General features: G+C 47.9%; 3 protein-coding genes across 5 annotated transcripts; 2 read left to right on the plus strand and 1 right to left on the minus strand.

Moving 5' to 3' along the window:
* Nucleotides 1–9,074: 9,074 nt before the first annotated feature.
* LOC138837854 (bone morphogenetic protein 8A) lies at nt 9,075–32,792 on the plus strand. The gene is made up of 7 exons (XM_070036865.1): nt 9,075–9,408; nt 20,820–21,009; nt 21,426–21,574; nt 27,280–27,474; nt 27,869–27,948; nt 28,461–28,571; nt 31,239–32,792. The coding sequence occupies exons 1-7, from the start codon at nt 9,075–9,077 to the stop codon at nt 31,386–31,388; spliced, it is 1,209 nt and encodes a 402-aa protein (XP_069892966.1). The 3' UTR covers nt 31,389–32,792.
* Nucleotides 22,539–24,324, plus strand: LOC138837853 (succinyl-CoA:3-ketoacid coenzyme A transferase 2, mitochondrial-like). The gene has a single exon (XM_070036864.1). It carries the CDS (start codon nt 22,576–22,578, stop codon nt 24,136–24,138), a length of 1,563 nt encoding a protein of 520 aa, XP_069892965.1. The 5' UTR covers nt 22,539–22,575; the 3' UTR covers nt 24,139–24,324.
* Nucleotides 32,793–32,927: 135 nt separating the features above from the next.
* On the minus strand, nt 32,928–51,403 carry LOC138837855 (peptidyl-prolyl cis-trans isomerase E). 3 transcript variants are annotated; one of them, XM_070036868.1, is made up of 10 exons: nt 51,359–51,403; nt 50,335–50,433; nt 48,538–48,581; nt 47,621–47,647; nt 44,955–45,036; nt 44,547–44,647; nt 42,323–42,446; nt 39,926–40,111; nt 38,437–38,579; nt 32,928–33,040 (listed from the first exon to the last, which is right to left on the minus strand). In XM_070036868.1, the coding sequence occupies exons 1-10, from the start codon at nt 51,387–51,389 to the stop codon at nt 33,017–33,019; spliced, it is 861 nt and encodes a 286-aa protein (XP_069892969.1). In that variant the 5' UTR covers nt 51,390–51,403; the 3' UTR covers nt 32,928–33,016. The 3 variants fall into 3 exon arrangements, with proteins under 3 accessions (XP_069892969.1, XP_069892968.1, XP_069892970.1); XM_070036867.1 differs by lacking the exon at nt 32,928–33,040 and adding an exon at nt 34,737–38,302; XM_070036869.1 differs by lacking the exon at nt 32,928–33,040 and adding an exon at nt 34,737–38,302 and having other exon boundaries at nt 51,367–51,397.
* Nucleotides 51,404–70,260: the final 18,857 nt, after the last annotated feature.

Below are 70,260 nucleotides of genomic sequence, written 5' to 3' on the forward strand. Positions count from 1 at the left end.
AGCTCTTCAGCTCAAGGCTAACGCTCTACCACTTGAGCCACAGCGCCACTTCCAGCTTTTTTCTTTTTGCTTATATGGTGCTGAGGAATTGAACCCAGGGCCTCAGGCATTCAAGGCAACCACTGAGCCACCTTCCCAGCCCCACTTCCAGCTCTTTCTAAGTAGTTTATAGAAATAAACTTTCCTGCCTGGGCTGGCTTCGAACTGTGATCCTCAGATTTCAGCTTCCTGAGGATTACAGGTGTGAGCTACCCGCACCAGGCTTATTTTTATTTTTTGATGGCATTGGAGTTTGAACTCAGGGTTTCATGTTACTAAGCAGGTGCTCTAATGCATGAGCCTACCTTCAGATCTTTTTGCTCTGACTAGTTGTTTGTGTGTGTGTGTATGCCAGTGCTAGGACTTGAACTCAGGGCTTCATACTCTCCTTTGGCTGGGGTATTACTGCTTGAGGTATATCTCCACTCTGGCTTTTTGGTGATTAACTAGAGATAAGAGTCTCTTGAACTTTCCTGCTTAAGCTGGCTTTGAAACCTGATCCTCAGATCTCAGCCTCCTAAGGAGTTAGGATTGCAGACTTAAACCACTGTCACCCAGCATAACTTAATTTATTAAGAGTATTTTTCATCATTGTAGAATTATTTTTAAAAATTATTTTCTTGTTACACATTATATATGAAAGCCATAATCAAAGTATCTCTTTTTTGCTTGTTTTTGGGTCTGTTGTAGGGCTTGAATTCTGGGCCTGGGCACTGTCCCTCAGCTCTTCAGCTCAAGACAAGTCCTCTACCTCTTGAGCCACAGTGCCACTTCCAGTTTTCTGAGTAATTTGTTGGAGATAAGAGTCTCATGGCCTTTCCTGACCCAGCTGGCTTTGAACCACAGTCCTCAGATCTCAGCCTCCTGAGTAGCTAGGATTACAGGGGTGAGCCACCGGCACCAGCTCAAAGTATCTTAAAAAAACATTTTTCTATGAGCTAGGCACCAACAACTCATGCCTATAGTCCTAGCTACTCAGGAGGCTGAGATCTGAGGATCATGGTTTGAAGTCAGCCTGGACAAAAAAGTCCATGAGAATCTAGTGGTAGAGTGCTAGCCTTGAGCAAAACAGCTCAGGGACCTGAGTTTAAGCCCCTGACTGGCACAAAACAAAACTAAACCTTTCTATGAAGTAGATAGAACCCATGCCCACTATTAGTCTCTCATTTGAAAATTACCATGTTTAATCAGTGTTTACATCACAAAAAGCCACTGAAAAATTCAGAATTGCTCCTAATTTGAGTCAACTGTCTTGATCATACCAATGCTTCTTCCCATCTGTTTTAGAGCCTGCTGTTGACACTGACAGCAAATAACACAGCAGTGGAGCTCATGGATTGCGGAGCCCGGTCTAGCATCTTTGGTTAGTACATAAGCTACTTCACAAAAATATTCTTGCTTGAATTAATTCTAATGTACACTGCTAATAATAAACTTAGGAAATATATTAAAGATAACTCCAGTGCTAAATTTATCCTTGTATTTTACAACTATCAAATGAACGGAAGACCTAATAAGAATCTTGGTTTTCTGTGTTCTGATATAACAAAATGTCTCTTGATCGTTTGTCAGTCCACTCTCAATTTCCCCTCTTAGAGGTAGATACATTAACATGCCTTTTCCTTTTTTTAAAAAGATTTCATTGTTTTTATAAAGGTGATGTATAGAGGGGTTACAGTTACATTTCAGGTAGAGAGTACATTTCTTTTTGGACAATGTCACCAAACATGTGTTTTATAATGCCTGTATTGTCACTGGTTGTCCTGAGCACAACATTCTAGACGGGCACTGATTTCTAGCACATTGTCTCCTGGCTTGCATTGTTTCTGTTGAGCAGTAGGATGTCAATTGAATCAGTCTTCCTTCAAAGGCAAATTGTGCTTTCCTCTAGTTGCTAGATTTTGGTTTTGGTTTGCAGCTATTTTGCCCCAACGTGCAGAGGTGTACTTGTAAGATAGACCTTCATACACAATCTCTGTCTCTGTTTGGAAAGTCAGTCTGCTCTGGAGCTTGAATGTTCCTGCCTATTTTTGTGTTAAATTTCTAGGCTTCACAGCTCCTAATACCAAGCAGGTCCTGTAGCTAGTTACATAGACCACTAAATAGATGGGGTTCCTAGAGTGTGTTTGCTCTGAAATGGCTCATCAGGAGTACTGCCTGGCTCACTGCATTATAAAAAGGTGTGCCTTTGCCCCTGATCTTGTCAACTATGGTGCAATCTTCTTCCTGTATAGCCTGTGTATGGGTCCACAGCATCACCACTGTGGGAGGAGCAGACTATGGAATATCTTTCAACTAGGGACAAGATTGCTTTCTGGTCTTCTCATATTCCTCTGCTCTTCTTGACAAATCACACTGTCTGTTGGATCATGTTTCCCTTTTTGAGATCCTCTGTAAAGAGGGAAGTTCTATCTGGAGCATTCACTGAATCTTGGCTCCATACAACAGTAAAGTCCTGTTCGTGTAAATAGAGACTATGCTCTAGTGACAATGGTCAGACATCTCTCCTGTAGCTACTACAGCAATGAGCTGGCACAAGTCCTAGATCAGCAGCTCAGCCCAGTCACCTGCAAGGCTGAGATGGCCAAGAGGCTGGCTTACCACCACACCATGGAAGAAAGGGAAGAGCATGTTCCACTGCCAATACCTCCTGTTATATATAGAGTAATGGCTTAACAGTTACCCATGTTGTAAGAAAAGTTCCTGAGAAGTGGTGAAACAATACCTGTGAGACTCCTCTAGGACAGAGTTCAGTTAGATGAGATAAGGATCCTAGGTACATGATAAGATAAATATTGATGGTCAGCTGCACACTGGTACTTGCGATTCTGCTCATAATCAAAGCCTCGTCAAGTATTGTATGAAGACATTTGAATGGATGTCTTTCCAGCTCCAGCCAGTGTGTCTAAGTACAGTGTATGACAGGGTTACAAAATGCATATGAAAATTTGAATTTACTAAAAGATATGTAAGGCAAAGAGGTGACTGTTGAGAAAGGAGCCACCCAGGGTCACTGAGAGCCCCATATATCCTTGCTGAACTAAACCAAATGATCTGATTGACAGTAGTTCCTTGGGCTTGAACTCAGGTCCTGGGTACTGTCCTTGAGGGCCTTTTTTTGTTTTTTTGTTTTTTTTTTCCTGTCAGTTGTGGGGCCTGAACTCTAGGCCTGGGTGCTGTCCCTGAGCTTAGCTCAAGGCTAGTGCTCTACCACTTGAGCCACAATGCCACTTCCAGCCTTTTCTGTTTATGTGGTGCTGAGGAATCAAACCCAGGGCCTCAGGCATGTGAGGCAAGCACTCTACCACTGAGTCACCTTCCTAGCTCCTGTCCTTGTGTGTGTGTGTGTGTGTGTGTGTGTGTGTGTGTGTGTGTGTGTGTGTGTGTGCGCACACGCATGCTCAAAGCTAGTGCTCTACCACTCGATCCACAGCTCCACTTTTAGCTTTTTTTCCTTTGGTGCTTAATTGGAGATAAGAGTGTTACAGACTTTCCTGCCTAGGCTAGCTTCAAATCTCGTTCCTCAGGTCTCAGCTTCCTGTCTAGCTAGGGTTATAGGCATGAACCACTGGCACCTAGCCAAAGTGTTTTTTGTTTTTTGTTTTTTGTTTTTGTCAGTCATGGGCCTGAAAGCTGGGCCTGGGCGCTGTCCCTCTGCTCCTCAGCTCAAGGCCAGAGCTCTACCACTTGAGCCACAGCACCACTTTCGACTTTTTCTGCTTATGTGGTGCTGAGGTATCGAACCCAAGGCTTCATGCATACAAGGCAAGCACTGTACCATTGTGCCACCTTCTCAGTCCTTTGTTTTGTTTTTTAATTCCACAAATACAGGTACTGATTCTTGCACCTTATCAACAAATATTCAGATTTTGGCTCATCATGTAAAAGATTCTGGACTGTTATTCCTTATTGTTGCTTCTTTCTTTCGTTCTTTTGTTCTTTTTCCTTCCTTTTTTTCTTTCCTTCTCTCTCTTTCTCGCTCTCTCTTTCCTCTTCTTCCTCCTCCACCTTCTCCTCCTCTACTTGCAGAGAGAGCAGATTCATATATAGGATAATTTTTAAAAATTAAGAAATATATTCAAAATTACTGATGCTTCATTTTGGTACTTGTTTTAATGTTTTTATACCTCTAAACTATCAAATGACTTAACCATATATAAAAAAAATTCACCAAATAAGAGCTCAGCAGATACTACATTACAAGCAGTAGCAAGGAGATAAGTTAAGGATTTTGATAAACTGTGGTTCTTAGGCTAGGGGTGTTGCTCAGTGGTGGATCACTTGCATGGTATGTTTGGAACCCGATCTCCAGCATTGGAAAACAACAACAAAAGCTATGAGTCTCCTAAAATACAGAGGGCTGGGCTTCGAAGGTGGCTCAGTGGTAGAGCACTTGCCTTGTATGCCTGAGGCCCTGGGTTCGATTCCTCAGCACCACATAAGCAAAAAGAAAAAAAGCTGGAAGTGGCGCTGTGGCTCAGTGGTAGAGAGCTAGCCTTGAGCTGAAGAGCTGAGGGACAGTGCTCAGGCCCAGAGTTCAGGCCCCATGACTGGACCCCCCCCCCAAAAAAAAATACAGAGGGCTCTGTAAAGGACTCAGAAAGTCACACAATCTCATTGCTCATCCTGGCAGAGTCTCAAACTTTCTAACAACTCTCAGATGCCTTCATGGCAGGGAACCATTGAAAAGTCCTTGAAATCCTCTAATCCCAGTTTGAACTAAAGAATTTAGAACAGAACTTCATCATGAACTAAATGTATCAATTTTCTGTTTCAATTGCGCCATCTAACAATCACTATGTCAGTTTTGTAATGGTGACTATAGCCATTCCTTTGATACTTCCACCCTATCATCAGTCCTGTGTGCTACTTGCATGAGCTTATTCATGTCAGTATTGTCTGTGATGATAGAAAAATCTGGAAAATCCACAGGCCTACTACAAAGGAAGGGAAAGTTTAAATAAACAAGGGAAGATCCCAGCAGGGAACATTTATCCTAGGTATCACAGTCCCATTTGCAGCTTAAGTAATTGGCAGAGGTTTCCAATCACAAATGCCTCTTCTAAGCCAGCAGTCATTACATTCTTCCACTGCAGACAGACTCACCATCCTAATTGAGGATTTGCCTTCTGTAGATTTAGGCTAAACTCAACCCTAAAGCACTTTGTAGTTCTATCTTTTTTGTCCACCCTCACAACATATACATATATATATATATATATATATATATATATATATATATATATAAAATTGTTACTTAACAGATGGCCACTGAAACCCATGGGGGAGGAATCTTAGTTGTAATCACAGCATGTATACAAATCTCAGATTCAGTCTTCAGCTGCCATCGCTCACCTGGATGCTAGGCTGTTGTTGGCCACCAGGGGGCAGAAAGAGGCCAGGGATTCAGAAAGGCCCTTGTGTTCTTGAACTTCCCTGAGCCTCTACCATGAGAGATCCTGGATGATCAAGAGGTCTGCCTCTCTAATTCTCACTTTCCCATAGGGTAAACTGAGGCACATGGAGGATAGTGGCTGCCTCCAGTGGCAGAGCTAATCAATGGGGGCCAGAACCCAGGCTTCCAACCTGCCAACCCTGGAGCCTGGGGGAGGTAGAAGGGGCATGGTAGGCATGGATCCTGAGATCCTGGGAACCCTACATACACACAAACCCCAGACAGCCCACACTGCCTGAACACAGAAATGGCTGCCATTCCTTGCTGGACACCCAGCCTGGGCCACAGAGGAAGTTCCCAGTACCCAGTGGTAGTGTGCTGTGGCTGCTTTTATCCTCAGTGGTGAGCTGTCCAGCAGCCACGTGGGGCGGGTGTCTATGACACCTGATTCCCAGAGAAGACATGGGACTTGAGTCCCACAGCCAGCCATGGCCCCTGTGTGTGTGTGTTGGTTTTGGGACTCTAATGCCCATCCAACAGTAGTGCCACCCAACCTCAGGAAAGCCTCCCTCTTCCTTTGACAAATCTTTGCCTCATTTATCAGATGGACATCTGTGCAGGATACACTCTGAGCCTGGTCCTGTGGTAGACACCAGGACTCTGCCTGCATCCCAAGGTGCAGGGGGGAATAGCAGTAATACTGTTCCTATGGCTCACTGCAGGTGTAACTGTAATTCCATCATACACATGAGGAGTCAGACTGAGAGAAGTAACGTGTTAAACAGTCTAGAGCTTTGACACAAACTCCTGTCCGACTACAGAGCCCATGGCCTTAACAAGTACTTTCCCTAAATACTCCGGCGGTGTCAACGTGCACAGTATTGAACTATAAGATGTTGAAGGCCTTTCTCTCTGTCTCTGCATCTAGAGAATGACTTGAGTGCAAATGTCCAGAGTTGGTCATGTTTTGTTGCATGAAAAACTACTGTTATACTATTACTATTATAGTCATTTTTAGGGTACAGGTCAGTGGTATTAAGTGTTTTCCTATTGTGTAATTGTGACCAGCACCTATCTCTACAATTCTTCACCTATCTCTAGAACTCTTATGTCTCCCAAGTGAAACTACTCACTAAACAACAACTTCCCCTCCTAAGGATCCTGGGTTGTCATAAGAACCACACAACCCCTTGTTAACCCTGTCACCCAGCCGGGTGGATTCAGCCTCCAGAACAGCTTTCTCTGCCCTCCACCTCAGCACCATCAGAGGCTTAACTTCAGACCTGATGCCATTCCCATCAGCATCCTGGCTCTGGTTTCACCTTGAGCACTTCAATGGCTAAAATGCATCCTTGGGTTAAAGTTCTATGTCTAGCTGACTTGCACACAGTGTGGGAATTTACTCATTGAGTAAAAAGGCAGGCTAGGCATATGCTTTCTAAAGTGCCAGCAACAACGTTTACATGAAAACTTTAGTTGATATTTAAACTTCAAAGTGGTCACAACAAAATGTGAGTTTAGTGGGCACAATACTCTAATATGAAAGTTTAATTTTGAATCCATCTGGGAGATACCATAATTGCTGTGAGCCCAGGGTCTTCATGTATTTCCCTGCAAGCCCTTTAAGGTCTATTTCTTTCCAGCATCCATGGTTTCCCCCCAGCACTTCAAGCTCCAATTAGTAGCTAGCCAGAACGTGCCCATGTGTCCTAGCTCAGTTCCACTGTTACATGTCTTGTCTGTGAAAAAAACCTTAGCTTTTTTTTTGTTTTGTTTTGTTTTTGTTTTGTTTTTTTGGGTCCGGTCGTGGGGCCTGAACTCTGGGCCTGGGCACTGTCCCTCAGCTCTTCAGCTCAAGGCTAGCGCTCTACCACTTGAGCCACAGCGCCACTTCCGGCTTTTTTTCTTTTTGCTTATGTGGTGCTGAGGAATCGAACCCAGGGCCTCATGCATGCAAGGCAAGCGCTCTACCACTGAGCCACCTTCCCAGCCCCAACCTTAGCTTTTCAATATATTTAGCTATTAAAAATAAGCATGTAAGCTGGGTGTTGGGGGCTTCGGCCTGTAATTCTATCTCCTCTGCAGACTGAGATCTCAGGATAGCAGTTCAAAACCAGCCTGAAGCAGGAAAATCCTCAAGACCCTTATCTCTTGGATAATGGAGTTGCCAACATTGAGAGAAATAGCTAAGGGACAGTGGCCAGACCTAGAAAGCCTGGTGGGGGGAGGGAGAGGGAGAGGGAGAGGAAGAGAGAGAAGTGTACTCAATAGCAATGAGTACGATTTCAGAACTGATAGGGGCACAAGACAGGTACTGTTACTTGCCAGTACATGGCTCTCTCTAAGATTGTTTTTCCTCCCTCTCTCTCTCTCTCTCTCTGTTTGGTCGTGGACCTGAAAACTCTGGGCCTGAGCCCTTCAGCTCAGGGCTAGTATTTTAGCACTTGAGCCACAGGGCCACTTCCGGCTCTGTCTGCTTATGTGGTGTTAAGGAATCGAACCCAGGACCTCATGCATGCAAAGCAAGCGCTCTACCACTGAGCCACCTTCCCAGTTTACATCACTCTCTCGATCCAGGCCTAGACACAGCCATCTCTTCGTAGGTCGCATGGCAGAGCCCGGTAGAGACCGGCGGGCTGGGGGACCAGCGCTGTCCTGGAGCGCGGAAGCCTAGGCTGGGCGCCGCGGGCGCAGCGGAGCGCACTCGTCCGAAAAGGAGGCGGCGGCCGCGAGACGCCGGAGAGGACCGCAGAGCAGACCCGGCTGCTGCCGGAGGGGAACGTGCCCGCCCGCGGGCCATGGCTGGCGGCGCCCGACACCACTGCAGGCGAGGGGCCCTGTAGACTCCCGCGCGCCTGGCGAGGCTGCGGGTCACGGGCTGGCGGGACCAGGACTCAGATCCCCGTCGGGGCGCCCGACGACTCGCCCCCTGGGAGCGCAGGCTGACGCTTTCCTGGGACAGCAGAGGCCCTGGGGCCTCCGAACCGGGCCCTGCGTCGCCCCGCGGTGGATGGATGGATGGATGGGGGACCCAGCCCACCCTGCCGGCACTAACGTCGGGGCTGCGGACCCCTCCTCGGGCCGGGAGGAGGTCCATCCCACCACCATCCAGACTCCGCTCGGGGTTGCAACTACCTGTCAGGCCAGCCGAGGCCCCAAGACAGACCAGAGTGGGACCGCCCTCTGGCCACGCCCCCTGGGCCCCATTGGTTCCTCAGGAAAGGGGCGGGGCCAAGGGCGACCGCGCCCTCCGCACAGACGGCCCCGAACGCGCACCGGCCACTCGCGGGTCGGAGCCGCGGGATCCCCTCAGAGCTCGGCCACTGCCCCTGCCAGCTGCGCGGCTCCCGGCCTCCGTAGGACTGGCAGACCCGCGGCCACAGACGGATTAGCCGGTAGCCCCGAAAGCCTGAAGTAGCCCCCGCTCCTCGTGGCGTCGACCGCCCGTGGCGGAGCCCACACAGGTGCGTGGCGCGGGACGCTGTGGGGACCGCGCTGAGGAAGAAGCCCGCGCCCGTCCCGTCCTGTCCCCCGCGCCTCAAAGCCCAGCGGCCAACTCGCCGTCGGGGCGTCCCTGGCCCTGGGTTCTGGGCGCCGCGGTGGAGCGGATGCGCGACCGCTGAGCCTCGGCCGGCCCGCCATGGCCGCGCGCCCGGGGCCCCTGTGGCTCCTGGGCCTGGCTCTGTGCGCGCTGGGCGGCGGCCCCGGCCCGCGCCCCCCTCACAGCTGCCCCCAGCGGCCCCTGGGGGCGCGCGAGCGCCGCGACATGCAGCGCGAGATCCTGGCGGTGCTCGGGCTGCCCGGGCGGCCCCGGCCCCGCGCGCCCCCCGCCACCGCGCGGCTGCCCGCGTCCGCGCCGCTCTTCATGCTGGACCTCTACCACGCCATGGCCGGCGACGACGACGACGGCGGCGGCGGGGCCCCCGAGCGGCGCCTGGGCCGCGCCGACCTGGTCATGAGCTTCGTCAACATGGGTGAGTGCGGCCCGGGGTGGCGCCCGGGCCCTGGCGTCTGGGCGCTGACCACGACCTCCCTCCGGTGAACTCGGGCAGCCGAGGGAGTCAGGATGCAGCGGGCAGCACCACGGGGGCGTGAGAACCGCGGTGGAGGCGTCAGGGCCAGGCGCGGGGCTCCCTGAGCCTCGGGCTCCATAGCAATCCAAGTCCTGGTTTCCGAGGGGCTGCATTCACCCGACCCCAAACATTCCCCCGAGAAAGTCTGGTGAGCTTCGAGCCCACCTGGGCGGCACCAGGAAGGCAGTGGGTCCTGAGGAGAAGGATGAGTAAACACCGTGATAAGGGCAGGCCTGAGGAGAGGGACAAAGGTCAGCGTGGAAACCTGTGTTCACATCGTCAGAGTGACCAGAGCTGCCCCACATGCCCCGCGTCCACAGCAGGCTCTGCCTGTGCAGCAGGAAGCCCTGGGTGGGTGGGGTGCTGTCAGCGAGAGCTGGAGAAGGAAGGACAGACAGCTCCCTGGGGCAGGGAATGTGGGCTATTGTCTGCATGAATCATTGTACCTGGGCACTGCTGACCTGCCGTAGAGCGAGTGCCCAGGCCTATGAGTTATCAAAGGGAAGGACTGGACCTTCTTCCTCCAAGACAAAGCTTGGTTCTTCTTTTCTGAGGAACCTTCTAGAAACTGAATAGCCAGTTACTCCTGAGGTCTCAGTGCTATTTTCTCAACACTGTCATCTATAGCCATGCATAGTTACTGTGGGGCAGGTCCCCATCCAGTTTGCCTCCTGTCTGTGTCTAGTGACAGTCAGGGGTCTCGTTGGGCTGGACAGCAGCCTGAGTCTGGGGACCAGGCAATGTGGCTGAGAGAAGGGAGAGGGAGGCCCCCTTATCATGGCCATGGGCCATTCTCCCCAGAGCAGGTTCTTATCCTGCCAGCAGCCCTGGGAACAGCCGTCTTTCTCTCCCCAGCTCCCAGGTGAGGATGACAGGTGAGGACAGGAAGCCCCAGACAGATAGTGGTACCCCTGAAATAGCACAAGAAGGCCCAGGTTGTCTGTTTCTATTCCCAGTGTCAAGGAGGTGACATTTCTGTTGGCAGGCCAGGCTTTGGGGATGGAGTTTCCTAGGGGATGAAGGCAGAGGAACACAAGGGACCCAGCTGCAGCAGGACTTGTAGGTCCTTAGCCCTTTGTTTCCCAAGGGGCAGGAATAAGGGGACAGCCAAGCCTTTGCTGTCCCAACCCAGAGATGGTGGTGGGTTGAGGTTGGGGAGCTCACAACCAGCGAGATAGCTAACCAGCACTGAGAGCCCAGGGCCAGGGTCTGGCCTGTACCCAGTGAGAAAGAAAGAAAGAAAGAAAGAGAAAAAGAAAAGAGAGAAAGAAAGAAAGAGCAAAAGAAAGAGAGAGGCTGGGAAGGTGGCTCAGCAGTAGAATGCTTGCCTCGCATGCATGAGGCCCTGGGTTCAATTCCTCAGCACCAAATAAACAGTAAAAAAGGCCGGAAGTGGCCCTGTGGCTCAAGTGGTAGCATACTAGCCTTGAGCTGAAGAGCTCAGGGACAGTACCCAGGCCTAGAGTTCAAGCCCCACAACTGACCAAAAAAAATTTTTTTTTAAATTTTTAAAAAAGAAAGAAAGGAAGGAAAGAAAAAAGGAAGGAAGAAAAGAGGGAAGGAAGGAAGGAAGGAGGGAGGGAGTAAGGGAAGGTAGGGAGGAAGGAAGGGATTGTAGAAACAAGTGGATGTTTGTATAGCTACTTGTAAGAACAATTACCATTTGAACTTCCACGCTTTCCATTCTTCACCTAGTCCTGGCAATAGTATGTGAAACTGTTTTGCTGGCTTCATTTCAAGGGCTCAGAGTGGGACATGGCCAGCCCAGGCCACACAGTGCATCCAGGGTGACATCCAGGGCTGTGGATTCCAAATCCCATTTCTTCCCATACTAGCTCTGCATGCTCCATGAGTATGTGGGCCTTGGACGCTGTGGGATTAATCAGGCCTTTGTTCTGTGGCAGCAGCTGTGGGCGGCACCTTCAGAAGGGCCCTCTTTATTCTGATGGACACCTTGCACTGGTACAACTCACTTGGCCAGAGTAGTTTTAATTGGTAATTACCCAGGCTGTGTGTGAGGAGTTAGACACGTACCAACCCTGAAGGTCAGTGCTCCAGAACCAGCATGGGGTCTAAACAGCAGAGTGTCTGTGGTCATGACTATACTTGCTTCCCACACCTGTGACCTTCAGCTGCACATTTCCTGTGGGCCTCATTTGGCCCTGGGAAGCCAGGCCCCTGACTGCTCAAGAAGCCTGGAAGGCCCAGAGCCACAGGCCCACCCCAGACCTCCTGCCAGGATTTGTGCTCATGAGGAGCAAGTGCTTTAGGAAGCCAGCATGGTCTGCAAGGCCTATGTTGGGAGTCAAGGCTATGGTGAGAACCACTGTCCCTGCCTGGCCCGTCTGTCCATCCATCCCAGACTAATGACTGTCAGGCCTACTCAATCAGAGTGAAGTAATGGGGCTGTTACTGTGTGGAACAGATGGGTCTTGTCCTTCGTCTCCCTGTGCTCCTGAGCTGAGCTTGTGTCCTGAGCACAACACTTAAGTTCTGGTCCTCACTCCTGGGCCTGCCTTTAGATCCTGCTCATCCCTGTCCCTGGTCCTCTGCTTTCTTGTCCAGGCTACATGGATGGTGTGAGGAAAATGAGGCACCTCCTGGCCCTGACCCTTAGCTCCACATCAGCAGCCCCTGCTCACAGCACTGCTCCATCCCCTGGGCATCCAGACCTGCCCAGCCTTCCTGAGGGTAGGAGGAAGCAGGAAGGACTAACTTCATGTGCTCCCTGCATCCTTCTCCTGATCAGTGGAGAAGCAAGTGCCCTGACTCCAGACTGAAACCAAGGCTCCAAAAGTGCGAGCAGGCAGAAGTGAAGGCAGGATCTTCACCTTTGTCTTGACCCTCTGTTGAGCCTGGCTAATTTAGTCCTAAGGTCTCAGATTCCTGAGGACAGGGCTGGTGGTGAGCTGAGGCTTTGGGTTCTGGGAGGATGTGGACTAAGTGGGGACTGGAATTCTAGTCTGGTTCTTGCTCTGACATTCCCAGCCCTGAGACCCTGACTGATGCTATGTCAGAGTAGGTGTTTTTCCCAAGGCTACACAACAGGTCATCTCCTGACCTGCACATCCTGAGCTTGTCCCCAGCACCAGCAGCTCCTCTCCCCACAGCCCCAGGTCTGGCCCATAATCAGATATAGCAAGTGCTGCTGACTTGGGCTGAAAATGAATGAACGTTGTGCACTGATGATCTTCTTTTGAAAATGCATTACTGTCTTGGGATTCACAGACATTACTCAGACCACACATAAAACTCAGACCACACAAAAACTGATGGGGGGCTAGGACCCCTAGTCCTGCTGGCCAGCCCACCACATGACTGCTTTCTATCACCATAGCTTGGTTTGGCCTGTGTTAAACTAATATAAATGAAATCATAAAGGGTGGAATCTTTTGTCTAGTCTTTTAACATAAATTTTGAAATTCATCCATGGTATATTGTTGCTTCCCCATTTTTGTTTTATAATTGGGTGTGTTCCATATAGATGATGATTTGGACTTACTAATTTGTTGCTATTAGTAGGCATTCAAATAGTTTCTAGTTTTGGGTCTATGAATAAAGTTGATCTGAACATTTGTGTATGTGTGTGTATGTGTGTGTGTGTGTGTGTGTGTGTGTGTGTGTGTGTGTGTGTGTGTGTGTGTTGTGTGTTGTTGTTGTTGGGAATTAAAACCAGGTCTTGCCCCAAGCTGTGCCACTGAACTACACCCTAGTGTAATAGGTAATAAACCTCCCAGTTTAATATATTCTTCAGTGGACATATTAAACCTGGATTTTAATCCTGAATGCACTGAGAGCTGTGAGGTGTTGGACAGGGTGCTTAAAATCTGTGAACCTCCATTTAAAGCAAAAAAGTAAAGCTGCTGCCCAGGGTTGTGTGGGACACAGCAGATGTGCTCAGGAGCCAACTGAGTCTGGACACCAGGTAGGAACTGAAATACATGGAACTGATCTTTTATGTCATTTTATCAGGTAGTGGCCTCACTTTGCTGTTATTCCAAGTTTTCAGCATCTCAAAGAAAGAAGTGAGCAAGCAACCAGGTTCAATGAAGTGACAGTATGAGCAAAGTGGGAATATATACTCCACCGTTGGGATCTGGCCTGAACAAGAGAGCTCCAAGGCCCCAAGGAATGGTGTCTGGGACAGTTTAAAGCTGATAGGAGTTGAGAGGAGGGGCCTTTCCACAAGAGCTTTTCTTTCTTTCTTTCTTTCTTTCTTTCTTTCTTTCTTTCTTTCTTTCTTTCTTTCTTTCTTTCTTTCTTTCTTTCTTTCTTTCTTTCGTCAATTGTGGGCTTGAACTCAAGGTCTAAGCACTGTCCCTGGGCTCTTTTGCTCAAGGCTAATGCTCTACCACTTTAAGCCAAAGCTCCACTTCCAGTTTTCTGGCAGTTAATTGGAGATAAGAGTCTCCAGACTTTCTTGCCTGGGCTGACTTTGAACCATTATCCTCATATCTCATCCTCTTGAGTGGCTAGGATTACAGGTGTGAGCCACCAGCACAGGGCTGATGAGGTTTTGTTTGTGCAAGACAGTTTAGAGTGACCAGTAGGGTCTGGGCTTAGTGATAGAGTGCTTGCCTAGCATGTGTGAAGCCCTGGGTTCAGTTCCTCAGTACCACATAAAAGAAAAGCTGGAAGTGGCACTGTGGCTCAAGTGGTGGTAGAGAGTTAGCCTTGAACACAGGGAGGCTCAGGATGGAATACAGGCCCTGAGTTCAAGCCCCAGGACAAGAAAAAAAATAGAGTGGTGGTGGTTATATAACAGTTTTTAAACTGTGTGTGATAGGATTTCTTTCCTGAAAGATTATCTAAGTATATTGCTCTTGCTTCCTGTGCATGGGCCTTCATGAGATGTTCTGTTTCACTGGGCAAACTTCCAAGTTATCAGGATGTAGCACCCATTTGGCCAACCATAAAATGAGGTAGACACAATCTTATCAGAACTGTGTGTCGGGGGGGGGGGTCTTTTATGATGGTCTTGGGGTCTTCCTTTAGGTATGGGTAGATCTATAGGTTGGTCTTACCCTGGTTTTTTTTTTTTTTTTTTGGGTCTGGTCGTGGGGCCTGAACTCTGGGCCTGGGCGCTGCCCCTCAGCTCTTCAGCTCAAGGCTAGCGCTCTACCACTTGAGCCACAGCGCCACTTCCGGCTTTTTTCTTTTTGCTTATGTGGTGCCGAGGAATCGAACCCAGGGCCTCAGGCATGCAAGGCAAGTGCTCTACCACTGAGCCACCTTCCCAGCCCCGATCTTACCCTGTTTTATCTGCCTGTTTCAGTCTCAATGCTGGGGGCTTATTTTGACTGCCCAGATATCCTCATCTCCATTTCTGCTTATAGGAACTCCACCTCTGCCAGGTGCCAGTGGCTCAAGCTTGTAATCCTAGCTACTCAGGAGGCTGAGATCTGAGGATCATGGTTTGAAGACAGCCTGGGCAGGAAAGTCCAAGAGACTCTTCTCTCCAATTAACCACACAAAGAAACTGGAAGTGCAACTGTGGCTTAAGTAATAGAGTGCTAACCTTGAGCACAAAAGCTCAGAGACAGCACCCAGGCCCCAGAACCAACACACACACACACACACACACACACACACACACACACACACACACACACACACACACACACACACACACACACACACACACACACACTTCCACCCCTTTTAAAAGGGTATAAACAGCTGTTTTCATAAATCTGACAGTTCCCTGCCTGAATATCCCTCTTAGGATCCCGGGCTCACTCTCCTGTCTGATTTAGTGGCATATCCAGCTGGTCCTTGGAAAATTGGACAACCTAAAAACAGGAGCCAAATCTGACTCTTTGTAGCACCCCACTCCTCCATGTGCCCCAGCCTCTGCCTGTAAGATCTCAGGGCAGATGCAAAGGTGAAGGACAGGAAGCTAGGCATTGGTGGCTCACGCCTTTAATACTAGCTATTCAGGCGACTGAGCTCTGAGGATGGTGGTTTGAAGCCAACCCCAGGCAGGAAAGTCCATGAGACTATCATCTCCATTAATCACCAAAAAAGCTAGATGTGGACCTGTGGCTCAACTGGTAGAATGCTCACCTTGAACAAAAAGCTCAGGGACAGTGCCCATTCCCTGAATTCAAGCTCCATGAACAGCTCAAACAAACAAACAAAAACAACTGGTGAAAGACAAGAGTCCAAGGTGGCCCAAAGGCTCCAGAGCCAGGTGACAGAGGCTGAGCTCTGTAAGGTAGAGAAGTGCTCCCCGATCTTTGTGGTGCCCACAGTGGGGTACAGCATCTCCCAAGCTCTCTACTGGACCATGAGTCACAGAGGATCCTGCATGGAGGAATGCATCTTCTGCTGGCACTCAAGGGGCTTCTGTTTTTGTTTTTGGTCAGTCATAGGGCTTGAACTCAGGGACTGTCCCTGAGCTCTTTTGCTCAAAGCTAGTGCTGTACCACTTTGAGCCACAGTGCCACTGCTGGTATTCTGGTGATGAATTGGAGATAAGAGTCTTACAGACTTTCATTCCCTGGGCTGGCTTTGAAACACAATGCTCAGATCTCAGCCTCCTGAGTAGCTAGGATTACTGGCATGAGCCACCAGCACCCAGCTTAAGGGGCCCCTGTTGACAGGTACCCATCACCCCAGTATCATCCACTACTGAAATCTAGGACCACTCATTTCACATTGGCCCCAAGTTTACATTACAGGACCCTAACCTCTCATGTGACTCCACAGTCATTTCCAAAGCAATTGGGCCTCAGTTTTCCCATCTCTGCAGTGTTGCCCTGAAGCCTTCTCAGTTTTGACCAAAGAATGTGTCCACACCCTACCTGCTGATGGGGTTCCTCCACAGGTGAGCATGGGGTGGGGAGACTCATCAAGTCCATCTTATCACAGGAGCTCCTCTCTATAGGCAAGAGATGTGTCACCATGACTGTCTCTCTGGAAAATTCCCACAGTTCAGTTCTTTCCCACTTTGCTACAGGAGGAATCGTATCCTTCTTGCTCACATCCCCTGGGACTATTTTTGGCTGTGGCAGGTTTGATGTGGTGGCCTGGGTGGGTGTTTCCTTTTAATTTAGAGTCTGAAGCCATCTAAGGCCTGGACCAGCAATTATGTGTGCAGAGTCACTTAGGAAAAGGGATCTTGAGGAAAGTCAGTAATGAGCCTGGCCAGAAATGCCTCACAGTGCACCTGGGCCTCTTGTCTGCAGGGTGGGCTTCTGTGGGAGAAAGGCCTTCAGGATGCTCGCTGCCCAGTCGCCAGGCCCTTGGCTCTCCCTCCAGCTAGCAGGGACTCAGGAGATTAGAGTCTTGTTTTAGGTGGAACTGGGGCCCCTTGGCCTTTGTTAGTAGCAAGAGTAACCAGACAGGCTCAGCCTGTCCCCTCCCAGGTCCTTGGAAAGCCTGTCCCCACCTGCATGGGTCAGGTGGGAGAGGCACTAAGTCCCACAGCAATATAAAAACATGTGTGGCCTCCAATGGTGATGCTGTGATGTGATGTGGGGGCCACTCCCAGACCAGCGGTGAGGCCCCAATGGAGCCTGTGTCTTGGGACAGGCAGCCCCAGGGAAGGACAGGTGGTGCCCCAGCTCTCCCCTGGAACACTGGGGCTTGATGAGCAGGCTGCTGAGAGCAGCCCATCCATCCTACATGTTCTCTCTAAAGAGTGTGTCAGAGACCAGCTAAGCCAGGGACAAGGTCCTCTAGTCCAGGCAAGAGGGACAGACCAATTGCCTGGTCTGTGAGGGGTTGGAGGGAGATGAGGAGACTCTGAGGGGAAGTAGTCTGTAGAAGAGGCATAAGGGAGCAAGGTACAAGTGGCTCACACACCTGTAATCCTAGCTACTCAGGAGGCTGAGATCAGAGGATTGCAGTTCAATGCCAGTAGTATAATGCCAGCTGGGCAGAAAAGTCCATGAGACTCTTACCTCCAACAAATTACTCAGAAAAAGCCAGAAGTGGTGCTGTGGCTCAAGTGCTAGCCTTGAGCCCAAAGATGCTCATGGTTAGCACCTCGGTACTGAGTTCAAGCCCCACGACCGGCAGGAAAAAAAAGAGGCAGAGGGAGCGATGTAGGACAGCACAGCCTCATAAAAGGACTCTAAGTGGAAGGTGGCTACAGGCAGAGTGCACAAGAGGGAACACAGACAGACCCAAGGTTGGGCCAGCTCCATAGAGGCCTGGGATATGGGTGTGAGCTTAGGCTCATCTCAGGGACCTGGAGGGGCCTGGGAAGGATTTGAGGGGAGGCCAGACAGGTCAGATAGCTCAGAAGATCCAATTTAAGCCAAGAACCAGTGGCTGAAATCACAGTTCAAATCTAGCCTGGGGAGGAGAGTCTGTGAGACTTTTATTTTCAATTAACTGCCAAAAAGGTAGCAGTGGGGGGCTGGGAAGGTGGCTCAGTGGTAGAGCGCTTGCCTTGCATGCATGAGGCCCTGGGTTCGATTCCTCAGCACCACATAAGCAGAAAAAAACTGGAAGTGGCGTTGTGGCTCAAGTGGTAGAGCGCTAGCCTTGAGCTGAAGAGCTGAGGGACAGCACCCAGGCCCAGAGTTCAGGCCCATGACACCCCCCCACCAAAAGAAAAGGTAGAAGTGGGGTTGTAGCTCAAGTGGTAGAGCACAAACCAAGGATAACACCCAGGACCTGAGTTCAAGCCCCAGTACACACACACACATGCACGCGCGCGTGCGCACACACACACACACACACACATCTGATTATCCTGTCAGCTACTCTGAGCAGGAGGAGAAAAAGAAGGGTAGCTTTTGAAGCCTCTCTTTTGGTCAGAAACAAGACAGATTTAGGTCATTTTAGTAAGCCTAATTTTGTCTAGGAAACAGATACAGCCAATGCTTTGTTGGTGTTGGGCTGATAGATGCAGAGTTTGACATCTGGAGGTCCAGCCTGTGAGTGGCCGGCCTGGGCCCCGGATGTGAAAAGACAGAATGAGGACAGGGCCATGGCCACCTCTGCCCACAGTGGAAGCATGGGCTCCAGAGTGGTTTTATCAGACACTGAAGAAGTTTGCCCAGAGTGATTCATGATTGTATATTTTTCTGGGAGCCACATGAAAGCAGAAAGAAGGCTCCTCAGACAGAAGCTAGTTCACTGTCTGAACATTTTAGGCAGCTTTTATGATTTTGTGGAAAGTAAACATTTAGAGGTACCAATGGAACCAGGCATAGCTTTTCTGATACCTAATGGGTTGCATCTACATGTCTTTTCATAGTTTCGCTAAGATGTCTTTGGGGCTTTGGGGCAAAATGGTAAATTTCTACAAAGTTCTCCTAGGCATTGCAACATGCATCTTACCCAACATTGCTATTAACAATCTGATCTTACCTGTTCCTTTCTCAGACTTATACCAGAACACTATGGAGAGCTCCTAACCACTCTCCTTCATTCTAGAGTTCATGATCCTCTCTATATTTGCCTATGACCCACAAAAGAAATAGCATGTATTTTATTTGTTGTTGTTTTGTGGTGCTAGGAATCCAACCTAGGGCTTCACACGTTTATTTGACTTTTGATTGTATTCTGTCTTCCCCCATTCTTTCTAAGCCATTTGCATTTTTTCTACATCCTTTTTTTTTTTTTTTGCCAGTTCTGATGATGCTTGAACTCAGAGCCTGGGCACTGTCCCTGAGCCTCTTTGGGACCAAGGCTAGCACTCTACCACTTTAGCCATAGCACCACTTCTGGCTTTTTTCTGAGTAGTTTATTGGAGATAAGAGTCTCATGGTCTTTTCTGCCTGGACTGACATTGAACCACTGGCATTGAACTGAGATCCTCAGATCTCAGACTCCAAAGTATCTAGAATTACAGGCTTGAGCCACTGGTGCCTGGCTTTATCTACATCTTTTGATTTTATTCTATAAGCTCTGAGTACAGAGAACTCACCTGTCTTTTTTTTACTACAATGTTCTCAGGAACACTATTATATAAGAAAAAGTGAGTGAATAAATACATCTATTTTGAAACAATATTTCAAAGTCTTGATCTGATCTTAAAGTAAACCCTAAAACATAAACAAAAACAAAAACAACATCCCAAGCTGCTGTGGGACACTGATATTCCATTTCTTCTCCCTCATCTGGGGATAGTGCTTCCCTCCTGCTTCTGCCCAGCAGGCCTGTGCCCTCCCAGCACAGCTGTGTGCATGTGTCCATCTCTGGACCTAGTCCTCACCACTAGAACAGGAAGTGCTCCCCACATCCACCTGGCAGCACATCCTGCTGCTTTTTAAAACCTGACATATGGATGCTAAGGCCAGTAGTCAGAGATGGTTTCTAAAAGACACCCACACATATAATTAAAATCTGTGTTGGGTTTGGGCGGTACCCACCCCTGCCATCTGGAAACACAGATTGTTGGTGTTTGAAAGTGACAGGAGGCTAAAGTAACACTGCCCTAAATATACCATCCTAGGCATTTCCGTGCAGCTGGGCAAACATGGGGTGTATTCTACAACCTTGGCTTTTGCCCAGACAGCTGGGCCTGTCCCAGCCTGGTCCCCAGCTTGACTTGAATCCACAGCCTGTCCTTCATCCTCATCCTCACCTCCATGTCTGCCTCTCAGACCACCCTGCTCCCCACTGGCCAGAGGCATAGCTTGTCTCCAGCCCTGCATTCCCAGGGCACTTACTATGCATATCAGCTCCTTTCTTTCCAGAGCAACCCTGGGCCTCCTTCGCCAGCACGATGCCTTCCCAGCCCTCAGGGCTAGTTTAGATGTCACCTCCTGGCCCTGATGGCCTCTCCAGGAGCTTGTCATCCCTACCTGGTGTTCCTGTTCTTTCTCACCTGGCTCCTTCCTCATTCCCCTTGACCTCTAAAAGGAACTTGGGTGCTCTGAGCTCTGTGACATGGCTCTCCCTCCCATCCTCAGCTCCTCCACTCATGGCCTTGCTCTGCTGAGTGGCCCTCTGATTGCCCTCTCCCTGAACACAGGAAAATTCACACTCAGCCTCCTTATGCAGCTCAGCTCTGGCAGCTCAGCTCCTCCCCATCTCCCATTCTAGGCACAAGGTCTGGCTGTGTCCTTTTCTCTGGTATCCTTCTCCCCTTCGGCTGTCTCATCTGTGGGTTTTGAGCCAATGGAGGACTCCAGGAGGCTCACAAGTGGGGTTTGGGGCTCAGGGCCTGTTGAGCCCTCATGGAGTTCTCACTACATGACTTCATGGAGCACTGTCTATACTCGAATACAGCCTGGAACAAGCCAGCTTGCAGAGGAGGAAGCTGGCCCCCAACAGGCTGCCTGAAACCCTACTCAAGCCCAAGCCATGTGGGCAGCTAGTGACTGGCTGGGTCCCGCTTTGTCTTCCAGTGGAGAGAGACCGAGGCCTGGGCCCCCAGGAGCCTCACTGGAAGGAGTTCCTCTTTGACCTGACCCAGATTCCTGCCGGGGAAGCAGTCACAGCTGCTGAGTTCCGGATTTACAAGGTGCCCAGCACCCACCTGCTCAACACGACCCTCCACGTCAGCGTGTTCGAGGTGGTCCAGGAGCACTTCAACAGGTGCCTTCTCTCTGCCTGAGCAGCCATCCTGCCTCAGGGTCTCATGGTCAGGGTCTGGCAGTGTGTCCTGTATGGGCCCTGGTATTGGGGTGGGGGGAAGGCGAGGATCCCAGGAAGGGGAGCCTCCTTGGAGAACAGCCTCAGAAAAGGAAAAATGGGAAAGATACTTGGCCAGATGTCCTCACCCTCCCATTCTGGCTCAGGGACTTGGATGGGTCACTGAGCCACTGAGCCTGTTTCCTCATCTGGACAAGGGTACAGTAGCTAGTTTTTGTTTTTTCTTTATGGTACCCGAGGGCCTAGCCCAAACCAGGGCAGGGTGAGGTCCCAGGAACGGTCCCCCAGGAGAACCAGACACACATTGAGGCTTGGTGCCAACCCCTGATGCTCGGTTAATTGTTCTTTCATGTCCACAGGGAGTCTGACTTGTTCTTTTTGGATCTTCAGACGCTCCGAGCTGGGGACGAGGGCTGGCTGGTGCTGGACGTCACGGCAGCCAGTGACCGCTGGTTGCTGAACCGTGACAAGGACCTGGGACTCCGCCTCTGTGTGGAAGCCGAGGATGGTGAGGCCCAGGGCTTGGCTGGGAGCTGCCCCAGGCCTCCTGGGAGGTGGTTTCAGCAGAGGCTCTGGGCACTGTGCAGAGCGGCCTCTCTTGGCTGTGAGCAGGCACTGAAAGGACTCCTTGGGTGGAGGTGAGGTCCTGATAGGAGGTCCTGATAGGGGCTGCTCCCCTCCTCCCCACTGCACACCACCTGCGCCAGTCCCTGTGGCCCTTCCCAGGGAATGGCGCCTCTCTGTCCCTGCCCAGCAGCCTGGGCACTGGGAGGTTCTGCACTGGAGGACCAGAGGGAGGAGCTGCACCCTCAGGCTCTGAATACCAGGGGCCTGAGTTAGAATCCTGGCTCTGCAGTGCCCTGACTCAGGGACCCAGGCAGTTACTGCCCTTTCTATGCCTGTTTCCTTCTCTTCAGTCTGAAGTTCACTCATTCACACACAGGTGTTTCAGCGGCATTTTGTTTTAATACCAGGCAGAGAGGATGGAAAGGCCAAGGTGGGCATAAAACTGGCCTGTCTGTGGTTCAGCAAGAGGGCCACACAGAGGAGCAGATCGGGGCCTAACACAAGTCACTCTTTGACGTAGGGTGTCTCTGACCTAGGCAGGGTGTTTGGAGCCATGGGGTGGGGTGTGTGTGACAAGATCCGACTCAGATTTTAAAGAGAACCCTGTGAATCTGAATCAGAAGGATCGCGATTCAAGGCGAGCCCAGGCAAAACGTTAGAGCGGCTGTGCATTAATAACAGGTGTGGCTGTTGCAGGTGTCTAATGCAGGCCACTGTGGATGGTGTAGGTGGGAGGGCCGTGGTCCAAGGCTGGCCTCCGTCAGCGGAGGGTCGGCGTCCCGGGAAGCCCGGGTCTCGGTGGGCGGGCCCGCAGCTCCCCCTGGGCGTCGGGTGGGACGCGGCCCCTCCCTGCTCTGTGACGCGGCCGGGCCGGGCGCTCTCGCGGGCGCAGCGGGCTCTCCCCGGCCAGTCCCCACCGCCCGCCCTGCGCACGGACGGACGATGGCGGCGCTGCGGCTCCTGGCGTCGGCGGCGCTCCGGCGGCCCGTCCCGGCGGCCCGCTGGGGACCGGCGCTGTCCCGGGGCTCCTCCCGCTGCTTCTCTACCAGCCCCCGCACCCTCGTCCAAATCTACACCGACCCGGTGGAGGCGGTGAAGGACATCAAGGACGGGGCGACCGTCATGCTCGGGGGCTTCGGGCTGTGCGGGATCCCCGAGAACCTGATCGGGGGGCTGCTGAAGACGCGCGTGAAGAACCTCAAGGTGGTCAGCAGCAACGTGGGCGTGGACGACTTCGGCCTGGGGCTCCTGCTGGCCGCCAAGCAGGTCAAGCGCGTGATCTGTTCCTACCTGGGGGAAAACGCGCTCTGTGAGAAGATGTACCTGGCGGGCGAGTTGGAACTGGAGATGACACCGCAGGGCACCCTGGCCGAGCGGATCCGCGCCGCTGGGGTGGGCGTGCCCGCCTTCTACACGCCCACCGGGTACGGGACATTGGTGCAGGAAGGAGGTGCGCCCATCCTCTATGGTGAAGATGGCCACCGAGTCAAATTGAGCAAGCCCCGTGAGGTACGGGAGTTCAATGGCCGGCACTGCCTCCTGGAGCAAGCCATCAGGGCCGACTTTGCCTTGGTAAAGGCCTGGAAGGCTGACCGCTCTGGCAACTTGATCTTCAGAGGAAGCGCCCAGAACTTCAACATGCCCATGTGCAAGGCCGCGAAAGTCACTGTGGCGGAGGTGGAAGAGATCGTGGATGTGGGCACTTTTCCCAAAGAAGACGTCCACGTTCCCAACATTTATGTAGATCGCGTGATAAAGGGGCCGAAGTTTGAGAAGAGAATCGAGCGTTTAATCACACGAAGTGAGAAAGATGATGCCAAAGCCAAAAAGGGAGATGACATCAGAACTCGGATCATCAAACGTGCAGCCCTGGAATTCGAGGATGGCATGTATGCCAACCTGGGCATCGGGATCCCCGTGCTGGCCAGCAACTTCATCAGCCCTGACATAACCGTTTTTCTGCACAGTGAGAATGGACTCCTGGGCTTGGGTCCGTTCCCATTAAAACACGAGGTGGACCCCGATATCATCAATGCAGGCAAGCAGACAGTCACTGTGCTCCCCGGGGGCAGTTTCTTTGGCAGCGATGAGTCCTTTGCCATGATTCGAGGGGGCCACCTGCAACTGACCATGCTGGGTGCCATGCAGGTTTCCAAATACGGGGACCTGGCCAACTGGATGATACCTGGGAAGAAGGTGAAAGGAATGGGTGGGGCCATGGATTTGGTGTCAAGTGGTGAGAAGACCAGAGTTGTGGTCACCATGGAGCACTGCTCGAAGGATAACAAGCCCAAAATCCTGGAGAAATGCACCATGCCTCTGACTGGGAAGAACTGTGTGGACCGCATCATCACTGAGAAGGCTGTGTTTGACGTGTGCAACAGCAAAGGGCTAGTCCTGATGGAGCTCTGGGAAGGCTGTACCATGGATGAGCTCAAGAAGTGCACAGCCTGCGACTTCGCCGTGTCCCCAAAACTCAAACCCATGCAGCAGGTGGCAATCTAAGGGTGGCAGCCCTGGGCCCAGTGTGGGTCTCAAATGAGGTCAACGGGGGAGGAAGGAAATTGGACATGCTGCTCAGATTTTTTTCACTTCAGCATGAAAATGCTAGCATGCTGCTGACTTCTCTGGCTTCTGCCACTAGGCAGACTGTCAAGAGTCACATGTGTTTGATTAAAAGTAGTAGGAAAATATCTAAGCTCAGATCCTGTGTCCTAAGTACTGCGGAGCCCTTGCTATGCTTGCTGAGGGTGCTGCCCCCTGCTTCCCACACTCTGTGCAGTTTGTAGTAATTCCATGCACAGCACAGGGTTCCCGGTCCGATTGCCCTCCAGTGCTTCCCTCATAACTGAACCATGCCATGTAGGGAAATGGTGAGGCAGAAATCACCCCAGGTACCATTTGCTGCTGCCATAAAAAAAAAAAAACAGGGACCAAGCCGGGCAATGGTGGTGGCTCATGTCTGCAATCCTAGTGTAGGAGGCTGAGATCAGAGGATCACGATTCAAAGCCAGCCTGGGCAGCAAAGTCCATGAGACACTTATCTCCAATTAATCACCAGAAAACCGGAAGTGGTGGTGTGGCTTAAGTGGTAGAGCTCTAGCCTTGAGCTAAAGAGCTGAGGGACAGTGCCTAGGCCCAGAGTTCAAGCCCCATGACCAACGGGGAAAAAAAACCCAGGAACCTAGGGCTAGGAATGTGGCATGTGGCTTAGTGGTGCTTGCCTAGCATGCATGAAGCCCTGGCTTCAATTCCTCAGTACCATATAAACAGAAAAAGCTGGAAGTGGCTCTGTGGCTCAAGTAGTAGAGTGCTAGCCTTGAGCAAAAGAAGCTCAGAGACAGTGCCCAGACCCTGAGTTCAAGCCCCAGGACTGGCAACAACAACAACAAAAAATCAGGGACCTAAGTTTGTGTAAGTGAGGGAAAAAATGATGTCCTCTCAGAAGCTTTTCACTTCAGCCCTCCCAACTTCTCTTCCAGGCTCACATTTTTTCCCCCTAATTTGGTTTTCCTGTGTCCTGCCCTCCAGGGTGCTCCCCCCTGGGAGTAATGAAGGTTGGTCTCCATAGGTCAGGACTTGGTAACCAGGGAGACCCAAGAGGACAGTGGTGCTGGAATTCCATCTAGAAGACCCCTCCATAAATAACCTGTCTCTACATCTGTCTCCAAAGGCTTCAGCTTGCCATAGAGTGAGTCCTAGCAACAACCCATGGCTTAGATGACATCTCACCTATTCTGCAGCCCAAAATGCCTTGTGTGAAATATTCCCTCCTAACTCAACAGGGGCTCTGGGGAGTGTCATCCTCCTGAATCTATAGTCTCACAACCAAAGTGAAAATTTGTAGCTCCATATGTGTGGTGCAGATGCACTTGCTGTGTGCAGTTCCAGAGCCTCAGTGCCATGGGAGTGCCACTGATTCCAGCTACTCTCACCCTAAGGAATAAGTTTCCTTGGAGAGAGACAGGAAGGGAACACATGGGTGCAGGGAAGTGACAGGGACCATATCAGATGGGGTGGATGGAAGGTCCCTAGTGCTCAGCCCAATGCTTTCTGGGCCTTCTGGGGCACCTGCTCAGTCCTGCAGGTCAGGAGAAGTCTTCAAAATTGGCAAGGAGAGGCAGCGAGTTCCAGGATGGAAAGAAGGGGAGATCTACCAGGAGAGTATGAAGGAAAGATTTAGACATGGTCCACTGGAAGCAGATGATTCCACCTGAAGGCTGAGATGAGTCTGGGGCTGCAGGCAGGAGCAGCTGGCCCCATCACTATGCCCATCTGTGCCCTGCAGCCAGCTGGAGGGAGGGGCCTGCCCTCCAGAGCTGTAGAGAAGGGGGACCTCTGGGCTCAGCTTCCCCAGGCCTGCCAGATGCAAAACACCCTAGCCAGGTCTCTGTCATTTGGGCAAGATACAAATATCCTGATTTTGCAAGTGTTGCTTTGAACCCTTGAACACTCCAGGCCTTATTTTTTACTTCTGTGAGATGGGAACTTAAATTCTCCATGGCGCTCTGCCACATTCCTGAAATGGATTCTTAAGGGCCCAGTGCATTTGTTGGGGGCAGCTGATGGCATAGCTCATTCTCTAGATTGATGGGTTGTTCCATCAGTTGGCTAGTAAACCCCTGGTCTGAGGAGCTGACCTGTGAGTGGACTGTGAGTAGGGTAGGCAGTAGCCTTAATCTGTAGTGTATAGCAAAGAACCTGGTCAGCTGCCTATGGAATAAAACTAGACCTGAATGTGCAATGCACACGTGGATGTATGTGTGTTTATAGGAATATGTGGTATATATGTGTGTGTTGGCACTTGTCACATGATGGTTCAATGTAACATAGTACAGTCAACTGAATGAAGGTGCTAGTTTTTTTTCTTTATCTTTTTTCTTTTTTGCCAGTCCTAGGGCTTGAAATCAGTGCCTGGGTGTTGTCCCTATGCCTCTTAGTGTTCAAGGCTAACACTCTACCACTTGAGCCACAGTGCCACTTCTGGCTTTTTCTGAGCAGTTTATTGGAAATAAGTCACCGACTTTTGTGCCTGGTCTGGCTTCAAACCACGATCCTTGGAACTCAGCCTCCTGAGTAGCTAGGATCACAGGTCTGAGTCACCATCATCCGATGGTGCTGGTTTTTTTGTTTTTGTTTGGTGCCTGAAGAATGCTATGCTCGTCAACCCCAGCTATGTCCTAGAAGAGGCTGCCCTGAATTGTCAGCATCATAAATCACACAGTTACAGCCCCAGAAAGTATGGACTGAGGGAGGAACCTCAGGTCCTCCATGTGAGGAGTGGTCCTGCTTCTGAGCATCACTACAGAGGACTCTGCTCATCACTGGGGACTCCAGTGTGGTTGCCCCAAGGACCAACCCAGGTAACAGAGGAACAAACTTTGAAGCCTGTCAAATGCTTCACAAGTGTCCATGTCCCTAACAGTGATCACTGTGTTCCCTGAGGCCTCTGTTCTGCCACCACCACAGACTGCTGCCAGGGGGCTGCCAGCTGGACTTGGGAATCCTGGCTCCAAATAAGGAAACTGAGGCTTAGCAAGTCCCTTCAAGCCCCTAGCCCCCAGCTCCTGCTGAGGAGCAGAGGCCTCTGCTCGATCCCTGGCAGGTCCACCATCCACGAGTGACCCTCTCTCCTCTCTGTCTCAGGGCACAGTGTGGATCCTGGCCTGGCAGGTCTGCTGGGGCAACGGGCTCCACGCTCCAGACAACCGTTCATGGTCACCTTCTTCAGGGCCACTTCAAGCCCTGCCCGTGCCCCGAGGGCGGCAAGACCCCTGAAGAGGAGGCAACCCAAAAAGTCCAATGAGCTGCCACACCCCAACAAACTCCCAGGGATCTTTGGTGAGGGCAGGGGCTGGGGCTGAGCTGGAGCCTTCTTCCCAGGTCTAGATAGAGGGGCCTGGCAGGCGGGTGGCTGGAGACAGGAGTGGGTCCAGAGGAAAAGGAGAGAAGCCATGGGATGGCTGAGTGTGCTGCTGGGCGTATGTCTATTGGAGGGCTGGAGGCTCATCATCTGCAAGACAAGGGACAGGCACTGAACACAGGGCACCCGTAGCAACTGGGGTCATGGAGGCTGTTCAGCTGGGTCACAGCCCAGGCAGGGATCCAGGGATGAGAGTTGTGACGACCAGTGGTGTAGTAGTGTCCTGCTCCTTTACTGAACAAATGTGCCCCACTCCATGGCATCTGCACAGAGCAGAGCTCCAGAGTGGACCTGTACCGTCTGTCCCCACAGATGACCGCCACGGCTCCCACGGCCGGCAGGTCTGCCGTCGGCACGAGCTGTACGTCAGCTTCCAGGACCTCGGCTGGCTGGTAATTTCTGCCTCCCCTTCTCCCTGGGACAGTCCCCACCTGCAGGCCCTGGGGAGCGAGTGGAAGTGTAGGCACCTTAAATTCGCTCCTGAAGTTTTTCCTTCTGGGTTTCCCAACTTTTCTACTGAGAATAGGCTGCTTTCACTGTGTGAAGTCATTAAAAAATAGATTAAAACGCATGGAAATGGGGATTATCTCAGCCCCAGCCAACTAAATTGCCAACACTGCCATGGGGAAACTGAGGCAGTGTAGGCAGAGCCTGGAGCATTTGCTCCGAGGGAGGGGGAGGGTTAGCAGGGACAAGGTGTGACAGGGACACAGCTCTGGCCCAGGCCTGTCTGCTGAGGGTGTCTGGGTAGACTCAGGTCCTGGGGTGGAGGCTGTCCAGGAGGGGCCAGAGTGGGGCTCTGGGGCTCAGGGAGCGTGGGGCAGCCCCAGGTGTCCTGTCAGGCCTAGGCTGAGGGGTGTGAAGGGGCCACGTGGACAAGGACTCACCCTCTCCCATCTCTCAGGACTGGGTCATCGCTCCCCAGGGCTATTCGGCCTATTACTGTGAGGGAGAGTGCTCCTTCCCGCTGGACTCGTGTATGAATGCCACCAACCACGCCATCCTGCAATCCCTGGTCAGTACTGCAGCACAGCGGGCGGGACCCTGGGCCTGGGGCCTGAGGACAAGGCCTCTGCCACCCTGGCAGGGAGCGCAGCTGCCGGGAGGTGCTTTTTCTACAGGGACTTGTCATGTAGCCACCTGCCTACTTGCAGACGCTCCTGCCCGTCCACACAGACACTTGCACACTTCCGCTGTAGGCCATGGTGACCATGTGTTGGGTGCAGACCCAATGCACAGCCCAGTAGTCACATGCTCAATAGACAGTGCTCTGCAGGGCACCTGTGTGGTCTCTATGTGCATGCACTCCAGCACACATACACACTGTTTGCAGGACATGCACGTGTGCCTCCCTCCTGGCATGGGTACATGGCAGTGTGCCCCCTGCAACTAGAGCCTTCTGTGCTTCCTTCCTTGCTGGCAGTTTCTCAGGCAGCAGGTCTGGTTAAGCCTGAGTCTGGGCCAATCACTGGTGGAGAAGTTTGTCATGGGAGCACAGCTGCATGCTGCCCTGCCAAGGATTTTGTATTGAGACTGGAGAGGCTGTTGGAACTCCAGAACTTTTTGCTTGAGTCCTGGTACCCAGTATCCCCCCTATGATTTCATGGTAGGAAGAGGGAGAGGGAGAGGCAGAGCTCTGGGAGGGTGGAGGGAAGGAGAGAAATGAACAAGCACGTCTTTGAGGGATGTTACATTTTCATAATGGCAGTGCCCTTGCTGGGTGCCAGCTGCTGAGGTCTGGGAGAAGAACCCAGGGTGATCATCAGGCAGCCCCACCCTTATGCCAGGTGAGGGAGCCCCTAGGGATGGGTGTGCTGCCCCTTCCAGAGCTCCCCACTATACCCCATACTGCCCTGCCCAGGCCCACATGGTGGCCAGGAAAGTGAGCACTCATGAGCTGACAGTCACTGTCCTGTGGGGAGGCTGTGGTGAATGTCCGGCAAGCTAGCAATGAAGTTGTCCTAAGACCAAGAGGGAGGCGTGGGAGCAGGAGGGGTGAGTGAGGAGCAGTGCAAAGCCCCAAGATAGGGGATCCTGGAGGGTTCCAGGCCAGCAGAGGGCAGAGGGCAGGAATGGTGTGAGGAAGGGGAGGGCGGGAACATGAAGTTGGGTGGGCATGGTGGGGTACATAGGGCTGGGCTCCCTGTAAGGGGGGTGGAATTTATTCTCAGTTTACTGAGAAGCTGTTGGGGGTTTAGCACAGCACTGTCATGGCTAAGCTCCTCCAAAGAAACCTGTGTGGCAGGATGGAGTCCTGCGGTAGAAGGTGGAGGAGGTAGGAAGGCCGAGGTGGGCTGCGGTGGTCAGGACAGGAGGTAAGGAGAGATTACTGGTGGGGATGTGAAGTGGTCTGAGGCCTAAGAGATGGGGTCGAGCATCCTTTCCTCCTTGCGCCTTGATTAACAGAGGGAGGGATGGAGGGGGGGAGGTCCAGGAGGCTTAGAATTTGAGGACCTGGGTAAGAGGTCTGGCATGGGGACACATGCTGTAAGAAATTAGAGGAAATGAGTAGCCCTGCTGAGGCTCTCTAGACCACATGTGTGGAGGCCAGTGAATCAATAGATCTGAATCTGTGTAACTGAGCAGAGAGATCCAAGATGGGACTTGGAATGTAAGAGCCATAGCATGTGGCATGCGGGAAGTCTAAGTCAGCTTAGATGAGAGATGAGACCTCTGGAAAAGAAGCAGTAGCCAAGGGGTGACCGAGGAAGAGCCAAGGGAGAGAGACTTCAGGGGACGCTGGAGTTAGAGAGGAGACCCTTAGGGAACACAGCAACCCAGTAGGATCTCCCAAACATGGAACCCATCATGTTGTGCTGAGTCAAGAGATTCAGTTTGCCCACTCTCCCCAGAGCTGCTCTTGGCTTAGGACAGAGGCCTCTCATCATCTATCCCGCTTACTCACCCAGTATCCCCCACCAGGCAGTCAGTAGTCACCCTGGCTCTCAGGTCACTGCAAGCCTGTTTTCTTACTGGGTGACACTGGTGTGTTCATTAAAATGCTTCTATCTCCCCACCTGCCTTCTTACCAGGCTGTCATGAGAACAAGGGCTCTAGCTGGTGTTAGGAGCAGTGAGACACATTGAGAGGAGGTCACAGAGCTCCAGAAAGCTGATCCATTATTTTTGTGTGTGATTCCTGGCTCTTGGTCTGCAGGGGAGGGCTCATGAATGGCCACTGCTAAGAGCCAATGGGGACCTAGTAGAGGCACAAAGAAGAGTGGAGAAGGGAGGCCCCAGGGACTCCCTTAACGGATGAGGGCACTTTTTAGGGTTGAGGAAAAGGCTAGAGACCCAATAAGGACACTTCTAGAAGTATATGGAGAAGGGAGCCCCCAGAGGAGGCACTGCTGCTGGGGTGGCCTGGGCAGGGTGCATGTGGACTAGCAGCATTGTCCCTGTCTGGGCAGCAGGGGTGTGGGGGGCAGTGAGGAGAGGGCTGGAAGAATGAGAGACAGGTGTAGGGCCTAGACAGCCATACCAGGCCTCCTGGCTGCACCTTGAGGGTGGCAGCAGGCAGGTCTGCCCTGGCTGCAGGTGGAGAGCGACCTGAGCTGCGGCAAGGGGGCTGAGACCTGAGACAGGCTGGGGTGGACAGATGGAGGCAGAGCTGGGGCCACTCTGGAAGGATCCTTGGAGACCACTGGGCTCATGGCCCCTGCCTGTGTCCCTTCCCTGTCCAGGTGCACCTGATGAAGCCAGACACAGTCCCCAAGGCGTGCTGTGCGCCCACCAAGCTGAGTGCCACCTCCGTGCTCTACTATGACAGCAGCAACAACGTCATCCTGCGCAAGCATCGCAACATGGTGGTCAAGGCCTGCGGCTGCCACTGAGTCCCAGGGGTTCTGCTGACCTGCGGGCCCTGAACTAGCCTCCCTTTTCCAGTGGACAGGCCCCTCTCAGGAGGCAGGACACCTTCAAACCTAGTCAGCCCAAAGCCAGGGTGGTAGGAAGGGCCTTCAAACCTCATGTCCATGCCCCTTCTTCTTTGTGCCAGGGCTTACTCCTAAGCCCTTCTGCCACTCCTCTTGTTTGAGGTTGGTAAGAGGCCTGCCTTCAGCCCACATGGTCTGAGTCCTCAGCTGCAGTCCCGCCTTCCCCCAGAGCCATGTACTCACTGGCTCTAGGATCGGCACAGTGTACAGACCTATCCATGCCTCTCACTGGCCCAGGCTTTGGGCAGGTATGGGATGACCCGAAAGGCACCTAGAGCTGTAGATTAGCCACCTCAAATTCTTCACCCTCCATTCTCCTGTGTAACAGAGTGTAGTCTAACCCCATGACCCCTCCCAATTCAGCCTCTTTCCCAGGTACAAACTAGGGAGTTTTTGGAGTTAAAAACTATGGACATGCCCTCAGCGTGCACATTTATGGATCTGGATTACCAAACGTCTGGCCCATCACAGGACCTTTAGGCAACCACTAGCAATGGATCACTCAATGGATCACTGGTGACATGTAAACTGGGAACTGACTGTTGTCTTTTGCCATATTAAGGAGCAAAGCATCCCCCCCACCATAACATGTCTAACATGTCTTAACACGGGTCAGGCCTGTCAGGCCTGGGGTCAAGGTCAGTATCTGCTTGTGTCCAAGTTGTAAAAAAAGGTTGGTCAGCAGCAAAAAAGGTTGGGACCCAGCAGCCCTGTCCTGTTTGAGTCAAAGAAAAGGCCCCAGTCCCAGGAGCGTGACAGCTGGTAATTAGGCAGAGTTGGGAGGGGAGATTGTCTCAGCCTCCACTGTTACCGGAAGTGGCGGTTCTCCATAAGAGCAGCCACTGGGAGTTGCAGTGTTTATTTGATTTTGGACTCACTAAGCCTGTAATTTACCTGTGGGAACAAACAAGAGTCCAGCTGTGTGAACTGTGTCATTAAGAGCTGGTACTGGGCCCACCCGTCCTCAGGCACACCCAGTTGAGGTGGACCCACCCAGAGGCCCAATGATGAGCTTCTCTGGAGTTCACACTATACTCTTGAGTGGGGCTCAGGGAGGCAGGTCTGGTCTGCAAGGCATGGGTTTCACTGCAGGGCAGCAGTATCTGGGCCTGGGAGCACTTCTGGAATACAGAGAAAGGAACTCTCCCATGGACACAAAAGGTGGACCCAGACTGAAAGACTATCCATCTGCATGGTTCTCAATGGAAGGAGACCCGAGGGCTACCACGTCTGGTAGCTACCTCTGAAGCTGGAGAAAACTGGGCCTTTTGACCTTCAAAAAGCCTTCAGCCAGGAAATCTGTCTACCAAGGCTTTATTGCACTGAGTACACATGCAGCCTCACAATCCAGAGTGTGGAGCCCAAATGGCTGTCACAAGGCAGTTGGCATATAATATGGATGACATTCCAGAACTTCTCTAACAATTCTTAGTTTTCAACATCAAGGATTGTTTTTTAGACAATTGTAAATAATAAAATTTATAATTATATACTTCTGGTATCTTTTTTATGTCCAATGACATAATTTAGAGCTCAGTCAGGCACAGTACCTAGGAAGGAACAAGAGTGGTTATCTTTTTTGTTGTTGTTATCTGTGGGACTTGAATTCAGAGCCTAGCAGTTCCTGAGCTTTTTGGCTCAAGTAGTACTCTACCACTCAAGCCACAGCACCACTTCTAATTTTCTAGTGACTAATTAAGAGATAAGAGTCTCATGGACTTTCCTGCCTGGGCTGGCTTTGAACCACGATGCTCAGATCTCAGCTTCTTGTGTAGCTAGGATTACAGGATTACAGGATTACAGCCACTGGCACCTTTTTTTCATCCCTTTTTTATACAGAAAGGAAAAACAAGGAATTACCTACCTAGCTGGCCATCAGATTTCCAATTGTGTGTGTGTACTGGGGTTTGAACTCAGGGTCTGGGCACTGTCTTTGAATTTTCTTTGCTCAAGGCTAGTGCTCTACCACTTAAGACATAGCTCCACTTCCAGCTTTTTGGGGTTTAACTGGGGATAAGTCTTCGACTTTCCTGCCTGCGCTGGCTTTGGACATTGATCCTCAGATCTCAGGCTCCTGAGTAGCTAAGATTACAGATTTGAGTCACCAGCACTTGGCTAGACTTCCCATTTTTGATGGTCATCAAATGAAAAATGGAAAAGCCCTTGAACAGTGAAATAGTTGTGAATGAACACAACTATTTTTCAAGGAGTTTCCTACAGCAAATGGGTGTCTTGGCTGACAACACTGTGACAGTGCCATTTCCCCTTTCATTTGGGAGAGGGCCGGTTTATATAACTGGTTGTCCCAGAGGAGGAAGTAAAATAAAGGTGTTCAGTTCAGACCTACTGACAGCAGTGAGAAATTAGTGACAGTTGTCAGAAAAGGAAGACACAAAATATAGCAGTGTAAATGCTGTCAATACTAGCCTCAGGTCACACACCAGAGGATTAGTATTCACTATCTTTGTGTGTGGGCACATGTGTGTGTGCACATATGCACGCACGTGCCTGCCAATACTAGGGCCTAAACTCCAGACCTCAAGCTCTCCTTTAATTTTTTTTTGTTCACAGCTGGTTCTCTACCACTTGAGCCATATCTTCACTTCCACCTTTTTGCTAGTTAATTGGGAGCTAAGAGTCTCTTGGATTTGTCTACCCAAAGGTGGCTGTGAACCTTGATCCTCAGGTCTGAGTCCTGAGTAGCTAGGATTATAGGCATGAGCCACCAGCATCCAGCTAAGTTGACTCAGTCTACTAAGGAAAGAAAATGTTTCTGAAAAATTCCTATGAAATAGGACAGCAGTCAGTGTAGTAGCAAATGGATGTGAGTCCAGCCTTGGCTTCTTCCTCTGCAGAACTATAAAATTTAGATACCTACAAACATTTGGGATGCCTGGCATATAAATAATTAACAATTGGTGCCTGTTATCACTACAAGTAGATCTTCTCATTTTGAGCCACTTCTGTACAAAAATGTGACGTGCAAATGATGTTCCTTTTCAGAAAACTCTGCACACTGCATTCCTTGAGAGCAGGACTTGCCTTCTAACCACCTTTAAAGACCTGGCAGGTATCTAGTCAGAAGGTGGTAGCTGGGCTGTGAGCCTTCAATCCTGTGTTCCCAGACATTGAGACCCACATCTGCTGAAGGACAAATGCGAGATCCCACCAGATCCCACCATAGCAATCTGAATGGGGCAACTGCTCATTCAGGGTTCTACCAGTAATAAAAATAGACCTTACAAGAACACTTGACCCACTTTTATTAGTATTTTCATTTTTAATCTTCCAATGGTTGTAAAAGGGGGCTACAATTTAACATGTCCATTTATGTGTCTGGTGCTTTTTGATCAACACCCTGCCGTCTATCTCCCATCCCTTCCTTTTTCACATATATACATTGAGTACTGTCACATATTTGTTCCCCATTCCCTCTCCCATTTCCACCCCCTTCCTATCAGCCCTGCTTTTTACATTTTTTTGAAAAAAAAAAAATTAAGTCTGAGAGCATGGCTCAAGTGGTAAGAGTACCTACTAGCAATTACAAGGCCCTAAGTTAAAGCCAAGTACTGACTGGAAAAAAAAAAATGGTTTTGGAAGTGGATAATACAAAAAAAATGTAATTAAAATCACCATTAATATGTTGATCAACTTATTTCAAGGCTGATTTCTCTAAAGTATATTGACAAATTAGAGATCATTTTCATAATCCTGTGATACCATACTATATGAGTTGTTTCTGATGGGACTTTTCTGCTTTATTATAGGGTAAAAATTGCCCTGTTAATAAACATTTTTTGAAAACATGCTTATCTAGTTTCCCACCACCTAGACTCTGCACTGCTGAAACTTTTGTCCATGGTCCCATTTCTCCCTCACAGGGTTGCTAAGGCTGCATTGACTGAGCTGGATACAACAGAGTTGGAGACAGTCATCACTTGAGAGGAAACACTCTGGTCTCGCCTTGGTCCAGCCATCACAAGCTGGGCAAGGTCCAATTATATGAGTGCACAAAGCAGAGCCAGGGCCCTCAGTAGTGGCATTGGAGCAGTGGGAGTGCTGATGGGAAGAACCTGGGACAGGAAGCAAGCAGGCTCAGGGGAAGCAGCTTTGCCCTTCAGACCTACCTGGTGCTCCTGGATCCACTCCCCAAATGGGTGAATCCCTTCAGAAACAATAGGGGCTGGTGTGTCAGCTGCAGAGGCAGCCAGGCTGCTGGGCCATGATGTTCTCCAGGCTCTAGGGCCCCTCTTCCCTCCTTCCTGGCAGAGTAGGATATGTTCCTGGCTACCCACTAAGGGTCCAGGGAACTATGGAGACCATTACCATGTCTCCCCACCAAGGCCTTGGGTAACAACTATCCTGTAGCAGATTGTGGTCCACAAACCCCCAACATATTGAGGCTGAGCCCACTAAGTCTCCCAGGACTCACTGCCACTGACAAGGGGGCAGGCTAAGCTTTTACATGGGCTCTGCTCACCATTCTGTATGATCTTTGGTAATTATGTAATGTGAACTTCAGTTTACCTGTGAAAGGTTTCAGTATGATTCAATCTATGGACACTCAAACTCTGAAAGAGGAAGAACCATCAATGGCTCTAATTTGGCAGATTGTTGGAACTACCCACAGGCCTCCCAAGGCTATTGATCAGCATCACAGGACACCATCGCCCATGGGGGGGCTGGCTGTGCTAACCTCTTTATACACATCCTCGCAGGTTTTTGCTTTGTTTTACTTTCTGGTGCCAGTACTGGCACTTGAACTTAGGGCCTGGGCTCTGTTCCTTATCTTTTCTGCTTAAAGCTGGAACTCTACCACTTGAGCAAAAGCAACACGTCTAGCTTTTTAGTGGTTAATTGGAGATAAATGCCTCACAGACTTTCTTGCCAGGGCTGGCTATAAACCATGATCCTCAGATCTTAGCCTCCTGAGTAGCTAAGATTACAAGTATGAGCCATTAGCACTTTGCTCTTAAACTCTTATAAAGGCCCTGGTCAGTGCTATGGTCCCAAGCTCCATATGCTTATCTTACAGCTGGTGAGTGTCCTCTGAGGCTGACCTATGTGCACAAAAGGCTAATATTAGCAGGGTCAACTTTACCACACCATGGTACCCAGTATAGTCAAACACCACCTGGATGATGCTGTGAAGGTAGTTTTTAGATGGATTAATATTTGTATTCTATAAGGTGAGTGTAAAGTCCTATGAGGAAGATGACTACAATCACCAGAGGAACTCTGCTCTAGACTGTGGATGGCAATGGCATCATCACCTCCTCCCACCCCCTGGCCTGCTGACTGCTCTCAGATTTCAGACTTGCTGCAGGAGCCAGCCAGTTACTTAAATCTTTGTCTCTGTCTACCCCCACCCCCCACTACTTACTGTACGTGACAGATACAGGGTCCATACAGTGGCAGTCATGAACTACTCAACTCTGCTTTGTAATGAGAAAGGTAGCAGTCATCAACTACTCAACTCTGCTTTGTAGCAAGAAAGCAACCATAGATATGTGCAAACAACTGAATGTGGCTGAGGCCTAACTAGACTTTATTAACAAAAAACAGGCTCTGGTAGTTTGCTGGCCTCCTGGTTCCTGGTAAAAAGGCAGAGAAGGCACTTTTGAGTCATAAAATATCTAAAAGCCTATATACTTGATAGATGCTAGTGGGTGCAATCCCAGCTTTTTTTTTTTTTTTTTGCCAGTCCTGAGGCTTGAATTCAACCTAGGCACTGTCCCTGAGCTTCTTTTGCTCAAGGCTAGCACTCTACCACTTGAGCTACTCTACCACAGTGCTACTTATGGCTTTTTCTGTTTATGTGGTACAGAGGAATCGAAACCAATGCTTCATGCATGCTAGGCAAGCACTCTACCACTAAGCCACATGCCCAGTCCAATCCCAGCTATTTAGGAGGCTAAGATCAGGAGGATTGTGATTCCAGGCCAGCCTGGGCAGAAAATTCATAAGATCTCTTATAAATGGAAGAAGCTGGGTGCCATGGTGGCATAAACTAGTCATCTAACCATGGTGAGAAGTCTCAAATATAAAAATTAGGTCTGGGTCCCAATCCTGAACAGGAAATGAGACCATCTCTCAAAAATAACCAGTGCAAAAAAGGGCTGGAGATATAGCTCAGCAGTAGAGCACATGCCTTGTAAGTGTGAGGCCCTGAGTTCAAACTCTAATACTGCCTAAAACAAAAAGCCTGTAGATTGATAGTGACAGGAAGCAGAGGCCAATCAATACACTGGTCATAAGACTCTTAGCATGCCTTTAGGAGCAGAGACAACTTTTATACTGAATTCCCAAGTCCTGACCTGGTCTAATCACCCAGCATCAAGGAAATTGCTGGCCCTGGGGAGGAAACTAAAGCTGTAGGGGAAGGCACCATGCCACACCCCCTCAATAGCCTTTCTCTAAGAAACAGCTTAGCCAGGATGTGATGTGTTCTCTGTTGACAAGTTTCAGGAACTCCCTGAAGGCCACAGTATAAAAAAACTAGGATTTATTTTTTATCAAAGAAACCACCCAGGAGCCTCAGGTGGCCCAGGACAGGCCCTGACACCTAGGACAGACAGCAGATGAAGGAGGTCCAGGCCATGCTGCAGAGGAGCTGCTCCTGAGAAAGCCCACACTATGGAAGGGCTCGGGCTGTAATACAGCTTGCTGCACAGAGTGCCCTGAGTGCTGGTTCCTTCCAGGACGCGCAGGGGCAATCGCAGAGGGAGGCGGAGCACACCACCTCACATGTACTCCCCACAGTCAGCAATGATCACCTTCTGCTTTGGCTTCCCGTCCTTGCTGCCCTGGGCCTTTGCAAGCAAAGTGGAAGAAAAGTCAGGGAACAAGGAGTGGGTTAGCTCTTTCCTGGCTAGAGCCCTCTCCAGTGTCCTACAGGGGCATGTACCAAGGGACATTTGAAGACAGGCCAGTTTTGGCCACCTACCTCAATCTGCCGTAAGACATCCAGGCCTTCAGTGACCTCCCCAAATACCACATGCTTCCCATCCAGCCAATCTGTCTTGTCACAGGTCAGGAAGAACTGGGAGCCATTGGTGTTTGGGCCAGAATTGGCCATGGAGAGGAGGCCTGGGGAGAGAATGACCTTGTCAGTTGTCTCCACCCTGCTCCAGCCCTCAAAGCCTGTGCAGACTGTAGACAGACAGCCCTCTGCAGGCAGGCTCATGCTCTAGAATGCACAGACTGGGCAGATGTGCCATTTCATCTTTCATCTAATAGGATGAGCAGGGCTGTTTTAATCATTTCATACTCACTCACTCATTCATTTAGCAAATTACTACTTCAGACTCAGGACCAAATACTCTTGCTCATTTTTTTTGCTGATTCTACCACTTGGACATATACCTGCACTTTCAGCTTTTTGCTGGTTAACCACAGATAAGACTCTCTCAGGTTTGTCTGCTTGTGTTGACTTTGAACCCTGATTGGGATTATAGGTATGAGCCACTAGCACCTGACTATTTTTTTTTTTTTTTTTTAAACACTGAAAGCGCCAGGTGCCAGTGGCTCAAGCCTGTAATCCTAGCTATTCAGGAGGCTGAGATCTAAGGATTGTGGTTCAAAGGCAGCCCTGGCAGGAAAGTCTGTGAGACTCTTATCTCCAATTAACTGCCAGAAAACTGGAAGTGGTAGCTGTAGCTCAAGTCTGGCTTTGAGCTGAAGAGCTGAGGGACAGTACCCAGGCCAAGTTCAAGCCCCATGACTGACAAAAAAAAAAAGGGATCGATAGCACATCCTTGTATGCTGATGGGCAATCCAGCAGAGCAAGGTAAATGTATTATACAAAGCAGAGGAGGACACTGAAGCAACCAGGTTCCAAGCAGGGGAGAGGGATGGCTGTCCACAGATGGAGAGGAAGAGCAGAAGCCAGAAACAGGAGTGTGCATGTGTGGAGAAGCAGGAGAGACAGGTAGAGGATGAGGCAGGGGGGTGATCAGAGACCTCAGGAGTGAAAATGGGGAGGATCATCATCTCCGATTGGAACTGAGCATCAACAAGGGCATTCTGATCAGATCCGTAGCAACAATTGGGGGGACACAGTACAATTTTGTCTCAAGTTGTGGGGAGAAAGCGAGCCCTGAGATTTTACTAGATAAAGAAGATGGGATGCCAGAGAGGGTGAGAGTACAAGACAAAACTTTTGATGGCAGACCACAGAATCTAAGCTAAGTTACCAGTGAGTATTGACTGACACGGTGGGGTAGGAGAATGGGGAGTATATGATTACATGGTCATTACAAGTGAATGCACCCCAGCTAGAGTGAATGTTTCTCTTCTGTTCAGCAGTTTGCTCTCCCCCAACCCCTGTCCTTCTGCCAGAACCACTGCCCATCCTTCCAGCCTGCACTACCACTCTGTCCAGCCCCAGGCCCAGGCTCAGCGTCATTCATTGCCACAGCCCAATTAGCAGCTACCTGGTCCAGTGTGTTTGAGGATAAAGTTTTCATCATCAAACTTCTTCCCATAGATGGACTTGCCCCCAGTGCCGTTGTGGTTTGTGAAATCACCGCCCTGGCACATGAACTGGGGGATGATGCGGTGGAAGCTGCTCCCCTTGAAGCCAAAGCCCTTCTCGTGGGTGCACAGGCAGCGGAAGTTCTCTGAGGGTGGGAGAGGAAAGGGTGCGAAGGTTAAAAGATAAAACAAACGAAGAAGAAACAAAACCTCTGAAAAGCAGTGTTTTGTTTAGCGTTTGTCAGTTGTCCTTGTTATCCATACAGGTATCCATATTGGTTTGCAAAAGTCCCTTTTAACCTATGTACATTATAAATATCTTCATATGTATGTATATATAGATAGGTAGATATGTATATTTAGATATATATGTGTATATCTATCTATCTATATATATACACATATAAATAAACAGCTCTACTTCTGATTTTTTGGTGCTTAATTGGAGATAAAAGGCTTAGACTAAGGAAAGCAAGCCCCAGCTGGCTTTGAATCATGATCCTCAGCTGTCAGCCTTCTGAGTAGCTAGGACTAGAGGCATGAGCCACTTGTGCCTGGCACTATCTTCCTATATTTTATATAATCTCTAGATGACTTACAATACCTTACAGTGTGTAAAAGCGATGTAAGGAGTAGTTGTTACACCACACTGTCTAGGGAACAACAACAAGGAAAAAAGTTCAAACATGTTCAGCACAGATATAATTTTTTTTGTCTTTTCTTTTTTGGTACTGAGGAACAAACCCAGGGCACTCCATTTGCTAGACAAGCGCTTTGCCACTGATCCACATGCCAGCCCTACCTGCAATTTTTCCTCCAAATATTTTTGACCTGTGGCTGATTGAATCCACAGAGTGGATCCCAAGGATAGGGAGGGCTAGATGTATTTTCACTCTAAACAAGAGATGCTCATGTAAACGTAAGTGATGCTGATCTCCTAAAGGACAACAGGGCATACTGATTAAAGAAGGAAGACTAAATATGTGCACTCTAGCTCTGCTGCCTCTCCAAAAAACACTAAAGTGGTAGCAAAGTATTCTGTTTGTTTGGTTTTGTGCTGGTCCTAGAGCTTGAACTCAGGGCCTGGATGTTATCTCTGTGCTTTTTTGCTGAAGGCCAGTGCTCTACCACTTGAGCCACAGTTTCACTTCTGGCTTTTTAGTGGTTGACTGGAGATAAGAGTCTCATGGACTTCTCGGCTGCAGCTGACTTCTAACCATGACCCTCAGATCTCAGCTTCCTGAGTAGCTAGGACTACAGGTGTGAGCCACGGGCGCCCAGCCTGATGTTTTCTTAAAATAAGTTTTGTGATACTCTCTTTAATCATATATGTAAGTAGTATAATTTACATAAAAAACAATAAATTCACGCCAGCACTTAAAAACTAGAAAGGAGCCAGCACCAGTGGCTCATGCCTATAATCCTAGCCATCAGGAGGCTGAGATTTGAGGATTGTGGTTCAAAGCCAGTACAGGCAGCAAAGCCTGTGAGACTCTTATCTCCAATAAACTACTCAGAAAAAGCCAGAAGTAGAACTGTGGCTCTAGTGACAGCACAAAGAAGCTCAGGGACAGCACCCAGGCCTCTAGTTCAAGCCCCAGGACCAGGAAAAACCAACCAACCAACCAACAAAAAAACACCTAGAGAGGATACTCAAGAAACAATATGTTACTTTTTTTTTTGTTTTTTGGTGTTTTTGGTCGGTCGTGGGGCTTGAATTCTATGCCTGGGTGCTGTCCCTGAGCTCTTTAGCTCAAGGCTAGCACTCTACTACTTGAGCCACAGTGCTACTTCCGGCCTTTTCTGTTTATGTGGTGCTGAGGAATCAAACCCAGGGCCTCATGCATGGGAGGCAAGCGCTCTACCGCTTGCCACCTTCCCACCTTCCAGCCCCTATTTTTTTTGTTTGTTTTTGCCAGTCCTAGGCCTTGAACTTAGGGCCTGGGCAATATCCTTGAGCTTCTTTTGCTCAAGGCTAGCATTCTACCACTTGAGCCACAGCACAATTTCCAGCTTTTTCTGTTTATGTGGTACTGAGGAATTAAACATGCTAGGCAAGCACTCTACCACATTCCCAGCCCCACATGTTACTTTTGGAGGGCAGAAACATATTTTTCAATGAGTGCAGTGCCATATTGTTGGAATACATATGTGTAGTATTACTTTAACCACGACCACCTTATTTACTTGAATTGTTATTAAATTATGATTATTATGAAGCTTATAAAGCTTCAAAAATGCCTGCTTTGACTCATCTATTACTAGTTATCAGGATCTGAGATGTATCAGAAGCATTAGGTCAGAAACATTACTCAGCCACCAGCTTCCCACCAACCAGACTGCAGGCCCCTCCTTACCTGCTGTCATGGGTACCACATCGGAGCGCAGGAGCATCTGGATGCGGCCAGCTGGCTTGTTCCCAATCTTGATGTCCATGTACACCTGAGGATTTGACCGGGATTTTTTTGCAGCAGGCTCTCCCTAGGTGCAGAGGAAATTGCTAGTTAGAGGAAACTCCCAACTCCTCAAGCAGAAGCAAGTGTTCTGTACACTCTCAGAACACTACTGAACAGGCCAGACGAAGGTCCTGATAGGGAAGGCTGTGGCCCTGACAGCCCAGCTGCACACAACCCAGGTGACAGACCTTAACACTATCTAACAGGGGGCCCACCTACAGGTGTGTCTCCCCGCGCTCACTCTCAGAGATGCACCAGCTTACTTCTCTCTGTCCTAGGCCACACTCTACTCCAACAAGCAGATATGCTCGCACCACCCCCTCCATGGCCAGCAGTACTGTCACATGGTATGGAAACAAGGGGGAGCCTTTGTGCTGTGGCCCAACTGCTCGGAGTACAATAGAGGCCCTGGCTTCGCTTTATGCTCTAAGTAGGTAAGACTAAGCAGAGAATCAAGAGAGATCTAATATAATCAAGACATCTGTTTGAAGAGCAAAGCTAGATGTTACCTTGTTTTTGGTTCAGCTGACCAAGTACATATGGAGGCTTCACTGGCATAGGTACTACTACTGCTGTCTGCCCTCAAACACAGCAGCAGCCACACTCACAGCACTTATTGTATAACAAGGGTGGTAACTAGAACCTTCCTCCTCAAGTCTATGCTGTTCATCATATACTCCACCTCACATCTGTATTAAGAAGTGAACATAAGGCCCCTAACTTCACAGAATTTACTTCCCAGAAAAGGAAGGGCAACTGGAATCCATGTAGTTCGTGCAAAAGCAAAGACTGAACAAAGAAATACAAAGGATTATTTTACTAAGCATTGCAGAAGGGGACTGTGCTGAGGGAGATGGGACGGGAGACACAGGATCAAGAACTGGAGAGTCCTTTCCGGTCTAGGTCCCATGGGAGAAATGATGGGAGAGGTGAAAAGTTCTGACGAGACTGTTAATGACTAGAGTGGTGTCTCAGAAAGCTCATTCTAGCTCTCTTTAGGAAAGACTGCATCCAGAGGCAAGCTAGGAAGCGGCCGCAATTTATCCAAATGACAGGCTAAGCTGGGACCACTGCTCCAAGGCAGAGGGTTTCTAAGGTTTCAGAGAAACGTTGCAGAATACAGTGCTGTGCTGGCTCTACCTTAGCAGGGTCTAGAGGAACCCAAGGGCTTCTACCGACTTTGAGGGCCACACAAGGCCTCTCAATTTCTGGCTTAGGTCAAAACGTGCATGGATGGTGGCAAAGTAACCAAAGTTGAGAATATAGGAAGTCACAATCAGAGAAGGTGGGGAACCATTCCAGGCAACCTGAAGTCACCATCAACTTATAGGCAGAAATATGTGAAGTTCAGTGTTAGGAACAGAGACCATGAAAGTCACCAGTGCAGCACAGTCCAACATGGACTGAGACTTTTAACTGAAGGAGAAAAATGTTGAAAGCTAAAGCTAAAGCAGAAAAGAAGACTGCTCACAAGGTATGCAGAAGGGAAGCCCACACTGCGCTAGTCAGGGAGGTATGCTAAGAATGAGGAAAAAGTCCAGGGCTATGCTCTCCTAGGAGAGAAGCCTGAATCCATGCACAGGTTGAAGGGAAGCTACCAACACTGTCCTGTATCCTCTGCACAAGGCAAGAGGACAGAGAGCCTGGTACCAAAATCCTCAGTGCAGTGGTGTGAGGAATAATCAGGTTCCTATCAGCCAAGTCACAAGTTCAGGCCTGAGCAGAACACAAGAAAACTCAAAGCTTCTTTCTTCCTTTCATTCACTCAACACAGCCTTTGTCAAAGGACTATATTCAATATCTATCCTTTCTGTTTTCTTGCAGATAAACAAATTCCATAAAAACCTAGGCACTACCCCTCCTCCAGAAGCAGTAGCTTTTTTTTTTTTTTTAAAGCAGGGCCTAGGCGCTGTCCCTCAGCTCTTCAGCTCAAGGCTAGTATTCTACCACTTGACAAACAGTGCCATTTCCGGTTTTCTGGTGGTTTAGTGGAGATAAGAGCCTCACAAACTTTCCTGCCCAGGCTGGCTTTGAACCGCAATCCTCAGATCGCAGCTTCCTGAGTAGCCAATATTATAGGCGTGAGCCACTGGCACCTGGCCTAAACAGCAGCTTTTGTTCTCACCTCCTGGGTTTCAGCTTTGGGAGGTTCTGACCCTTCTTCCTCTTTATTCTCTTCAAGAGTCTTCCCAGAGAATTTCTTCAACCAGTCATCATCTGACCAAACTAAACAGGAAGAGTTGAACAAAGTTAGGAAATTCAACCTATCAGCCAAATGCTAAGGAGATACTCTGCTCAGTCACCTCCACCTGGAAGATGTCACTAGAGCTCTAGGCCACAAGCATCCCCTTTGAGAACACCCCGGACGAACAGCCCTTTCACAGGAACAGAGCACTTAAGAAAATAGGAAAGATAAGAGGATTAGGAAGGATTTTTCTCATAATAGACATTATTTGCATTTAGATATATAGAGGTAACAATGCATGGAAGCCAAACTGGAGGACATGACAGAAATCCAAGGAGCTCTTCTTACCCGGTCTGGAAGAGCCCTCCTTAATTCTCATTGGTTTAGCCAAATTGACACGAATTGTCCGTCCAAAGAGCTCAGATTCATTCTGAAAGATCAAAAATGCTGCTGCTTAAACTGTCAAATTAAAGAGCCAGAAAGCTCTTTATTTTTGAGCCATGTTCTTGGTTTCTCCTCCCTTCATCCAAGTCCCCAGCAAAAGCTCTGTCCTCACCACAAGCTCTTGAGAGGAATCTGCAGGTCATTTCTTCCCTTAAATGGTCATATACTTCCTATCTGTCAACACTAGCAAAGGTCTGCCTACCAACTTAGATTCAAGCGACTTAAAATTACAAGAATAAATATAGTTTCCTAGAACCTGAGTTCACCTTCAAAAGCCAAGATCAGCTTTGAATTAATGAAACATGATTTCTCTCTGACAGCAAAGGAACATGTTTGATGAACAGGTAATAGAGAACAAGGAATAAAGAACTTCCTTATCCAAAGATAACTGGCATTGGGATAGATAACTTAATATGAATACCCTTAAAGAAATTATAAAAACTTCATGGTAAAAAGTGGAAAAAAGACTTATACTAGCTACCTGAGAGGCTGAGATCAGGAAGATCACAGTTTGAAACCAGCTGGTGCAAAAGTTCAGGAGACTCCTTTCTCAACCAATAGCACATCTGACATCCCAGATACGGTAAGAAGTGTTAAATAGGAGATCACAATCCTGGGCCACCTCGGTCAAAAGCAAAACCCTATCTCAAAATAACCAGTGAGCCAGGCGCCAGTGGCTCACACCTATAATCCTAGCTACTTAGGAGGCTGAGATCTGAAGATTGCGGTTCAAAGCCAGCCCAGGCAGGAAAAGCTGTGAAACTCTTATCTCCAATAAAACCACCAGAAAACCAGAAATGGAACTGTGGCTCAAGTGCTAGCCTTGAGCTGAAGAGGTGAGGGACATCACTCAGGCTCCATAACTGACAAAAACCAAAACAACCCATCAGTGAAAGCTGTGTACCAGTGGCTCACACCTAGCTACTTGGGAGGTGAAGAACTGGAGGGTTGTGGTTCTGGGATAATCTAGGTAGAAAAGTCCACCAAACGTCATCTCAACAAAAGGACAAGCAGACCACAGTTGCAGCTACCTATCATCCTAGCAAGGACAAAAAGACTAAAATAGGTATATCACAGTCTAGGATCCATGCCCAAGCAGAAAGTGAAACTATCTATCTTAAAAGTAACCAGCCAGGCAAAGCTGGCTCATGTCTGTAATCCTAGCTTCTCAGAAGGCTGAAATCTAAGGACCTCACTTCAAAGCCAGCCTGGGCTTTGTTAAGTCTGTGAGTCTCTTATTGTCAATTAATCACCCAAAAAGCCAGAAGTGGATTTGTGGCTCAAGTGGCAGAATGCTAGCCTTGAGCTAAAGAAGCTCAGGGACAGTGCGCGGGCCCTGAATTTAAGTCTCAGGACACACACACAGACACACACAGACACACAGACACACAGACACACACACACACACACACACACACGCACACACCAGTGCTGGAGTTGTGGCTCTGAAGCAGAATGACTACCTAGAACACATGAGACCTTGAGTTCAAAACCCTAGTACTGTCAAACAAAAACAACAAAACAAAACAAACAAACAACAAAACAAACAAAAAGTGCAAAAAAGGGCTGAAGGCATGGCACAGTAGAATACTTTTAAGATGCTAAACAACCAAAAAAAGTCAGATATGGAAACTAACAGACTGTTGCTGTTTTCTGGAATATTGGTGGTTTTTTTTTTTTTCCTTTTTAAAAAAATGGAGGGGTAGGAATGTGGCTTAGCGGTAGAGTGCTTATCTAGCATGCATGAAGCCCTGGGTTCAATTCTTTAGCACCACATAAACAGAAAAAGCCAGAAGTAGCACTATGGTTCAAGTGGTAGTGTGATAGCCTTCAGCAAAAAGAAACTTAGGGTTAGTGGTCAGGCCCTGAGTTCAAGCTCCAGGACTAGGGAGAAGAAATGGAGTATGTTGAGTATCTTTACTACAAGTTTGTTCAGATAGCACCTGGAAAAGCTACTGCTGCTCCTTTTTTTTTTTTCTTTTGGATCTGGGGCTGGAACTCTGGGTCTGGGCACCATCCCTGGGCTTTTGTGCTCAAGATTAGGGCTATACCACTTGAACCACAGCCCCACTTCTGGCTTTTGGTGGTTAATTGGAGATAAGAGTCTCACAGACATTCCTGCCAGGCTGGATCTGAAATGCAATCTTCAGATCACAGCCTCCTGAGTGGCTAGGTTGACAGGCGTGAGCCACCAGCACCTGGCTGCTACTGCTGCTTTTGATGTATAACATACTGCTATTACTGTTGATTTTTTTTTTTATACAAATGTGTATTTTGAATATTTGGAAATTTCAGCTAGCTGTGTTTTCATTTTGGAGAAAGAAGTATACTTGTTTATGGTGTTGAGTTGGAACTGTACAGAAATTAAGATATTAGTCTAGAAACGGTTGATTTTGTTTTTTATCCATTTGTACAGGGGTAACACACTACATGAAAGGTCTTGTCTTTTTAGGTTTGATTACAGAAACTAACAGTCTACAGATAATGAATCAGAGAGGGAGAGAAAGTGAGGACCATGTATACCACCAAAAACAACTTCAGTTGAATAAGGCTTCCCAGCCATACCATACCATGTTGTCAATAGCTGCTGCAGCATCCTGCCAAAAAAAGACAAAAAGCTGTAAGTTTAGGTTTGTAGCTGAATGCTAAACAGACATACACTCATTAGCAAAACCTCTGCTTGCCTAGATTCTGTTTGTGTGATTAACAAAAGAGTGCTTGCATGACTGATATTTGAGCTAGTGATCCTGTAATTTGCTCTCTAGTTGAAGGCACAATAAATAATCACCAGCACTACCAGCCAAAAATTTTCAATAAACAGCACTGTAGGAGCTCTACAGAGGTAAGATGGGCAGGGTCTGTTAGAAGGTCTAAGGCATTATTCAGTCTTGTAAGATAAAGTGAGGGATGCTTTCCTTTAAACAGTTCTTCTGGCCATCTGAAAGCCTCAGCCTAACACCCAGAAACTAAACCAAACAGAGAAGAGTTTCCTTTGTAATCAATAACAATACAAACCATAGATTAAACAAAGGTAGTACAGATAAGCACAGTACTAATGGCTCATGCCTGTAATCCTAGTGACTCAAAAGGCTGAGATTTAAGGATCCCAATTTGAAGCCAGTCAAAGAAAGAAAGTCCATGACACTCTTATCTCCAATTAACCACCAAAAGAAAAACACACACAAAAAACAACCTGAAACCCCAGAAGTGGAGTTATGGCTTAAATGATAGAACTCTAGCCTTGAGAAAAAAAAAAGCTCAGGGTAAACACCAAGGCACTGAGTTCAAGCCACAGGAACGAACACACACACACACACACACACACACACACACACACACACACACACACACACACACACACACACACACACACACACACACACACACACACACACACACACACACACACACACACACACACACACACACACACACACACACACACACACACACACACACACACAAATATAGAACAGAATTTTCTCACTTCTGCCAACTCAAATTCAACAAAAGCAAATCCTCGGTGCTTTTCTGCAAAAAGAAAAACAAAACAAAACAAGTGATTACTATAGAGGCAATGAGAAGAAGCATAAGATCACAAAATAAAGTCAGTTACATGTCAGATTCAGATACCAGAAATTCTACCCAATAACTGTTTAGGAATCTCATTCTTTGAGTCCTTTTCCCCCCCACCCCCACCCCCACCCCCTGGTCGGTCATGGAGCCTGAACTCTGGGCCTGGGTACTGTCCCTCAGCTCTTCAGCGCAAGGCTAGCACTCTACCACTTGAGCCACAGCGCCATTTCTGGCTTTTTCTGCTTATGTGGTGCTGAGGAATTGAACCTAGGGCCTCATGTATGCAAGGCAAGCGCTCTACCACTGAGCTAACTTCCCAGCCACTTTGAGTTCTCTTTACATTTTAAGCAATAATAAACATTTTCATAGGCAGAGCTAAATATCAACTGTGTTTTTCATTTTAAAAAATGAGCATTCAATTCTCCTACTAAAGCCAAATTTAAAACTTCAACATTCACATGTCAGACAACTAGAAAAATAAAGTCTTAATTTAACTAACCAATTACTCATTTAAATATACAATGTGAAGCTGGACATAGTGGTGTGCACCTATAATACCAGCTGGCAGAAGGATTGCCAGTTCGAGGCCAGCCTAGGCACTATAGACTGTCTCAAAAGAAAAAAAACAGCACATCGACCAGATGCATTATACTCATAAACTGACATACGCATTGAACCCATGAATTGTTGAATAAAACCCCTTTGTACAACTACTTACAGATAATAAGAAACAAGAAAGGAAGCAAGAGAGAGAGAGAAAAACAGAGAGACAGAGACAGAAAACAAGCAAGCTAGCTGGGTGCTGATCTTAGCTATTCTGGAGACTTGAGATTTGAGGACGATAGTTCAGAGCACAAACTTGAGAGACTCACATCTTCAATTAATCAGCAAAAAGCCAGGAGTGGAAGCATGGCTCAAGTGGTAGAGTACCAGCAATGATTGAAAAAGTGAGAGACCCAGGAGTACAAGTCCCAGTATAAGCATATACACAAACAACAACAAAAAGACACCAAGCAAATAAATAATTTGAATATCAAGTGTGCATAAAACATGAATCATAAAACCTGATAAAGATGTTCAGTTTTACCCTCAGGTAAATGTTGTTCTGACTACAGAGGTCAGTCACAATATTAATTTTAGAACTCAGACACAAAAGGGCCCTTAGAAAGTCAATATAGGGCTGGGAATGTGGCTTAGTGGTAGAGTGCTTGCCTTGCCTACATAAAAGCCTGGCTTCGACTCCTCAGTACCACATACACAAAAAAAGCCAGAAGTGGCACTGTGTCTCAAGTGGTAGAGTGCTAACATTGAACAAAAGAAGTTCAGGGATAATGCCTAGGCCCTGAGTTCAAGCCCCAGCACTGGCCAAAAAAAAAAAAAAAAGTCAATATAAACATTGTTTATATATTATATGTATATATATAATTTTTATTTATTTTTTATTTTTTGGGTCTGGTTGTAGGGCTTAAACTCTGGGCCTGGGTGCTATCCCTCAGCTCTTCAGCTCAAGGATAGCGCTCTACCACTTGAGCCACAGCCCCACTTCCAGCTTTTTTCTGCTTATGTGGTTCTGAGGAATCGAACCCAGGGCCTCATTCATGCTAGGCAAGCACTCTACCACTGAGCCAACTTCCCAGCCCCTATATATAATTTTTAAAACAGGCTTTCCTGCTGCCTCACTCACGTAAGACACATTCAAAGAACTCACCTGTTTCATAATCAAGAGGAATCTGAATATCTGTGATGTCTCCAAAAGGAATAAATGCAGCATGAAGAACTTTGTCGTCCACTTCTTCCGCCAGACCACCTACACATACGCAGAGAGGATTGCCTTCTCAATTACTGCCCTGGATACTAAACAAAGTAGCCATTGCCAGGTCCCATGCTGGCCAAAGGAAGGGATCTTTGCATCCAGTCCTTTGGCCACAAAAACAGCTCCCTCTTATCTACTCCTTGCCCATACTTACGACTTACACTCCTCTCCATCCTTCCTTCAGACCTTTAAGTAGCCCTATAGGATTCCTGCAATAGGTTCATCACTGAATTCCCTGACTCAACTCACAAAGCCAATCAGAAGAATCTTGGTGAAAAGCACACATTTGAACCTATCACGTCTCTGAACCTATGGGGTCTCTCTCAAAGACTGCAGAAAAAAGTGCAAACTTTCTCCTTAGCAAAGTGCACAAGATCTTCCAGCATCTTATGCTCTGCTTGCTTGATTTCCTCGGGTAGCCTGAAAATATAACCGACCTGCCACTTACACGTGTCAGGCCAGTTCGCAGCTCAGGGCTTTCGGCTCCCCGCAGTACACATCTTTGCCTCTGACTCCGCCAACGCCAGCCGCGGCGGCACCCTCACCCCTCCAGACGGACTGGTCATTCTCCTCCAGCCCCTGTGCATCACTGGCCGTCCCCACCACAGCGCTCATCAAAGACCCACTTTCTCCTAACTAGCCAGGGAACTCCTTCCTGCAGTGAACATTTCTAAAACGAACGGGCGCCCGGGTTTGGGAGACGCTGACATTGCCCCGCACTCCGCCGGGTTCCCGCCGAGCTCAGCGGACTAGGAAGGAAGCCCGAATCAAGGCTCGATCGCTGCGTCTCGGGCAAAGCACTGCTTCGCAGACCCGGCCCTGACAACTGCCCCCCCATCCCCACAACCCTGACCCCCACGGCCCCGACCCACTAGCAGCGGGGTCGCTCGGACAGCGCTTAGCGGCCGCGCCTGCTCACCCACGTACAACACACGCTTAGTAGTGGCCATCTTCCTCCCGCACTTTTCCGGCGGAAGCTGGTGCTCGTCCCGCCCCCTCCGCGGTTGCCACGCCCCTCACTACAACCACGCCCACTCTAGTCCTGTTCCGCAGCTACTTCCCGGCGCTTGCGCACTCTCTCGTGGATCCGGTAACCGCTGGCTTCCTGCCATCACTTATCTACACTACAGGTGATGAATGGGCAGCCATGAGTCGGGCCCTTCCAGAGCTAGCGGTGTCCTGGGAAGCAAACCTTGGCCTAATCAGCTAGGGTTTTATAGGTAAAAGATCAGCCACAAACTAACTGTGGTCTGGGGACTATCCTGTGCTGTTTGCTTTTGGACAATCCTGGAGGCGAAGAATGTTTCCTACACAAGGGGTGGTGGCTCACAGCTGTCATTTCACCTACTTGGGAGTCAGAAATAGGAGGATTGCTGTCTGTGGGTGTTAGAGGACAGCAGAAGTCCCGATCTGAAAAAATAAAGAGCACACACACACACACACACACACACACACACACACACACACACGCATGCAGGCATGCACGCACAGGCGCTGGGGGTGTGGCTCAGGAAGTACCCCTGAGTCCATACACTAAGGATGACCAAAAAAAAAAGCACTTTTAATGCTTTAAGTAGTTATTTTATATTTATTTCCCCTCAATTTTTCTACACTTTTGGGTCATAGTCTTGTAGTCACGTTACATCAATATAAGAAATCAATTTAACTGGGAACTGATGTTATACCATCCTAGCTACTCAGGAGATTGAGATCTGGGGATCATAGTTTGAAGCAAGCCCCGTGGGGCCCTGATAAGCAGCGGGATCCAATAGTCAGTGTGGCCCTGTGGTCCAGCCTGCTGGAGGGGGCGGGGCATCAAGAGGCGAGCCTCACCTCTCCACAGACCAAGCCTCCGGAGGGGCGTGTCATGCTGCAGAAAGGGGTGGGGCATGCCACCGAAATGGGTGGGGCGTGCTACGGGGGAGGTGGTGAGGTGTGGAGCCCACGTGGTGAGCTGCCTATGGGGATTATAGAGGGAGCAGCTTGGAGGGGCGCAGCCTAGCCAGGGTATGTAGGGCGGGGAGTAGGAGAAAAGCCAGAGGCCTGGGGGGAAACAGTCCGGAGGGAGGAGAGAGGAGTCTGGAGAGAAGAGGGGAGTCGGGAGGAGGCCGGGAGTGCTGAGGAGAGGTCCGAGGGAGGTTAGTGCCGAGTTAGTGCAGTGGAGGAGAGGAGTAGGAGTGGAGGAGAGAAGACGGCAGGAGGGAAAGCCTGCTGGAGCCCAGCCGAGCAGGCCTGCGCGGGACAGGGCAGGCCTCGAGAGGCCATCTGGGGCTTCTCGAGGAAGCTATTCGGGGCCTCCTCGAGGGGACATTTGGGGCTCCTCGGGAGGCCATCTGGGACCTTCCTCTAGAGAGGCCTGTGGAGAGGCACCTCCCGGAGCAGAGCAGGGCAGGCCTGTGGAGATGGAGAGGCCCGCAGTGGAGCAGGAAGGGAAGACAGGGGAAAGCCTTCCCCTTTGGAGCGTTGGAGGTCAGAGGTTCGGAGGTTTGCAGACCAACTAATAAAGGTCGGGGGGTCAGGACTGCCTAGTGGAGGCTTGGAGGTTTGGGGGTTGAGGCTGCTCTTGGTTCTGGGTATCTAGCCCAGGACAAGATAGTTTCAAGACCCCTTTCAGGTGTAAATAGTGTAAATAAACTAATTTTGTTCCCTCTCACTGTGCCTCGATGGATTGTCTCCTCCTCTGGAGATCATAAGTGCCCTAGCAGATAAATCTGAGAGACTCTTATCTCCAATTAACCAACAAAAAGCTGGAATTGGAGGTGTGGTTCAAGTGGTAGAGTACCAGAGTACATGAGGCCTTGAATTCAAGCCCTACTACTGCCATAAAAACAAAACAAACAAAAATACATTTTGAGCACAACTATGTTTATTTCAGCATTATTTACCATAGCTAAGATATGGAACCAACCCAGATGCCCCTCAGTAGATGAATGGATCAAGAAAATGTGGTATATATACACAATGGAATTCTATGCCTCCATCAGAAAGAATGACATTTTCCCATTTGTTAGGAAATGGAAAGGTTTGGAAAAAATTATATTAAGTGAAGTAAGCCTGGCCCAAAGAAACATAGGTCCCATGGTTTCCCTTATTTGCAATATCTAGTATAGGTATGAGTCAAGCGGAAAAGGTCAGATAATGTGATGTTAGGAAAATGAACCCTTAAATATGTATTTTAATGTTTTCGTTTCTTTCATGCATGTGCTTCTAACGCATTTATAAGATTATTTCTTTGTTGCTTTGTATGTCCCTCCCCCACAGTGTAACCCCCGCTTTCACTATATTTGATGTCAGTATAACATGTGGAGGAGATGGGGAAAAACAAGTCGTTTAAGGATTCAGGTGGACCTGTTGCAACAATGAGAAGTACAAAATTTCATGTCAAAACCAGCTTTACAATGTCGGTGTGGGGGGGGTATGATTGGGTGGGGAGGAGGGGGGAGGCTGGGAAGGGAGGTGAAGGGTAAACAAAGGAGGAGGCTGCAATGCTTGTTAAGAAATGTATGCATTATCCTGCCCATGTAATTGTAACCCCTCTGTACAGTATGTTCTCAAATAAAATAAAATTAAATTAAAAAAAATACATTTTGAAATAGCTGGGGGAAATAGTTGGTCTGCAAACCTCCAAACCTCTTACCTCCAAAGCTCCAAAGGGGAAGGCTTTCCCCTTTCTTCCCTTCCTCCTCCCCTGCCCATGCACATAGACTCTAGCAGGAGCATCCAGGAACTAGGAAAGGCAGCAAGTGAGCACCAAGGAAGGGACACTTGAAGGTAGAACAGTCCACCAATAGGACATCTCAATGTTGTTTGTGTTCATGGCAAGGGGAGAAGAAGCAACAGCATCTGGCTGAATTCAGTCTGTGGTAATATAAACACCATAGAGGCTAGAGCCTTACATTTATTCACAGGTCTATACCCATGTAGCACATTTAGAAAGGGAAGGTGAAATGAACCTATACAGTGTATTCATGTTGTGCCAGGTCTTGTGCTGGAAAGAGTTCCAGAGGGAGAGGGAGTTTTGCTATGTTGCCTACACTGGCCTTGAATTCCTGGGCTCCAGCCATTCTTTTGCCTCCGCCTTGCTGAGCAGCTGGGACTACATGCTTGCAACACCTTACCCAGTGCCATACAAGCTTTTGGAGATAAAGGGTATCATCTCATTTTAAATAGGACATTAAGTGAGTGAGCAAACAATTTGCTTGCATAAACAAAATAGTAATTCAGTTTGTTTATGGAGTGCGCAAAGCTATAGTGACTGTGTCTGTATGCGTGTGTGTGCCCATCCTGGGGCTTGAACTCAGGACCTGGGCACTGTCCCTGAGCTTTTGTGCTCAAGGCTAGCTAGCACTCTACCACTTGAGCCACCGTTTCACTTATTGTTCTTTTAAAGGTGATATATAGAGGGGTTACAGTTATATAAGTAAGATAATGAGTACATTTCTTTTTGGACAATGTCACCCCTTCCCTCGCTCTCTCCTAGTTTTTCCCTCCCATCCCTATCCACAAGTTGTATAGCTCATTTTCAATATAATGACTAGCGAGTACACTTCCAGCGTTTTTGATGTTTAATTGGAGATAAGAGTCTCATAGATTTTCCTTTCCAGGCTGAACCATGTTCTTCAGATATCAGTCTCTTGAATAGCTAGGATTATAGGTGTAAGTCACTAGTACCCAGCTTACAGTGACTGTTTTTAGCAAGAGAGCTTTTTACTATTAGTTTAGTTTTGTCAGTCATGGGGCTTGAACTCAGGGCCTGGATGCTGTCCCTGAGCTAGTGCTCTACCGCTTCCAGTCACAGTGCCACTTCCAGTTTCCTGGCGGTTAATTGGAGATAAGAGACTCATGGACTTTTCTGCACAGACTGGCTTCAAACCGCTATCCTCAGATCTCAGCCTCCTGAGTATGATTATAGGCTTGAACCACCGGCACCCGGGAGGAGAGCTTTTTTTTGGGAGGGGTCCGGTCATGGGCCTGAACTCTGGGCCTGGGTGCTGTCCCTCAGCTCTTCAGCTCAAGGCTAGCTCTCTACCACTTGAGCCACAGCGCCACTTCTGGCTTTTTTTATTTTTTTTGTCTGCTTATGTGGTGCTGAAGAATCAAACCCAGGGCCTCTGCATACAAGGCAAGCGCTCTACCACTGAGCCACCTTCCCAGCCCAAGGAGAGCTTTTTAAAAGACCACATTACCCCCTTTAGAAGGATTCCCAGAAGTATCAGAACAGTAAAAATTAAATACCATGCTACCTCTTTTACCAAGTGCTACAAAAAACTTAGTACAGGATGTCAAGCCTAGAAGCAAGTCTGAAGAGAGTAGAAATGACTTATCTTTTCATGTGGTAATACCTTGTAAAAATTTCTATCTTTAGAGAACTCAAGTAGGGGAAGTCATTGAGAGAATGAGAGGCATCATTTTCTTCCCTATGTATCTGATGAGTGCTATTGAACATCACAATCACACTTAGCACACTGTATTTTATTGCTTCTGTGTGTGTGTGTGTGTGTGTGTGTGTGTGTGTGTGTGTGTGTGTGTGTGTGTGTGTGTGTGTGTGTGTGCCAGTCCTGGGGCTTGAACTCAGGGACTTGGATGCTGTCTCTGAGCTTTGTGTTCTAGACTAGTGCTCTACTACTTAAGCCACAACTTCACTTCTGTTATTTTTGGTGGTTAATTAGCCATAAGACTGTCATGGACTTTTCTACCTGGGCTGGCTTCAAACCTCAATCCTCAGATATCAGACTCTGCAAAGGTCTAGCACACCTTTTATTCCTAAATGCCTTGTGTTTTAATTGACAGTATAAATGGTATCTTTTCCCTATTATACCTTCTAGCTTTTTATTCATATATAGTAATACATTGATTTTTGTGTATTGATCTTGTTTCTAACAGCCCTCTTGAACTCTCTTATTAGTTCAAATAGTTTTCCTCCAGATTTTCTTAGCTTTTCTAAATTGACAGTAACAATTATAGTTGTTATTTCTATTTTTTAAAGTTTTTAAAATTTTATTTTCTTATAAATTTGTTTTTAAAATTTTATTTTCTTGTAAATCTTTCTAATTCTTCTCTTATTTATTTCTGTTATTATGCTGGCTAGGAATTCAAAAATGTTCCCTTGAAGTATGGGAGGCTGGCTGTGGTGGCATATGCCTATAATACCAGCTAATCTGGAGGCAGAGGTAGGAGAATCATGGTTCAAGGCTAGTCTAGACAAAGTTAGCACAAGAATGTATCTGCAAAACCAACTAAAAGCAAAAGGACTAAGAGTGTGGCTCAAGTGGTTGAACACACACAAGGATCTGCATTCAATCCTTGGTCCATTAAAAAATGTGGGGAATTTGTTTGTGAAGCTATTTGAGCTGTGTGTGTGTGTGTGAGAGAGAGAGAGAGAGAGAGAGAGAGAGAGAGAGAGAGAGAGAGAGAGAGAGAGAGAGAGAGAGAGAGAGAGAGAGAGAGAGAGAGAGAGAGAGAGAGAGAGAGAGAGAGAGAGAGAGAGAGAGGTGGAAAACTTACTTTTTTATGGGAATTTAGTCTCTAGTGCATTTCTGCTCTGTAGAGCCCACCTTGGTCTTCCTGGTCCCCATGAGGAAGCCCAATTTTGCTACTCAAAAAGAATGGCCAGTTGTTGCCAGGTGCTGGTGGCTCACACCTGTAATCCTAGCTATTCTGGGGTCTGAGATCTGGTGATCGTGTTTCAAAAACCAATCTGGGCACATCTGTGACATTCTTATCTCCAGTAAACTACTCAGAAAAAGTTGGACATGGCACTGTAGCTCAAATGGTAGAGTGCTAGCTTGGAGCAAAGGAAGCTCAGGGACAGTGCCCCAGTCCTGAGTTCAAGGACCGGCCTGCATGCACACATGCATGCATGCACACAAGCATGCGCTCACATACACACAGACAGAATAAATACTTGTTAACAAAAACATTTGACTTGCAGAACTACCAGCATTTTGTTTGAGCAGTTTAGAAAGAAAAAGGTTATTAGAATTGTAGAATCAATATTTTTGTGTTACCTCTAGGGGGCAGTCATGGATCATAGATTGGTACTATATGTGTGTGTGTGTGTGTGTGTGTGTGTGTGTGTGTGTGTGTGTGTGTATGTATGTATGTATATTATATATATAATGTTAAATGAATTAAACCTAGTGCCCTTTTAAGTATGTATTATTGTTTACATTTTAAAGGTGTGGAAATGGAGCCTTAGAAAAGCCAAGTAACTCGATTAGTCTCTGTAAGTTGTAAGTAGCAAAAAATAGATCAGAGATATTAACCTACCTTTATTAACATATCTTCTACATATTAATGTATCATCTACCCCTAAATTTAACGTCTTCCAATCAAAACTCAGCAGGATTTATTACACAACAAATTGACTAGACTATAGTTCATATGAAAAAATAAAGACTTGCTCAAGCATATCCAAGCTAATTCTAAAACAAGATACCAGATATAATGTGGCATTCTTTTTCTTTTTTTTTTTCCTTTCTTTTTTTTCCCCTTTTTTCAGTGCCCATCTTGGGGGTTGAACTGGCCTGACTCAGGTGCAGTTCCCAAGCTCTTTTTGCTCAGCTAACGCCCTGAATCCTAATGTGGCATTTTTGCTTGGGCTACTCTCATCTCTCTGCTTCCCTTCCGACAGATGGCACACCTGTGCAGGGCTCTTTGTGAAAATAATAAATCTAGATAATGCTATATTATTCTCCATTATTGTGACAAGATATATGAGAAAAACAACTCAACTAAGCATTGATGGTTCAGACCTATAATCCTAGCTATTCAGGAGGTGAGAGCTGCCAGCCCAGGCAGGAAAGGCTGTAAGACTTTGACCTCCAATTAACCAGCAAGAATCCAGAAGTAGAGGTGCAACTCAAGTAGTAGAGCAACATCTTTAAGTGAAAAGCTAAGGGAGCATGTAGGACCCTGAGTTCAAGCCTCAGTACCAGCACGCACATGCGCGCGCACACTCACTCTCTCACACACACACACACACACACACACACACACACACACAATCAACTCAAATGAAAGACTTTGGCTCTCAGTTTCCCAGGTGTTGTTTTGTGGTTCCTTGGATCCATTGCTTTGGACCTGTGGTGAGGTGGTGCATCATGAAGGGCGCTCATGGTAGAACAAAGCTGCTCACCTTATGGTGGCCAGGAAAAAAAAAGAGCCTATTTTTGTAACAATACCCTTCCCTGAACCCATTAAGCTATGAGTCCATAAATGGGTTAATCACAATGGTCATTCAGGATCCAATTACTTACACAAATCCCCAAACACTGCTATACTGGGGGACCAAACCTTCAGCACAGGAGCTTTTGTGGAACACTGAAGATCCAAACCACATTCTGGTTTCTTAAAGTCTTTGCCTTTTTTATTTTTTCAAATCCAAAACCATAACATTCTTTTTCCTGAATTAATTTGGAAATTCTTCCTATACTTCTGCCTAAGAAGCTATAACTATTTTTCACATAAACACATCTAATCCTCTTTCCAAATGAGGAGAAAACATAGTTTTAATAATTGTGATATTTATCTCTGAGAGACATATCCACTTAGAAGGTCTATTATTTGCCAAATTTGGACATAATCCCAATTGAATATTCAAAGGAGCCATAATTTTCCTTCTCTAAGCAATCTAGCACATTCTAAGGAATCCACTCCCACATACACTAGAGTCCTTGCAGTTTTGATCCCTACCATAAGTGGGGCCCCACTTTGTCCCTTGAGGACCTTTTAACAGCACAATTTATGTATGTGCAGAGAGGAGAAGGGAAAAGAGAGAGGGTATAGGAAGATGGTATAGTAAAGTCCAGCAGTATGGGCTTCCAGAAGTCCTTGCTGAGGCCCAACTTCAGGCTGGATGGTGGCGCTGGACCCATTTATTTCCTAGTATGCGGATATCAGTCTCTAGACTTGTATTCCCTGCTTTCCTTCCCTGTCATTGAACATTCCTTCCCTGTCATTATCATTGAGATAAGGAGAGATGGAAGCATGATGACTTTGCTTGGGGCAGAATTGGAAGGGGAGATAGGCAATCCAAGAAAGAAAGAAATGGTTTTCTTTTCTTTTTTTTTTTTTTTTTTTTTTGGTTTGGTCGTGGGTCCTGAACTCTGGGCCTGGGCACTTTCCCTCAGCTCTTCAGTTCAAGGCTAGCCCTCTACCACTTGAGCCACAACACCACTTCTGGCTTTTTTCTTTTTGCCTATGTGGTGCTGAGGAATCGAACCCAGGGCCTCATGCATGCAAGGCAAGCACTCTACCACTGAGCCACCTTCCCAGCCCAAGAAATGGTTTTCAAATTGGTGTCATGGACAGCATCCTAGCTAGTCATTGAGCCAAAACCAAGCTTATGAGCACATTTAAGTGGCTGTTCCTCTTACACATGGACATTAGACTCTGGCTTCTTCAGCCTTTCAGTTTGGTCTCATGCTAGCCACTCTCCATGGAGCTGCCTGCCCTTTTGCCTTGGACTGAGACTGCATTAGCTTCTTGGGCAGCTATGGGATTCTCTTTCTCTTCAGCATGCCCATAATCATTGTGGGACTACCAGCTTCTGGTCCTGTGAGTGAATCTAACACATCCCCCTTTTATAATTATGTGTATTAATTCTGTTCCTCTAGAAAAACTAGAAACATTAATCACTCTACAGCATGTGCAACAAGCCATAACCTATAACCCCAAACATCAGTTCTATTGAGCTCTATTACTGGGCCTCTATCCACTGACCTTGGTGAAATAGTCACCAGGGCCAGGTAACTGAACAACTAAAGACAGATAGCCTCTGTGCCCCTGTGCCTGCTGAAATGATTCAAACTGCCCAGCCTCCCCTGGTCCTTCCCTAGAAGGCTTTGTCCACATTTTCTCCTTGCTCTCTCTGCTGCTTCTTGTGTCCCCTCCCCACTGCCACCAAGTAGTTTCCCTCCAGAGTCCAGGAAACTGCAAGGCACTTTCTTTTTGACTGTCTTACCATACCTGATGGAATCATTCCTAGGTGGCCTGAAATCACCCCCCGCCCAAACCACCTATTGACAGGACCTAACATGGAGCCTGTTAACAGAGCAAAATGTGTTTTTTCATAGCCCAAGCCCCAGCCACCCAAAGAAGATTATAGAAGGGAAGGCTGGGAGTAGAGGGATCACAGCTTAATCACTGCACAGTGTGCAAGTTAGATAAGGCCTACACTATTAAGGAGCTTATAGTTCAGGACAAAATTGTGGAGGACTAGAAAGCAACCAAGTAGAAAACGTCTCTTTTCTGAGGCATGCCACACTTACCACTGCCGTGCAGAAGGCCAGCGGAGGGGTACAGGGAGTGCTGGGCTGGGGAACGCTTGCAATGGAGTGTCAGAGAAGTGGATTGACAGAACATCCAGAAAATGTCAAAGGAAATGAGCCAGCTGCGCACATATCCTGGAGCCGTGTGGATATCTGGGAAGAGGCTCTAGAGCAGAAAGGAGATGAAGCCAACCAGCCCTTCACATAGAATTGATGCCAGCCTTCAAGGATGGCAAAGAGGCTATGGGATTTAAATTTCCTAGGGCTCAACATGACCAGGCTGAGATATCCAGCTGTTTGGTTAGACACTAGACTAGCTATTACTGTGAAGACATTCTTTTTTATCTGATCAGCATTCAAGTCAATAGATTTTCAGTAAAGCAGACCACCCCCAACTTCCTCCCCCCATAATGTGGACAAGCGCTAAGAACAAAGACCACTCAAAGGGTAGTGTGCTAGCCTTGAGCAAAAGAAGGTCAGGAACAAAGAGCCTGCCACCTTGACTGTAGCATTGAGTTTCTAGTTGTGTTTCCAACCTTCCCATTTGAGACTGCAAAAGCAACTTGGGCCTGAATCTCCAGAATGCTGGCCTGCCATAAAGATTTCAAACTTGCCAGTTTCCCAATCACATGAGCCAATTTGTTAGAAATAGACTGCATTTCTGTGTATCTTTTATATACCCTATAAGTTCTGTTGCTCCTCAGGATTTCCATTAACACAGAACAGGGTAGCAGAGGACAGTGAACAAAGACCAGGATCTATGAAACAGGCTCAGAGGTGAAGCATGAGCTTTCGAAAGGCCACCCTCTTTTATATGTATGAGCTGACACTGGAGCTTAAACTCAGGACCTGAGTACTATTCCTTAGCATTTTTGTTCAAGGCTGGCACTCTACTACCACTGATGCACATATGACTTTTGCTGGTTAATTGGCAATAGGAGTCTCTCAGACTTTCCTGCCCAGATTGTCTTTCAACTGTGATCATCAGATCTGAGCCTCCTAAGTAGCTAGGATTACAGGCATGAGCCACAGCACTGGGCCACTCTGGTTTTTTTTTTTTTTTTTTTTTTTGTCGGTCGTGGGGCTTGAACTCTGGGCCTGGGCGCTGTCCCTCAGCTCTTCAGCTCAAGGTGAGCGCTCTACCACTTGAGCTACAGCGTCACTTCTCCCACTCTGGTTTTTGTATAAATACATGTATAAAAAAGTATGGAAGCCGGACGCCGGTGGCTCACGCCTGTAATCCTAGCTACTCAGGAGGCTGAGATCTGAGGATCGCGGTTCAAAGCCAGCCCGGGCAGGAGAGACCATGAGACTCCTATCTCCAATAAACCACCAGAAAACCGGAAGTGGCGCTGTAGCTCAAGTGGTAGAGCGCTCGCCTTGAGCTGAAGAGCTGAGGGACAGTGCCCAGGCCCAGAGTTCAAGCCCCACAACCGACAAAAAAAAAAAAAAAAAAAAAGTATGGAGAAATGAAACCAGTTCCAAGGCTTTTCCAGTTATCCATGCAAGAAGTGTTTAGTCTTTAGACGTAGAGATGCCAAAGCTGTAGCCTGTTTGGGTGTTCAAGTTTAGGTTCTGGATCCTTTAAAAATACCAAAACCTGGGACTGGGAAGGTGGCTCAGTGGTAGAGTGCTTGCCTTGCATGCATGAGGCCCTGGGTTTGATTCCTCAGCACCACAGAAAAAGCTGGAAGTAGTGCTGTGGCTCAAGTGGTAGAGTGCTAGCCTTGAGCTGAAGAGCTGAGGGACAGTGCCTAGACCTAGAATTCAGGCCCCATGACTGACAAAAAAAAAACAAAACCACCAAAACCTGGGTTTGGAATGTGGCTTAGTGGTAGAGTGCTTGTCTAGTATGCATGAAGCCCTGCGTTTGATTCCTCAGCATCACTAAACAGAAAAAGCAGGAAGTTGTGCTGTGGCTTGAGCAAAAGAAGCTCAGGGACAGTGTCCAGGTCCTGAGTTCAAGTCCCAGGACTGGCAAAGAAAATAAAATACCAAACCCTGCACACTTACTACAAGTATTATAATGGGCAATCAAGCGAGCCAAAGTGAAGGCAGACTCTATAGAAGAACTGACGAGTGAGTAATTTAGGATAAAGATAAACGTGATGATTCCTCTAAAGCACTGAGTTTCTCATAAAGAATGAGCAATGCAGCTCGGCGTGCTGTCTGCCGGGAGGTCGTGGGCGAGGGAACGGGAGCGTTGCTAATGTTTCTCATAGCTTGCTATTTTGGGAGACTCATTTATCAATGGTCACGATGGTATCCTAATGAGTTTATATCACATCTTATAAAGAATTAGTTGTGTTGTTCTAGCTATGCGTTGCAGCTACTATTCACCATTTCCCCACCAGCATGTTAATATGGCAATGTCCTGTCAGCTCTCCTACTTGCTTCGTTCCATGCCTGCCCCTGCAGCAGATCAGGGGGAAGAGGGAGGGCAGAGCTGGGTTCCTTAGTGACAGATCTCTCCCCGCCTTTCAGAATTTAAATCTGCGTGTTCTTTTTCAGTAGAAAAATCATTTCCGTTATGCAGTCAAAGCCTGTGTCATCATCACCCCCTCTTCTTTTTTTTTCCATTTATTGACTCCAGCGCTTTTCTTTTCCACCCACTGCTCCTCACACACACCCTCCCTTACAGCCTCACCCTGCGCTCCTCATGTACTTTCCTGGGCTTCTCCGTTGCCTTCCATTTCCTTTCCAACTAAACCACAGCTCTCAACAGGGAATGCAATCCTAAAGTCTCTATAATCTAACACTCATAGTTTGTGCACCAAAATATGCCAAAATAATTGGGGTGTGGGACATAGTCAGAGAATGATTACCACTACCCTACTCCCAGTCATCTCCCCTGAGAATTTTGTTTGTTTGTTTGTTTGTTTTTTGGGTCCGGTCATGGGGCCTGAACTCTGGGCCTGGGCGCTGTCCCTCAGCTCTTCAGCTCAAGGCTAGCGCTCTACCTCTTGAGCCACAGCGCCACTTCCGGCTTTTTTCTTTTTGCTTATGTGGTACTGAGGAATCAAACCCAGGGCCTCTGGCATGCAAGGCAAGCGCTCTACCACTGAGCCACCTTCCCAGCCCCTCCCCTGAGAATTTTGATCTCACTATTTCTACCTAGATCCTTCCAAAATAATTTCAACCCATTTAGAAATAAATTCTGGATGCTGTCCTTGAGCTTTTGTGCTCAAGGTTAGTGTGTCACCACTTTAACCTGGTGAAGAATATATATATATATATATATATATTTTTTTTTTTTTTTTTTTTTTTTTTTTTTTGGTCAGTCGTTGGACTTGAATTCTAGGCCTGGGTGCTGTCCCTGAGCTTTTTAGCTCAAGGCTAGTGCTCTACCACTTGAGCCACAGTGCCACTTCCGGCCTTTTCTGTTTCTGTGGTGCTGAGGAATCGATCCCAGGGCCTCATGCATGCAAGACAAGCACTCTACTGCTGAGACACCTTCCCAGCCCCAGGAATAGATTTAAAAAAAATAGAAATAGAAAATATGTCAGGTTCCATTAGCTTATACCTAAAATCCTAGCTACTCAGGAGGCTGAGATCTGAGAATCACAGTTCAAAGCCAACTTGGACAAGGAAGTCTATGAAACTCTTATCTCCAATTAATCACCAAAAGCCAAAAGTAGAGCTGTGGCTCAAGTGGAAGAAAAGCTAAAGGACAGAATCCTGGCCCTAAGTTCAAAGAAAAAAATAATGGTGACTAGTTAGCTCATAATATACATTGAAATAAGTTCCAGTTTGAGCAAAGTCTAATGATACAAAACAAAACTGTAAAGAGGCCAGAAAGAAATGTAGAACAAGATGTCAGACTTTGCTATGTGAAATGAGAAAATTCTGTGCATTAAAAATATCCTAAACAAAGTCAGGCACTGGTGGCTCATGCCTGTAATCCTAGCTACTCAGGAAGCTGAGACCTGAGGAACACAGTTTGAAGGTAGCCTGGGCAGAAAAGTCCATGAGACTTATCTCCAATTAACCACTCAAAAGCCACAAGAGGAGCTATGGCTCTGGTAAAGTGCTATCCTTGAGCAAAAAAAGTTTAGGGACAGTGCCCAGGCCCTGAGTTCAAGCCTCACAACCAACAACAACAACACACAAAAAAAATCCTAAACAAAACTAAAAGATACAAACTGAGAAAAAGCTTTGATACCTATAGGACAGACAAAAGAGTTTAGCTTACAGAAGAAATGCACTATATGTACAGGTCTACTAAAACAAGCTTGCTAGTGGTGAAAAGTAGAAGATAACTATTTTGGTTTGTTTTATGCTACTATAAGCAAATACTTGAGGCTGAGTAACTTGTATATTATAAAAGGTTTTCTTGGCACACCGTGTTGGTCCAGGGCCAAGGGCCCTCACCTGGCAATGGCCTTGCTGGCAGTGTCCTAAGGCTGTGCTGGGCATCACATGACAAGAGACAGGGATGGTGCGTAGGAATGTGTGTAACTCTTTTGGTTTCTCTTTCTCATTTTATAAGGCTGTGGGATTCAATTATGGGGATTTGCCCCTGATCACCTTATATAATCCTAATCATCTCTCAAAGCCTCACTTCTAAACGCCATAGTCAGATTCAGTTTCCATCCTTCTAACAACTCACAATAGGGATTAAATTTCAGCATGACTCCTTTGGGACATACTCAAACTATATTCAAACCACAGTAATACCCATTTATGGGGGAACTCATTAAATGAATTAGAAACAAGCTTGAGTGTGTGTGTGTGTGTGTGTGTGTGTGTGTGTGTGTGTGTGTGTGTGTGAGTGTGTGTGTGTGTGTGTCTGTGTGTGTATGTGAAAAGAATGTTCTAGAAGGAGAGAAAGATTCCAAGCTTAATTAAGGATCCCTTTGAGGAAGCAGCAAGAAGGAAGTGTAGAGGTAGGAGAGGACTTTTACTTTTCATTTTAATTAATTAATATATTGTCAGTCCTTGAGCTTGAACTCAGGGCTTGGGCTCTGTCCCTGAGCATTTTTTTGTCAAGGCTAGCACTCTACCACTTGAAGCCACACTGCTACTTCAGGTTTTCAGGTGTTTAATTGGAAATAAGAGTCCCACGGCCTTTCCTGCACAGGCTGGCTTTGAACCGCAATCCTCAGGTTTCAGCCTCTTGAGGAGCTAGGATTATAGGCATGAGCTACCAGTGCTCAACTTTATATTCTCTCTTATTGTATAAATGTATTTCACTGAGCTTCAGTTGCTGTATAACTTAAAAAGTGAAAAAGTAACATTACATTTTAAAAAGTCAATCAAAATTTATAGGGCTGGGAAGGTGGTTCAGTGGTAGAGTGCATGCCTTGCATGCATGAGGCCCTCATGCAGTACCACATAAGCAGAAAAAGCTGGAAGTGATGCTGTGGCTCAAGTGGTAAAACGCTAGCCTTGAGCTGAAGAGTTGAGGGACAGTGCCCAGGCCCAGAGTTCAGGCCTCACAACTGACAACAACAACAACAACAACAAAAGTTAATCAAAATTTAAAAATTAAGAAAAAAGAATACTAAAGCATAGCAAAGCTGTAAGACAATCAGTCTTTTATAACATATTCTTCCTGGAGTGCAACGTGGTATTTTGTGGCGATAACTTCAAATATGTTCCTAACAGCTGGTAATATTAGTTACTCTTACGAAGGGGAATGGCTGGCTGGAGGGTTTGTGTAGCAGAAAAAAACTTCACTACCTAATTGCACCCTGAGTTTTATGACCTCAGGACACAGTTTATGATTAAAAACCTGATGAAAAATTTGTATGCAATGGTAGCTTATGCCTACAATCCTAACTATTCAAGAGGCTGAGATCTTAGGATTTCAGTTAAATGCCGCCTAGGCAGACAAATTCTAACTTTTATCCAGAAGCCAGAAGTAGAGATATGGCTCATGTAGCTGAGCACCAGCCTTGAGTGAAAAGCCAGGCAAGAGCACAAAGTGCTGAATCTAAGTTCCAGTACTCACCCCCACCCCCACACACAAAAATTCACTAAGAATTTCAAGCTTAGGTAATCCTAGCTACTCAAGAGGGTAAGAGATGAGGATCACAGTTTGAAGCCAGCCTGGGCAAGAGAGTCCATAAGAATCTTATCTCTGATTAAGTACCAAAAAAGTAAGAAGTGGAATGTGGCTCAAGTGGTATGGCTTTTAGCACAAAAGCTTAGGGACAGCAAGACAACACCCAGGCTCTAAGTTTAAGCCCCCCCCCCATGCTCACGCGCACGCATGTGTGTGTGTGTGTGTGTGTGTGTGTGTGTGTGTGTGTGTGTGTGTGTGTGCATGCAAAGAACTTCAAGCTAGTGACTCCCTCGAATCAAAGGTGGGCCCCGTGTAGCACACAGGTTGCATGTCCATGCAACCTGTCACATCTAGCCGTCTGTCTGGGAGCAGCCGTGGAAGGGGGGAAGCCAGGAAAGCTCAGCTCTGCTGGAGCCCTAAATGTGAGTGCCAGCAAGGAGCACCTGCAATCCAGGTCTCCACCTTGCAGTTGTACAGGCCTGAAGCTGCGGCAAGCATGGGGGCTAAAAGGTTTAACTGCTCCACGCGGACAGATTCTTCAAAACCCGTATGTTACACTCCGAGGGGAAGGACTGTAATTGGACTAGTTTCAATAACAAATAATGGATGCTCAAAGAGGTTAGATGCCTTAGCGAGGTCACGCAGCTGGTGAGTAATGAATCTTGCTCTGTCTGATCACTCTAGATCCTTGATTTTAATCATTATTCTTTTTTTTCTTTTTTCGTTGTTAAATTTTTGCTAATTTGGCCTAGAACTCGAAATCTTGCTTTTAGCTCCTGAGTGCTGGAATTACAGGTGTGCACCACCATGCCTAACTTTGACTATTCTAATAGTCCAGGTCCATGGTGTACATCGACCCCTACTGTATACAAGGCTGTAACATTCAAGGAAAATTTTAGAATAACCTCAGCATCTCGTAGGCCTCCAGCATATGCTCCTCAAGACTCCCCGCTATCCTCCAACACCTGTAAGTCAAGTAGCCCATCACGGGGTCCTCACAGCAAACTAGCAGTCTCTGGAGACCACAAATCCTCTGTGGTAGATGCCCTTCCAAGATGCTTTGTACCTCCCTGTTGTGGCATGGGACACAGGAATTAATTCAGCTTCTTGGCATATCCTTATGTTCTAGTTTCTGGATCTTTCCATATACAGGACTACCACAAACTCTCCCAATAAGGTACTTAGCTTTAGAACTGCACATCTCAGGATGTCTGAAGGAACCCCAAGAGCTAAAGTGTGAATGAATATGTACTATCCTAGAGCTCCAGATGTAGCACTTTGGTTCTGTGCTCAGAGACATGAGAGAAATAATATCAGTAAAAATGCATTAACAGCTGATGCTATGCAAAACAAAAGAAATGTACATAACACCCAATGTGGAAGAAATAACTGTATTGCAAAGCTCAAAGAACTCATAAATATTATAGACCATGATAGTCAATTTGCTCCATGAAAGTGAGAATGTGTTTGTGACTTTAACTAAGCATCACTATCCCACAATACTGTGAAATTTGGGAAATTATGTAACCACTTAATCACAATAAAGAATTTGGAAAAAAAACGCATTAACAGCTATATGTGACAATGTTCTAAGCACTTAAGATGCATTATTGCATCCAGTTTTCACAACTATCTTGTAAGGGAGGTTCTAGTTTTGTCCCAGTTTTATAAATGAATGAAATTGGAAGTTAGGCAGCTTGCCCATGGTCACACAGCAAAGGAAGTAGACAATGAGCTTGTGATTGGACCAAAGGCCCTAGCTTTCCATCTCAGTATCTCCTTAGTGTCTTCCCTGCAGTTGCTAGAATAAAATGCTGGTAGGAAAAATTCTCTCTCCACTGCTCGGTACCTCACTCATCTTCCCTTCCAAGGCCGTGGAGGCCACTCAAAGGCTTTTTCAATGTGAGCCCACAGTCCCCTCTACTGGCAACTGCCCCTCACTGCACCTTCTGTTTCTGACCTCGAATGGCCTTTATTAAACATGCCTTTGGCCTTAGGCCATAAGCAAACCAGCTCTGGCTAACTTAAAGGGAAAAAGGAATGGAGGCTGGGTGACAAAGGCACAGGTTGGAAGGGGAAGAGAGCTGGGGATGATATGTTAGAAGGTTTATGGGATATCTCAGAGACTCTAGGAAGGGCTGAACAGGCAGGAAATGGTGACAGAAGAGAACAGGCCTGAGCCCCACAGCAAGAGATCTTGGGACTTCTTCCTGGAGCATCACAGTCCATGTGATTTTGCATAAATGATAAGACTCTGCCTCCCATTCAAGCTCCAGACTCCTACCAGGTAACTTGAGGGGATTGGTGGGGTTGGGAGAGATAGGGAGAAAGACAGAAGGGATGATATAAATTAACATGCATTGTACTCATACACTGACATGTTGAGTTGAAACTCCTTTTTACAACTACTTTTTTTTTGGGGGGGGCAGTCCCCAAGCTTCTTTTGCTCAAGGCTAGCACTCTACCACTTGAGCCACAGCGCCACTTCTGCCTTTTTCTGTGTATGTGGTACCGAGGAATTGAACTCAAGACTTCATGCATGCTAGGCAAGCACTCTACCACTAAGCCACATTCCCAGCCCCAACTTCTTTTTTTCTTTGTGTGGGTTCTGATGCTTGAACTCGGGGCTTGGGTGCTAACCTAACTAGCTCTTTTGCTCAAGACTAGTGTTCTATCACTTGGGCAGCTCTACTTCTGTCCTTTTCCTGATTAACTGGAGATAAGTCTCACAAACTTTTCTGCCCATGCTGGCTCTGAACCTTGATCCTCAGATCTCAGCCTCCTAAGTAGCTAAGATTACAGATGTAAGCCATAGCTTACATCTTCAGCTATAACTACCTAAATAATAATATTTTAAAGTTTCAGACTTGCAGGACACAAAGTCTAACTGGTTCAGCTTAAGCCAGCCTCTGTACATTTGATCTGCTCCTAGATTTCCAGAAGCCCTAGCCAAAGTCTGAAGAGTTGTCAGACCTTGTGAAACTACATATATCACCTTCATAATAATAAAAAAAGTTAAGTTGTCAGACAAGCTAGGATATATATGTATATATGGGGGTGTGGGTGGGTGGGTGGGCACACGTATGCATGTATGTAGATATCCAAAAATGACTACCGTCCATCTGAGTGACAGAGTACCCCAGGGCCAAGATAAAGGAAGGGACTAAGAGACTGGCCAGGGTAGGCAGAAGAAGGGGTCAGCAAGGAAGTCTGCACCTGGACCAAGTGAGTTTACCCATCCCCATCCCAATCTAAAGCACATAATTTCAATTTTGAAGTATACTGAAATTCTATCCAATACATTTTCTTTTTTTGTTGTTTTTGTTTTTGTTTTGGGTCCGGTTGTGGGGCCTGAACTCTGGGCCTGGGCACTGTCCCTCAGCTCTTCAGCTCAAGGCAAGTGCTCTACCACTTGAGCCACAGCGCCACTTCCGACCTTTTTTTTCCTGCTTATGTGGTGCTGAGGAAGCGAACCCAGGGCCTCATGTATGCAAGGCAAGCGCTCTATCACTGAGCCACCTTCCCAGCCCTATCCAATACATT

This window comes from Dipodomys merriami, unplaced genomic scaffold, assembly GCF_024711535.1.
Source record: "Dipodomys merriami isolate MVZ:Mamm:240054 unplaced genomic scaffold, mDipMer1.0.p SCAF_277, whole genome shotgun sequence".
Lineage (NCBI taxonomy): Eukaryota > Metazoa > Chordata > Mammalia > Rodentia > Heteromyidae > Dipodomys > Dipodomys merriami.

Bases quoted from the DNA above. Each gene is read 5' to 3' on its own strand.
- LOC138837854 (XM_070036865.1), top strand. From the start codon at position 9,075: ATGGCCGCGCGCCCGGGGCCCCTGTGGCTCCTGGGCCTGGCTCTGTGC. The intron at 21,575-27,279 runs GTGAGGCCCAGG...TCTCTGTCTCAG, and splicing joins CTGTGTGGAAGCCGAGGATG to GGCACAGTGTGGATCCTGGC. The intron at 27,475-27,868 runs GTGAGGGCAGGG...CTGTCCCCACAG, and splicing joins CAAACTCCCAGGGATCTTTG to ATGACCGCCACGGCTCCCAC.
- LOC138837853 (XM_070036864.1), top strand. From the start codon at position 22,576: ATGGCGGCGCTGCGGCTCCTGGCGTCGGCGGCGCTCCGGCGGCCCGTC.
- LOC138837855 (XM_070036867.1), bottom strand. From the start codon at position 51,389: ATGGCCACTACTAAGCGTGTGTTGTACGTGG. The intron at 50,434-51,358 runs GTGAGCAGGCGC...GCGTATGTGTAG, and splicing joins TAAGCGTGTGTTGTACGTGG to GTGGTCTGGCGGAAGAAGTG. The intron at 45,037-47,620 runs GTATGGTATGGC...TTGATCTTTCAG, and splicing joins CAGCAGCTATTGACAACATG to AATGAATCTGAGCTCTTTGG.